General features: G+C 47.3%; 1 long non-coding RNA gene and 1 pseudogene across 1 annotated transcript; one reads left to right on the forward strand and one right to left on the reverse strand.

Moving 5' to 3' along the window:
* The first annotated feature begins 869 nt into the window (after positions 1-869).
* LOC144331355 (uncharacterized) lies at positions 870-36117 on the forward strand. The gene is made up of 2 exons (XR_013398426.1): positions 870-1308; positions 32982-36117. It is a non-coding gene; the product is annotated as an uncharacterized LOC144331355 (long non-coding RNA).
* Positions 28415-29317, reverse strand: LOC144331410 (uncharacterized; annotated as a pseudogene).
* Positions 36118-72089: the final 35972 nt, after the last annotated feature.

Genomic DNA, 72089 nt, shown 5'->3' on the forward strand with positions numbered 1-72089 from the left:
CAACTATACGATTCCTTGGTAACATCCATCCTTCCAAAGAGAGACTTCCAGGCTCTATTGACTTGGAGCTGCTTCAAGTAGCAAGGGTGAAGTTGACCTTTCTTACATATTGGCAGCAAAATTACAAAAAGCAAAGTCAATCTACAAGAATGATCCTCCTCCAGAACAACGAATATACTTCACTGGTGTGATACATTTCATTTCAATGGACAGTACTTTCAGAAAACACATTAAAATGTCATTAGATTTCATCTAAACTTGCTGGTAATTTCGGTAACCTGACTATCTCCCCCTCCTCCCACCCTCTGCTCAACAGAAACAAGCTCATACCAAATTAACATTCATTTTGTTAAAACTAAACCTCAGACCACCTTCTGGACTTGCCCAGCTTTCTCCTGCCCCTGGGCCACTTGTCTGGTTCTTTTCTTCCCTGGAATGTCTCTCTCCCACTCACCACCTGGCAAACTCATCATCTGACAATACAAAGTTCAAAGGTCAATTCCTCCCCAAAACTTGGCCTTGGACCCCTGAGGCAACGCTGCATAGAGGGGAGGTTGAAGTCAGGCTGACCTGACAGTGGATCGAGCTCTGTACCCAATTAGCTGGGTGACCTCTGCCAAGGAAGCCAGTTTCTCTGAGCCAAGTGTCAGCTTTCTCACCTGTAAAATATGAATCATGATTACTCCTGCCTCGGGCTTGTGCTGATGATGAGATGAGCTCATGTAAGAATCCCTGGCACGGAGTTAAGGACTCAATGTGTTTTGGCTGTTGCTACAGGATACCTTCCCACAGAATCATAAAGCTTTATAGCCATAAGGGACTTCAGAGTAGCTCTTCTCGACCTTCCGCGTACAAGCTGATCACCTGGGGACACAGATTCTGAAGTTCTGGTGCAATGCCTGAATTTTTTGTTCCGTTTTGTTTTGGTTTGGGTTTTTGTTGTTGTTGTTGCTGCTGTTGTTTTTTGTTTGTTTGTTTGTTTTGCATTTCTTGCAAGTTTCAGAGGGCTGCAGATTTCCCTTGTCCCAGGAGCACACTTTGAAATGGCAAGACTTTAGGAGACATTGACTTCCTGCTCATTTTACAGAAAATAAGCATGGAGCCCAAGAGGAACTGTTCCTAGCCCAAGAGGATCCAGAAAGCAGCCGAGAAAGGCAACACAGAACACAACCGGCACAATCTGGTGGAGTTTGAGGAGAGGGTCACTTTCAAAGCAGCTGCTGGTCAGAAACAACCTTGTGAGGTTTATCTGTAAATTGTGAATACATTTCCTCCACCCAAGAGCCTGTACTCCACTTGCTGAACAAGGTAAGCTTTATTCCTGACTGTGAGATGGGAGAAAATTGGTTGAGATGGGCAGTTTCAAGAACAGAGACATTAAGTGAAAATGAGTAGTATGCTATCTGGGGAGGAGTGGAAACGCATTACCCAAGGGCCTGCGGCATACAACATAGCTTAGAAGGAGCAGCTGTGGGGTTTTCTTGTTTGTTTGTTTGTTTTGCTTTGTTTGTTTGTTTTAGACAGAGTTTTGTTCTTGTCGCCCAGGCTGAAGTGCAATGGCGTGATCTCGGCTCACTACAATCTCCGCCTCCCCAATTCAAGCGATTCTGCTGCCTCAGCCTCCCGAGTAGCTGGGATTACAGGCATGTGCCACCACGCCTGGTTAATTTTTGTATTTTCAGTAGAGACAGGGTTTCACCATGTTGGCCAGGTCGGCCTTGAACTTCTGACCTCAGGTGATCCACCTGTCTCTGTCTCCCAAAGTGCTAGGATTACGGGCATGAGCCACCACACCTGGCCGCAGCTGTGGGTTTTTACTCTTCTCAGAATATCCTTAAAAAATCAAAGTTTTCAGGACATGGGAGGAGAGTGCAGGAACAGTCGTTGCTTTTCCAACGTAAGATAATTTCCAGATTGGCAACATTCGGGAAATGAGCACAACTCACTCCTCTTTGAGGCAGCTCCCAGCTGATGCAGCTCCATTGTGTGGCAAACTGAGAGGGTCCTGCAGTTTTCCTAAGTGTATCCCCGAGTTATACCTTCATGAAGAGGACCTAAGCCATTCCATTCCACGGTCTGTGGTGCTGCCCAAAAGCCCATCACATGTACGGCTACTGTGGGTGCTTCCTTCTTCCCACTTCGGACCCTTTCTCCCATTTGGCTTATTCCAAAAGCTCAGCCCATGCTCCCAGGCATGGATAGGAAAGAACCCACTAAAAAAATGCACTATTCATCGAAAGTACTAGAACCCACCAGTCTCTGATTGCAGGCCTTTTGAGAAGGCATGACTCAGTCCTGAGTAACATCTGATACTTAACAAATGTCCCTGAGCCATAACACCTACTGGTGTCTGAGTGGTTTTCCCATCAACCTCTAAAATAAAAGCAAATCAGTTAGCCAGGTGTTGCATATGCTCAGAAGGCTATAGAAGCTCAGAGGTACAAGCACCTGGAGAAAATATATCAGCCCTTCTGCATTATAACAACAATTACTGCAGAAATTCTTGTCATTGTCTATCAAAGTGAAATCAACGAACCCCCACAAGTTTCTGCACTGTTTGCTAGAAGTAAAGAGACAAATGAGACAAACAGCTCTTGCCCTCAGAGAGTTGACAATCTAGTAGAAGAAAGAAGAAGCCATCCAAATAACTAGGAAACAAGGTAAAGAGCAGCTCCTGTCCTAAGAAGGCAGTAGGATTGCTGAAGGGAATGTGAACCCTGGTCTTGTCCTTCAGGCAATTTTTCATAGTTATTGATCCTGCATTCTCAAATTACATAGGGATGTCTCAAATATGAGACAAGCCTTCTAATTTAACAAGTGAACAGAGAAACTGTACACTGGCAGTCCTCTGCTTTTATAAATATGAAAATATGTATCAAATTAACTGTATAGAAGTGCAATAACTTATGCATTATAAGTGGTTGTTCCATCCCAGGCAGCACTGTACCGTTGGTAAGGTTGTACACTATACAAGGGCATCTGACCAAGGGTTAGACTGAAATCCACATGTGTATCCTGATGTAGAGTTGTACTTATCCAGAAGAGAAAGGAATTCCTTTTCCCAATTTGCACAAGACACCATTTAGCTCGTAGTGGCCCTGATTCCGAGAGGTCCAAAATAGTTTTAAATTCCAATTACATGTGTATAGCATTTTATTTTATGTTTTTCTTTTCCTTTGCCATTAAGTCTATAGTAGACCCACTTAAGTCCAGTAAGCATTCAACTGAACCCAAAGATTGGTCACTGATCTCCATTTTGGAAGCAAGTGTATTAAGCATAGAAAACTTATATTGCTTATCTTTGAGATTACTCTTTTTTTTTCTACTTTCCACTTGTTTTTGTAAAACAACATGGACAAAGTACAGTAAAATTTTCAAATAGTTGTGCATATTCTGTTGAACAAAGAGAGCGACTGCCCACAGTGAACAGTTGGCTGGCAGGCAGCACCACCTGGGGGCAGCTCAAATTATTTTTCTCAGTAGCTAGTGTATGACAGTCTACATCTGTTATCTCCTGTAACAGAGCGATGAGGGGTATCAGTGGTTTAAAACGCTTATCTGGGCCAGGTGCAGTGGCTCACACCCGTAATCCCAGCACTTGGGAGGCTGAGGCAGGCAGATCACAAGGTCAGGAGTTTGAGACCAGCCTGGCCAACATGGTGAAACATGATTTCTACTAAAATACAAAAATTAGCTGGGCATGGTGGTGTGCGCCTGTAATTCTAGCTACTCGGGAGGCTGAGGCAGGAGAATTGCTTGAACCTGGAAGGCGGAGGTTGCAGTGAGCCGAGATCATGCCATTGTACTCTATCCTGGACGACAAAACAAGACTCTGTCTCGGGAAAAAAAGAAAAATGCTTATCTGATTATCCCATTGAGGACAGCCTCTAACGCCGTAACAAACATTAAGTGGGTAGCCTCCTGCTTGATGCTAAGAATTCCTGGCAAATTCTCCCCAATGCCTTTTTCCCTAATGCTTTATTCTCGGGCTGGTCAGAGAGGCATTGAACTCCCATAAACTCCTGTGTCATTCTTGTACACTTACCACATCTCTCTGCCTCTTTGGCATAGTTTGGGAGCAGCCAGAAATCACCTCTCAGCTCCACCTCCATAGCAACTACCCTCTCACAGGATCCACCTCCTCAGAGGGACCAGGAGCTCCTAGGTCAGGAAGCGGCAGTGGCTGGTGTAGCCTGATCTCCCGGAGAAGTGGACACTCCTCTTTGGTGCTGCCTGGTGAAGCGGAGGACTTATTTACTTTCACTGAAGATCCCCTCTAATTTTTTCTTTCCTCCTTCCCTTTTCCTAATTTGGTTTTTCATTCACAGATGCATGCCTTTTTTTTTTCCTTTTGAGACAGAGTCTTGCTCTGTCGCCAGGCTGGTGTGCAGTGGCACGATCTCGGCTCACTGCAACCTCCGCCTCCCGGGTGCAAGAGATTCTCCTGTCGCAGCCTCTCAAGCACCTGGGACTACAGGCATGCGCCACCACGCCCAGCTAATTTTTGTACTTTTAGTACCTACAGGGTTTCACCATGTTGGCCAGGCTGGTCTCGATCTCTTGACCTCGTGATCTGCCCACCTCGGCCTCCCAAAGTGCTGGGATTACAGGCATGAGCCACTGCCCCCAGCCAGATGCATGCCTTTATTCCACATCTACCAAGTGACTCTTGCATGAGGCCCTGTGCACTGGACAATGCGCTGACAGGCAGAGGGTGGTGCTGACACCCTATGGCGGGGAAGGTAGACAGCAAACAAAACAAACAAACAGATGTTAATGAGGACGGAATGATGCTCTGAAGGACTTGGCAGAGTGTCCTTTGGAAGAGTGGGGAGGAGGATAGAGGGAGGAAAGGCCTGTCTGAGACCCGAAGATAAGAAGGAGCTGGCCATGTGGAGGGCAGAAAAGAGGGGTCCAGCAAGAGACAGAGCATGGGTGACGGTCATGAGCCCTTAGCAAGGCCTGGAAGAAAGTCCAGACGTGTCTGGAGCATGATTGGGGAAGGGAAAAGGGCATGGTGGGGTGGCTGACAGGGGCCGCTCACACAGGTACAGCCTGTGTCCTAGGGCCCCTCATTCTTATGGAGCCTGCAGGAGCCTCTGATCCTGGACCTGCTTGCCTTACATCACTTGGTCTGGTCTTGCCGCTCTCAGATACACATAGCCCTTCCACCAAAATTGTATACGTTGATTCAAATGAACATCTATTCCTCTTTGCTTTTTTAAAAATTTTATTAGTTTGTATAGAGATGGGGATCTCACTATATTGCTCAGACTGGTCTCGAACTCCTGGGCTCAAGCAATCCTCCCACCTCGGCCTCCCAAAGTGCTAGAATTACAGGCCTGAGCCACCATGCTGGGCCTTCTTCATCTTTTCTACACAGAGATTCAGAGGGTACAAAAATCTGAATAAATTCCACCAGATCAACTTGATTGGTTCACCTTAAAAGAACACTTGAACTCAGGCTACTTTTGAATTGATTTACTGTTAAGCGTCTTGTGTGCCAAACAATAGGCTTACCTGATGCCTCAGCTTTCACTTGGGAGCGTGGCAGCCTGAAGACCCGACCAGAGACGGAACCTGAGGCAGGACAGGGGAAAGGAGAGGGAGCCGAGGAGGACAGCTCCCCAAAGCACAAAGGGCACACCCTGCACAAAGGGCAAAGGTGTCTCAGGTACTGGTGCCTGCTGGGAAACCAGCCATGCCCTTCTACCCAGCTGGTGGGAAAGTAGCAGGTGTAGTCTTTCTAGCAATTCTGCTGACTTTTTTTTTTTTTTTTTTTGAGACGGAGTCTTGCTGTCTCCCAGGCTGGAGTGCAGTGGCACGATCTTGACTCACTGCAACCTCTGCCTCCCAGGTTGAAGCGATTCTCCTGCCTCAGCCTCCTGAGTAGCTGGAACTACAGGCACCCGCCACTATGCCTTGCTAAGTTTTGCATTTTTAGTAGAGTCAGAGTTTTATCATCTTGGCCAGGCTGGTCTCAAACTCCTGACCTCAAGTGATCCTCCCGCCTTGGCCTCCCAAAGTGCTGGGATTACAGGTGAGCCACTGCGCCGGGCCTCGGCTGACATTTCTAATGCAGGTTTCCTTTAATTCTGCACTTCTACCACTAGGTGCCCCCTATGGATACATGCACAAAAAAAATCGAGGTGTGCACACGTGATGGTCACTCCAAAAGTTGGAGGCCACCCAAATGACTCTCAGTTGGTCAAAGCAGGCCAAATCAATTTCAGCCCATCCATACAGCAGAATAGTCTGCAGTGATTAAACATAAGGAGGCAAAGTTCTAGACTCAGTAAAAGACACTGAAGATACATCATTAAATAAATGGGGGAAAGGCCAGATATGGAATAATGTGTGTATATCCTGCTCCCCTATGTAACTGTTTAAAATGATATATATTTCTGTGCAGATAAACGCATACTTTTTTCTGGTGGGATACATAGGAAACTTTGGGGGTGAGGATTGGGGTCACAGAAAAGGAGGGAGATTTTAATCATTTTTCTAGATCTTTCTGTACTGTTCAAATTTGTATATCCCGCACAGTTATTGCTTTTATTTAAAGAGTAATAGGAAGAAAGGAAGAAAAGACAAGACACCAGCCTCTAAATTGGTAGAAACCAATTTAGTCCTCCCTTAAACCCTGCCTGCCAGGGACCGATGCCACCATGGAGAAGGTCACTCGGGAGCCTTCCTCACTCTCAACTCACTGCTCACTTGCTGGGGGAGTCGTGGGACTAGGAAGTTTCTCCGTGGGAGAAAGTGTCTTTGTGCCAGAACTAGGCACAAAGGGCATTAGGACACTCGGCTGTCTGTGGCTATGTGACTCAGGACACATAAGTCACAAACTCTTTTCACTGGAAATTTTCAGCTCAATCTGGCAACCCATCTATTGAACACCTACTAAGTGTCAGCACTCTGCCAGGCCTACAGAATGAGCAGGCACAAAGGCAATTTAGCGCCTGCCCCCAGGAACAAGATAAACAAATGAGGCTGAAAACCGCAGATGAGGGAGAAATGCTGCAAGAGATGGGGGCAAAGTGGAGGAAGGGAGAGATTGCCTATGGCCAGAGGGACCAGGAAGGCTTCCTGGAGGAGGTGGGAGTTGATCTGGAGCGTTCCCAGGCCAAGAGAACAGCTTGAGCAAAGATTGGGAAGCAAAAGAGAAACTTGTACAGGGAAGGAGGAGAGGCTGGAACCCAGAATGCTGGGCTGGGGAGGGAGAGGTGGGCAGGGGAGACGAAAGGTTAGATCACTGAAAGCAAGAACACGAAGGAAGACAGGAGCTGGGCCAGAGAGTGCTGAGTGCCCCGCAAAAGGTTTGCACTTAATTCTGTGAACACTGAAAGGTTTTGATTTGGGAGTAAAAGGGTCAGAGCTGTTTCCGAGGCTCATGTTGATGACTGTCTGGTTTGTGAAAGTCAGTGTCGCCTCCTGAAAACATGGAAGTGCCTATGGAGTAGATGCTGGGACGAAGGGCAGGGAGGAGCACCGTGAGCAAAGTCTTTGAGGCTGCCCTTGCAGACAGCGGGGACAGCAGGCTGGGTTCTGGGAAATGGGTCTGCTGGGGTCTGCTGGGGTCGGCCGGGGCTTTAATGTTAAGCATCAGCTCCTGACTTGCCTGGAGGCAGGATGAGGGTTTCCGCCTCCCTGGCCTTGAACCTCGGCACTTGCCACTCTACTTGCGGTTCTAGATAACTAGGCTCAGCTGCCCCCAGTATCCCAGCCCAGGATCACCCTTCTGCTCTCTGTGTTTTCAGCCCTGAGAGTACTGTGAAGATTGATTAGAGAGAAGCTGTCTGCTAGGAGGCAACCGGGGTACCAGTCTCTGGAGAGCAGAGCCCTGTCTAACTTGGCCTCTCATTCCCTAAGCGCCTGCTGAGTGCACCAGGCCGTCTTTCAGGTGATGGAGCACAGTGGCTGCGGGCTCCGCTCTGGAGAAAGACTGCCTGGGCTTCTCTCTCTGCTCACACCACTGGGTGTGGTGTTTCACCCCTATAATCCCAGCACTTTGGGAGGCCGAGGCGGGTGGATCACCTGAGTTCAGGAGTTCGAGACCAGCCTGGCCAACATGGTGAACCCCTGTCTCTACTAAAAATACAAAAATTAGCTGGGCATGGTGGTGCACGCCTGCAGTCCCAGCTACTTGGGAGTCTGAGGCATGAGAATCGCTTGAATCCAGGAGGTGGAGGTTGCAGTGAGCTGAGATCATGCCACTGCACTCCAGCCTGGGTGACAGAGCAAGACTCTGTCTCATAAACAAAAACAAAAGCAAAACAACAAGTTATGTGAACTTGGCCAAGCTAATGACCCTCTCTGAGCCTTAGGCCTGATGATATTACCTACTTCTTAAAGTTTCTGAGAGCAAGAAATGAGAACATATGTCCACACAAAAACTTGTGCACAAATGTTCATAACAACCAAAAAGTAGAAACACTCCAAACGTCCATCCACTGGTGAATGGATAAATAAAAAGCAGGCTATCTACAGAATTGGTTATTATTTGTCAATAAAAAGGAATGCAGTAATGACACATGCCACCACAAGGATGAACTTTGAAAACATTATGCTAAGTGACAGAAGCCAGCCATAAAGGTCCACATATTGTACAATTCCATTTACAGGAAATGTCCAGAACAGGGAAATCTAGAGAGACAGAAAGTGGATTAGTGATTGCATGGGGCTGGAGGAGGGGAAGTGGAACTGCCAGTGGATACAGGGTTTTGTTTAGGGGTAATGAAATGTTCTAAGATGTATTGTAGTAATGGTGGCATAACTCTGTAAACATACTTAAAGCCATTGAATTGTACACTTTACTTTTTTTAGACAGAGTCTTGCTCTGTTACCCAGGCTAGAGTGCAGTGGCACAATCATGGCTCACTGCAGCCTTGAACTCCTGGGCTCAAGTGATCCTCCTGCCTCAGCCTCCCGAGTAGCTGGGACTACAGGTGTGCACCTCTACACTCCATTCACGTTTTTGTTTGTTTGTTTGTTTGGAGACAGAGTCTGGCTGTATCGCCCAGGCTGTGTTGCCCAGCAGTGCAGTGGCTCACTGCAAACTCCGCCTCCCGGGTTCACGCCATTCTCCTGCCTCAGCCTCCTGAACAGCTGGGACTACAGGCGCCCGCCACCACACCCGGCTAATTTTTTTTTTTGTATTTTTAGTAGGCACAGGGTTTCACCGTGTTAGCCAGGATGGTCTCGATCTCCTGACCTCATGATCCACCCGTCTCGGCCTCCCAAAGTGCTGGGATTACAGGCGTGAGCCACTGCGCCCGGCCCACTCCACTCACTTTTACATATACATATTTTTTTTGTAGAGATGGGGTTGCCCAGGCTGGTCTCAAACTCCTGGGCTCAAGCAATTCACCTGCCACAGCCTCCCAAAGTGCTGGGATTACAGGCATGAGCCACTGCACCCAGCCAGACTGTGCATTTTAAATCAGTGAGTCATAGCGTATGAATTAGATCTCAATAAAACTGTTGAAAAAATTTTTAGAACAATGCCTGGCATATGTTAAGCACTAAATGAGTATTAGCTACTATTATTTGTTGCTAGGGAAATAAGTGAAAAAGATGGGCAGATGCAATGGCCTGAATGTTTGTACCTTAGCCCCAAATTCCTAGGCTGAAATACCTCACCCACAAGGTGATAGTATTAGGAGGTGGGACCTTCGGGAGGTGATGTGGGCCATGAGGGTGGAGTCCTCATGAGTAAGATGTGCTTCCTTATATAAAAGGCCCAGGAGGGACCCCTTGCCCCTCATGTAAGGACACAGTGAGATGCCATCCATGAGCTGGAAGTGGCCCTCACCAGACATGGAATCTGCCGATGCCTTGATCTTAGACTTTCCAGCCTCCAAAACTGTGAGAAATGAACTTGTGTTGTTAATGCAGTTCCCAGTGTCTGGCATTCTGTGGCAGCAGCCCACACGGACAAACACAGCAGGTTTCCAGCTTCAAGGAGCATGCATTCACCAACTTCTCCTCTGCATCCCGTGCTGGGCCTGGCACCGAGTGGGTACACAGTGGACCCCACCAGCCTCTGCTAGACCATGTGTGTTCTCTAAAGTCCCGCCCCGCCGTGTCACTCCATGTGAAGATGAGACTTGTCACCTCTGCTCAAGGCTGCCTGCCTGGCCCTTCCTGGCCCTCAGCAAGGCTCCCGCTCTCTGGTCCACACAGCCAGATCACCGTCTCACTGAGCCTCGTTGCAGGCTACCGAGTCCTTGTTTGCACCAGTTCTGTTTCTCGATTTTCCCAGCTCCTGACCTTCTGACTTGGTCTCATGTTCTGCGAGGTCCTTGGCCCCGTCACCTCCCACCCCACCCTTGGACTTGACAATGCATCTACTTCTCCGGGTTGGTCCTTCAGTTCTACTGGACAGGCTCTGTTCCCCACCCCACCCAGGTGATAGGACAGTGACAGTGAAACCGACATTCTCATTCTCCAGGCACTGCCAACATGCCAAGTGCACCAGTTCTAGGAACATGGAATTCACAGGGGACTCTGAGTGGGGAAACAAATGAAGAACAGACCTTGTCCCCCAGGAGCCACTCCTTGTTTCACCCCAAGTCACCTGGTGACCACAGAGCCACTTTCCTGGAGAGGCTTCAAGGGAGCAGGGGAGGCAGGACACCAAGGCACCACCTCTAGCCCACCTCCCAGTGACCCCCCTCAGTCCTGGGCCACTCTATTTCACAACCTGGCGGGAGGGGAGCTCTCCTACCAGAGGGTCCTATGGGAGGGGATGTCCCTGCCCCTCCACCCTGCCCCTCTGCTGCTCCTCCTTCTCCGATGCTGGTAACAGATAGGGCAGAAACAGTAATGACAGCAACAGGCCAAAGGCAGAAGGCCAGGGCCAGGCAGCCAGCGCTTGGGGTTATTATAAGACTGGGCAGCCTCGCCTTGCATCCACAGCGGGCAGAGGATGAGGGATCAGAGGAGCTGCCCATGGCGCCACTCCACCGCCAGCCAGGTGGTCCTGATGCAGGAGAGCTGGCTGCCTTCCAGGAATGAGGCAGAGAGGAAAGATGAGGAGGCTGAGGGGCAACTGCATTCCGGGAGACGACCTGAACCAGGGCATCTGTCCTCCCCCAGAGGCAGAACCAGCTCCCGGCCTGTCCGCAACTGCTGCGTTTGCCCTTGTCGTTCTCGGTTTGTGCCTTCGTGTCACACACCTGCCTGGGTGACAGCAATCATCTATCTTCCTGTGCAGGTGGCCAATGGTCATTAGGTGGAATGAAGCTGGCGGGATGGAGCGAGGCGGCCACAGCTGCAGGCAGAGCCGTGGGATCGGGAATAACGAACGCCGCGCACAGAGCCAGGCAGCAGAGAGCCCCAGCCAGCGCAAATGACTGGTCTCCCTCTCTCGCCAGTGGCTTTTCAGGGGCCAGCCCCTCTGTCCAGGAGAAATGGGTCACAGTGTGTGAATTCACAGCAGGCTCGAGCTGATAGGGACAGGCACCCGCGGAGGCCATCAGGACTCCAAGTGCCTGCCGGAGAGCAGGGCGGCGGCCTCTGGCTTGTTTTGTGCTGTGGGGTGGGGCCTTGCCTCTTCCTCAGAAGGAGGGGGTCAGGCAGGAGGAAGAGGAGCCTTCCTGGCTCCTGCAGGGCCACACATACTCTGTCACTTACTCCTCTGTCTCTCCTACCCTACATGGACCAGGGAGGGAGGCTGGGCACGTTGTGTATAGCTGGTTGGCACCATGGGCCCAAGATGATGAGGCCCCTCTCCCTGGTGCTCTAGGCATGGGGTTGGGAGCAAATGCCAGAGGTCATGCCCAGGCTGGGTGCCAAAGCCAAGATGGGCAGTCAGTTCCCACTGTGGTCAGGTGAGAGAGAGGGAAGAATGAGAATGTGCAGTCAAAACAGGGGGGAGGCGGGAGAGCCAAGGACCTAGGAGGACTGAGAGGGAGCAGAGAAGGGGGCCGCCAGGGATGGAGGGTGGGTTTCAGAGGCGGAGCGCCAGGTTCATTTGGGGCCAGAACTGGTCACACGTGAGATCATTCCTGACACCATCCTGCAGCTGGACGCTTTTTGACACGTGACCATTGCCAGCCCCACGGGGACCTGCAGCTGGATGCTTTCTGACACATGACCATTGCCAGCCCCACATGGACACCAACGGGGTGCAGAGCACAGCCCTGGAGGTCTCATCAGATGTTAGGGCTGGAGTCAGGCTCCACTGCCTACTTGCTGTGTGACTGGGCAAACTAGTTCATTTCTCTAAGATTCTTCACTTGTAAAAACAGGACATGACCCCCACAAGCTGTTATATTCGCTGATGGAGCACACACAAAGTGCTGGCATGTTCTAGGTGTTCAGAAGCAGTTTGTGAATCATACCATTGAAAAGCCCCTGGTGGAAACTGCAACCCTGACCTCTGGTTTTGGGTGTGAAGGAGGAGCAAGAAGCTTCCAGTTAGGCTCCTGGCATGTATGGCACCCCCTGGCTGAGTCACCACCACCACCCCTGACATCACACCAAGGAGGGGCTGCTCTGAGGTCCTCAGACCCTTTTTTAAAAAAAACAAGTAGTCATTGACACTTTAGTATAACGTGCTGCAATTAGGCTCTCGGGTCCTTCTCTCCTAAACCCTAGGAAACACCAACTCTGAGATATCCTTGGAGAGCAGGACTTGGGGGACCTCTCTGCAGCCAGGAACCTGGTGTGGGAAAGATGGGGTGCTGAGAGGCACCGTCTTCACCTCTTCTCACCTGAATTTCCTTCCCTGCTCCCCAAGCTAGAATACCCATGCCCACCTGCAGACCCAGCCCTACCTAGGTCTGAGACCATCCTAATGGGCAGCAAGTATCTGACAACCTCAGTAATGCCAGCCCTTGGGGCCAGAATGACTCCTTGCTGCCCACAGGCCTAAGCCTATATTTCCAGGTCACCCTTAGTGTCACATGCCTGCAAGTTGACCCCTAGGTTGGCTCACAAAAAAGGACAAGATTCCTGCCTCAGTTTCCCTGCCCAGCACTCCATTGAGCCCTGCTCTGACCCCACTGTCTGCTTATTGGGGGCCTCAGCATCCTGTTGGAGTTTCCCAGTCTCTTCCCTCGAGGCTGGAGCTTGCATCCCAGACTGCCCAGAGCTTCCCACATCCGTTGGAGCCTGGACGGCAGGTCATTTGGTTGGCCTTGCCAGGGCCACACCTGCCCCATTCCCCTGGTCCTGAGGCCTTCGCCCTTCCCATGAGCCTGTCAGCTGGGATTACTGTGGTCCCAGTAGGTCTCACACCCAAACTTGTCTCCTTTCTTCCCTCCTCTTTTCATATTTATTCAGTGGACTGGACAGTGCGGTTCAGTGGCTGGATGATGCAGTCATTGCCTTACTGAAAGCAGAGAAGAGCTAAAAGGGAGCAGAGGCAGGAAGAGGCCAAGTGTCCGTCGGGGGAGCCAGACGTGATTGCTCCAAGGAGTCAGAGCAGGAAAGGTTGGGGGTGTGAAGGGGCACTGGGAGGAGGCCCAGTGCAAATACAGACACCAGCATCATGCAAACATGTATTGCATGTTCAATGTCCAAGCTCCACAGTCCGACCACCCGGTTCAAATAACTTTGGGTGATTTTGGGTAAATAAATTTATCTGAGTCTCATCTGAATGTCCTTATCTGAAAAATAGAAATAATGAACCCTTAAAGGGTTGCAATAAGAATTATATGAGACACCCCGTCTCTACTAAAAACATAAAAAAAATTAGCCGGGCGTGGTGGTGCACACCCGTAATCCCAGCTACTCGGGAGGCTGAGGCAGGAGAATTGCTTGAATCCAGGAGGTGGAGGTTGCAGTGAGCCGAGATCACGCCACTGCACTCCAGCCTGGGCGACACAGGGAGACTCCGTCTCACAAAAAAAGAAACAAAAATTACATGAGACAGCATACAGACTGTGCCTGTCATAGGAGACAGGAGACACTCTAAACAATAAGAGCATTATTTTAATGGAAAATAGATATTAATACATCCTACTTTGGGTATAGGAACACCACCTCCAGGAAGCCTTCTAGGCTTTCTTTCAAGCTTCAAGAAAGCTTTTCAAGAAAGAGAGAGCAAAGAACTAGGGTGCGTGCACATAAAGATAGAAACAGAAACAAGCATGTATTTTGCACCTACCTGGGGCCAGGCCCTGTGTTAGACCCTTGGTTTACTATACCTCATTCTACCTACCCAGCATCCAAAAAAATTGACATTCTGGTTGGCCCCACAAAACAGTAACTGAACTTCCATCACTGGCCTGTGAGTTGCTCCTACGTGTTTGATGTGGTGACCTGCAAGGCCCGCAGGGACACCCCTAGGCAAATGGCTCAGGACTGGCATTTGGTGATCTGCGTGGAGAGGAACTGCTCTTTCCAAGGCCAAGGGGTTGTAAGAAGCAGAACGCTGCACTTTTTTCCTGCAGAGCAGTGGGGTGAGGGAGAAGCAGCAGCGTGGGCCCTGCCAATCAAAGGCAAGGCCAGACATCGTGCTCAGATTGGGGATGGAGGCTCAGCTTCTTCACGGTGCTGGGTCATAGGGTAACTGGTGGGGCGGGAGTTCTGGAATGATCTGTTTGGCTCTCTGTGAATGGCTGTTTGCCATGGCAACGAGCACTGCAGAGACTCTGAGCTTGCTCAGTTGAGAACCTGCTCTCCAGGGACATTTCAAAGCTCTTCCCCTCATTGTATGGGAGCCCTGCTCACCAAATGCATCCCTGCAGCCTGGGAGAAGCCTGGCGCTCCCCACAGTTCCCTCAGTGGCAGCCAGTGCTCTCGGCTTTCCTTTCTTCAGGAGTCTCAGATCAGCTGACAATGGATGTGCAGAGGGGAGAAAACTCAGTATAGACTCCAGTCGGGACCAACCTCTCTGGGAATTCACCTGCCACAAAGGCTCTCTCCTGATCCCACTCCCACCAGCAGAAGTCAGCAAGCCTAGAAAACACTGTCCCCTCGCCCTCACTGAGCCAAGTGTTACTTTCTACCCCAAGATTTTCTCCCATTCCTTCACCCCATACCCGTTCCACAAGCAGTTAACTGAGAAGGCAAAAATAAGGCAAGGCCACAGGTACAGGGTCAGCACTGGGGCTCGTTCCACAGATGAGGGGCATAGCTTGACAGCGCCAGGCGTGATGGCTCACGCCTGTAATCCCAGCACTTTGGGAGGCAGGCAGATCACATGAGGCCAGGCGTTTGAGACCAGCCTAGCCAACATGACGAAACCCCATCTCTACTAAAAATACAAAAATTAGCCAAGTGTGGTGGCGTGTGCCTGTAATCCCAGCTACTTGGGAGGCTGAGGCATGAGAATCTCTTGAAGCTGGGAAGCGGAGGTTGCACAGCTGAGAGCTGCACCACTGCACTCCAGTCTGAGCGACAGAGTGAGACTCCGTCTCAAAAAAATAAATAAATAAATAAAAATAAGTAAGTAGGCTTGACATGGTGGCTTACATCTATAATCCTAGCACTTTGGGAGGCCGAAGCGGGTGGATCACGAGGTCAGGAGTTCGAGACCAGTCTGACCAACATAGTGAAACCCCATCTCTACTAAAAACACAAAACATTAGCCAGGTGTGGTGGTGGTGTGCGCCTGTAATCCCACCTACTCAGGAGGCTGAGGCAGGAGAATCTCGTGCACCTGGGAGGCGGAGGTTGCAGTGAATATGGGCAACAGCGCAAGACTCCATCTCAAAATAAATAAATAAATAAATACAGTTCCCCCCAAAAAACAGGGGAGTGGAGGGGCCCAGGCTGTGCCAGCTCGGCTAAGTATGGGTCCACATCACCCCAACAGGGAAAGATGGGGTCCTGGGAAGTTAAGGGGTGGAATTTTCTGAAGATGCCACCTCCACCCCTAAACTCACTTCTCCTATGGTTCTCCCCATCCCATAATTGCCAAGTCCAGTCTTCCAATTATTCAGGCCCAACCTGGACCAACACACCCCTCTCTTTCTCTTGTGCCCATATCCAACCTGTCAGTAAAACCTCTGAACTTTAACCTTCAAAAAATACTCCACGTGCACCTCCTTTCCCCACCTCTACTGCCATCATAGGCTGTCCCATCTCCCCCTTCACTGCCCCTCCCAACGGAGCAGCTGGAGTGAGCCTGAAGTCAAACTGTGTCCCTCGCTCACTGGTGACTTCCCACTCCACTTGGGGACCAGCCACAGGTTCTAAGGCCCTGAGGGACCTGGTCCCTGCTATCCCCAGATCTCCTTCTCCATCCCTCCCCAGTCTACCTTAGTTGTGCTGACCTTATTGTTTCCCCTCCAGGACACTTCTCCAATGTCACCTTCTCAGGTCTCACCCCACCCCTGTGCTGGAGGCTGGGATGCTCCACCCAGACCCCCTTCAGATATAAAAGGTGATGGCCGGGCACAGTGGCTCATGCCTGTAATCCCAGCACTTTGGAAGGCTGAGGTGAGTGGATCACCTGAGGTCAGGAGTTCAAGACCAGCCTGGCCAACATGGTGAAACCCGTTTCTACTAAAAATACAAAAATTAGCTGCACGCCTGTAATCCCAGCTACTCAGGAAGCTGAGGCAGGACAATCACTTGAACCCAGGAGGCAGAGTTTGCAGGGGCCCAGATGGTGCCACTGCTCTTCAGCCTGGAGACAAAGCAAGACTCCGTCAAAGAAAAAAAAGAGAGAAAGAGGAAGGAAGGAAGGAAGGAAGGAAGGAAGGAAGGAAGGAAGGAAGGAAGGAAGGAAGGAAGGAAGGAAGGAAGGAAGGAGAAGGGGAAGGGGAAGGGGAGGGGGAAGGGGAAGGGGAATGGGAAGGGAAGGGAAAGAAAAGGCGACTCCCCCTCAGAATGCAGGACAGCCTTCAGCTATCACCCTCTCTGGGCATGGCCTCAGCTGAGAGAGCCCCCTCACCCAAAATCACACCTCCTTCTTAGAGAGCTTGTGCAGGGGGCATGAAGTGCTCATCCGTTCACCCCAAATTGGTACAACCCTGTCTTAGTCTGTTTGGGCTGCTGTTACAGAATACCATAACCTGGGTAGTTTATAAACAACAGAAGTCTGTTGCCAAGAATTCTGGAGGCTGGGAAGTCCAAGATCAAGCCACTAGCAGAATCTGTGTCTTAGCCCATTCCTTATGAACGTGGCTTCTCACTATGTCCTCACATGGCAGAAGGGGTGAGGGGTCTCTCTTGGGCCTCTTGTGCAAGGTCACTAATCCCATTCATGAGGGTTTCACCTCCATGACCTAATCACCTTCCAAAGGCCTGACATCCTAATACCATCACCTTGGGGGTGAGAATTTCAACACAGGAATGTAGCAGGTGCACAAACACTCAGATCATAGCAAGCCCTCAAGGACCATCCCACCTCAGAACTCCCCTGCAATGTCATCTGAAGCTTCCCTCGAAACTTCATCAAAGCTCAACTTCTCCCTCTTCCCCACCCTGCTTTCTTCCCCTCCTTGCCTCCTGCAGGTATGAATCAAATCACCCTTATAGGACGAACAGCAGCATCAGGCTTCATGGAGCTGACTGTTTAAGACCCTCCATAGGGGATTCTTCTCTACCAGACTGACTAGGTTTGAATCCCAGTTGCATTCTTTGCAGGCCACGACACTGGGCAAGTTCTTTAACTGCTCGGTGCCTCAGTTTCCCCATCTGCACAATAGAGGTTACACACTAGATCTATTGTGATGATTAAATGGGTTAATATTCAGAGCAGTGCCTGATACATGGGAAACGCTAACAATAAAAATATGCTATTTCTTAGCTCCCCATCCTTCTGAAAAGCTCCATTCTCCAGAGCAGAGTTTTTTCCCCTTGCCACTGTTGCTGGGGGAGCTGCCCCTCATGCGTGGATATGAATCCCAGCTTTACTGGCATCAAAGGGCCTACAGGGGCCAGCCTCACGTCGCCAAGCAAAAAGGGTTCAGGCAAGGCCACAGGTGCAGGGTCAGCACTGGGGGTCGTTCCACAGATGAAGGGCATAGCTTGATCCAGGCTGGTCGGTCAGCTCAGGACAGAGCTAGGCAAGAATTCCAGAACGAGGAGGCACCACCATGGGAGAAAGCTTAGGTTCTGGGCCAGCCCTGGATTTTAGTCCTGAGCCTCCCACTCACAGCTGTATGTCTGTGACCAAGTTACTTAGTCCCTATGACTCCCTGCATCCCAGTCTCAAAGCTAGGCTGGTGGAGGTGCCTACCTTTCTGGTGTAAGAATTGAATGAGTTCATGGCTGGGCACGGTGGCTCATGCATGTAATCCCAGCACTTTGGGAGGCTGAGGCAGGCAGATCATGAGGCCAGGAGTTCAAGACCAGCCTGGCCAACATGGTGAAACCCCATCTCTACTAAAAAAATACAAAAAAATTAGCCAGGTGTAGTGGCAGGTGCCTGTAATCCTAGCTACTGGGGAAGCTGAGGCAGGAGAATCTCTTGAACCTGGGAGGCGGAGGTTGCGGTGAGCTGAGATTGTGCCTCTGCACACCAGCCCCTGCGACAGTGTGAGACTCTGTCTCAAGAAGAAAAGAAAAAAAAAGACTTGAATGAGTTCATGCCTGAAAAATATCTGGAAAATGGCTAATAGGTAGTAATGTCCTCCTCCCACCCCTGTATCAATAAGTTATGGCTGCATAACAAACACTCCAACACTTTGTGGCTTAAAACAGCAGCACATTTCTTTTGCAAGTGAAGCTGTAGTCTTTTCTTTTGCATGTGAGTGGCAGGACTTAGTGGGGGCAACCTATCTCTGCTTCACTCAGCAACAGCTGGGGCAACTTGAATGCGGGGAGCTGGAATCATCTGAGGTCTCGCTCCCTCCTGTGTCTGACGTCTGGGCTGGGACCCTATAGCAGCTAGCCGCTTGGGCTCCTTGGGTCTTTTATCTCTGTCTCATTCTCTCTCTATCACCTCGGAAGTCACTTTGTCACACGACTGGTCAAGCCAGTTACAAATGTCTGCTCAGTTTCAAGGGGAGGGAACATAGATCCCCTCCTCTCATAAAGGAGCGTTGATGTCACACTGTAAGAAGGGCGTAGGGTGGGGTGCCTGTTGGTGCAGCTGTCTTTGGAAAATACAGTCTGCCCCACAACACATTTGGCACGGCTCTGTGCCACGCCTGCCTCCCCAGAGGCTTAGGTGGGATCCAGGGCTCCCCAACAGGGTCTGGCTCCCTCTCTCGCTGAACTTAAAAGGGCACATCTGTGTTTTAGGTTCTACCTCCTTAAGCTCTTTAGGCCCTGGCCAAGCATTACCTTTGTTAGTGCCGGCAACTAAGAACGCTAGGACCCGCCTCTTGCCTGCCAGCCAACAGGCCCTTCCACCTGAGCAGGGTTAGGCTGGCAGCACTTCCAGGCCCCCTCAGGGAAGGCCTCCTTCAAAACCATCTGCACCTGAGCCCACATGAGTCAAATTTACATCCCTAACCCAAAACAATTCTACAGCAATTCTTTAGGTTTCTAATTCCTATCATTTACGCCCAACCAGTAGAGATGAAATAAGACTAAAGGAAATATTCAAATGCCCCAGCTCCTTGCCAATGTTCAGAAGGGACGGCTTGTGCCCATTTAAAGCCCCTGCCTCACCTGGTCTGCAGACTCATCTCTTCGCTTTAAAAGCCAGTGAGGTGTGGACAATGGGCTTGACCAGAAACCTGGCAGGAAAACAGGCCGGATCCACCCACCATGGGCTCAGGTGGCTCAGATTACTTATCTAGAGTACCTATAACCCAGGTGTCACCTGGGGTCTCCCTGCCCCTTCAGATCTAGACGTCTTTGCCTCAAACCCCCTCCCATTGCCCAGCCCTGGGCACTAAAAGAGAGCTAGACTAGGCAAGGGTACATCCAGCTCCCCATACTGGCTAAAATATCACTGTAAAAGATCCAAGGTGACTCCAGGGAGGACGGACCAACTTCGTATCAGCTCAAGGGGGTCAATGTGCACATCCCCAGGCTGCAGTCAGTGGTGTGCTGTTGTGAGAACGTGCCATTGTGGACATGCAAAGGGGCTCTGGGCTCTTTGACCCACCCCATCTCTACTAAAAATACAAAATTTAGCTGGGCATGGTGGTGCACACCTGTAATACCAGCTACTTGGGAGGCTGAGTATTTGGGGAGCCAAAGCACTACATTCCCCTGAATTTCCGCTTGCAGCTCCCTGTTCTAGGCTTGCTTCCTTATACTCATGTGGCCCCTGCCCAACCACAGGACACAGACCCCACTGCCCACTCCAGGCCTGAGCAGGAAACTGCAATGGCGATTTGGGAACACAAAGGGCAGAAGGATCCACAAAACAGGTTTGAAATTAAATCTTGGATGTGCCTGCCCTCATGGAGAACCTTGGCCATTGCTCCAGCCTGGGTGCCAGCTCCTACCAGGCTACTCAGCCTTCTCTTTCATTGTAGATCCCCCTGCAACTTCCAAAAATTCCCCCACTTTATCATGCAGAGTATCTCAGCTTTCTCCGGCTCCAAACGCCAAAGAGCCCAGGGCCCCTTGGCATGTCCACAATGGCACATTCTCAGAACAGCACACCATTGACTGCAGCCTGGGATGTGCACGTTGACTCCCTTGAGCTGATACGAAGTCGGCCCGTCCTCCCTGGAGTCACCTTGGATCTTTTATAGTGATATTTTAGCCAGTATGGGGGGCTGGATGGACCCTTGCCCAGTCCAGCTGTCTCACCTGGCCTCACCCACCTGCTTCTCCGCTCAGGTGGGGCTGGGGTGGGTCTGGAGGAGGAGGAAGAGGAGACGGCTAGCTGAGATGGGGACTGGACTTGTATGTGAGCCTGGCCTCTCTAGCACTACACTTAAGGCCACCAGGGGCTAGGAAGCGGTCAGTCACAGCTCCGAGAAGTTAGTCAAACTGTTTGACCTGAGCAGCCAAGCCTGTGGCTCAGAGGGTACAGGATGGGACGAGGAGTTCGTGGACCTGTGACATCATCTGCGGTCCTTCACGCCAGAGAATGGGAAAAGGCTGATCCAGCCTAAAGTCCACCTCTGCTGGGACATCTGCAGGCAGGATGACCATGAAGCAGCCACCACCACTCCCCACCCGGAACACCCTGACACAGGCCTGTGGACTGGGCACACCTACCCACATCTCACCTTTGCCAGTCCTCAGCAATATAGAAGCAGCCAGCTGACAGGTCCCTGGGGATAGTGACAGGCGTGGAAAGGAAAGGCAGCTGGCAAGGTGTCAAGAATAAAAGCTGGTTGGCCCAAGCAGAGGCAGGCAACACCTGGAGCCCTCCCTGCAGCCACGGTCGAGCGCCTTCTGCTTGGCCTCTCCTCACTGCTCCGTGCCCAGGCCTTCCCGGGAGTTTTTCACCCTCCGTTAGCCACCATCTGGCGGTGTCATTGGGAGCCTGGAGGGTGGCCAGGCGCTGGCGCAGGTTGGTCGTGGAGATTGCTGGCCTGTGTGCTGGGCCTGGCTCGAGGGACGTCAACTCTCTCCTGATTCGATGACTGGGGAGGGTTCCAGCTGTACAGAGAGTGGCCTCCCAGGGCCGACAGATGGGCAGCCCCAGGAGGAAGCCACATGGCAGGACCGTGTTGTTGTTAAACGCAGCTCATTAGGTTTTATCAGCAAGATGCTGCTCGGTTGGCAAGAACACAGCTGCCCCCCCGCAGCAGTGGCCCACAGAAGCACCACGGCCCTGGGTAGACTTTGCTGGGGAGGCCGGAGCAGTGGGCCTGTTCTCAGGGCTTGGCAACCCCTCTTAGGCCCCCTCTATGCATGGAGGACCTCAGGGAAAAGCTAAAGGGTACGGAGGCACAGTGCACAGAGGCCAGGGAACCCACATCCCACCATCCCCAGGGACGGTCACCAGAGGGCAGCCAAGATGTGAGGGCAGGGCCAACTCTCCCCACTGGCAGCTGCTGCCCCAAGGCTGGACTCTACCAGCAGGCCACCCTGAGGACCGGCAAACTTTGTAAAGGCTCAGATAGTAATTATTTCAGGCCTTGCAGGCCAAGAGCTCACAATGGAGGATATTGTGTAGGTACTTGTAAAAATATTTAAAATTTAACCATTTAGAAAGAGAAACCATTCTTAGTTCACAGGTGGTGGGCCAGATTTGGCTCTTGGGCCACAGTTTGCCGACCCCGGGGCTTCAATCCCCTGGATAAAGAAGCCAGCAGAGGCCAGTCACAGCGACTCTCGCCTGTAATCCTAGCACTTTGGGAGGCTGAGGTGGGCAGACCACCTGAGGTCAGGAGTTTGAGAGCAGCCTGGCCAACATGGCGAAACCCCATCTCTACTAAAAATACAAAAATTAGCTGGGCGTGGTGGTACACACCTGTAATACTAGCTACTTGGGAGGCTGAGGCAGGAGAATTGCTTGAACCCAGGAGGTGGAGGTTGCAGTGAGCCTAGGTCATGCCACTGCACTCCGGCCTAGGTGACAGAGGGAAACTCAATCTCAAAAAAAAAAAAAAAAAAAAAAGAAGGTGGGGCATGGTGCCTCATGACTGTAATCCCAGCACTTTGGGAGGCTGAGGCAAGTGGATCACCTGAGGTCGAGAGTTCGAGACCAGTCTGACCAACATGGAGAAACCCTGTCTCTACTAAAAATACAAAATTAGCCGGCGTGTTGGCACATGCCTATAATCCCAGCTACTCGGGAAGGCTGAGGTAGAAGAATCGCTTGAACCTGGAAGGTGGATGTTGCGGTGAGCTGAGATCGTGCCATTGCACTCCGGCTGGGGCAACAAAAGCGAAATTCCATCTCAAAAGAAAAAAAAAAAAAGAAAAAAAGAAGAAGCCAGCAGAAGAGGTTGCCTGTGGCTCTCCTCCAAGGAAGAGCCCTCAAATCTCAAATGTGGGTGCCATGAAGGAGCTGGGGGCTAGAGGAGTTGGCACAGTTCCTGTGCACACCCACCTCTCTCATGACATCTCACCTGGGGCACTGGACCTGCCTATGTGTCAGTCTCTCCCCAGCCACTGGCCTGGCAAGAGTAGTCAGGGCGGCTCCGTCTTCCCCAGAATCCCAGTACCACCCCACGCTATGCTGAGGACTCTTCCCCAACTCAGGACTCCCATTTGGTCCTGCGGGTTCTATGTTGCACTATGGCCATGCTGGCTTCTCATGGTATTACTCGCCCCTCCCCAGCCCCCGCCCCACAGATTGCAGAGATGAGTCCAGAGGGTGCTGCACCTGGAGACTCCAAGCTGTGCTGCAGCCCTGCTAACCCTCCCGCTGTACCATGGCCAGTGCTGGGCTGAACTTGTCTTCCTGACTGCCTCTACTTTAGGGGGCTTTTCTCCCAGCAAATTCCTAAGTCCGTCAGGCAAATACACTTCCGGGTGGGCCCCAGTGCCCCAGCCCAGCCACATCTGAATCCACTTTGACTCATGCTGGGACCCTTGTCACTACCTTATATTAACCCACCCACCCACATCTTACAGGAAAAACTAGCAGAAAGGGGCCTGAGCATGAGGCCAGGCATCTGGGCTAGAACTTGGGCCATGGGACCTCGGAGCCAGCTGCTCAGCCTCATACAGTTCCTCCTTCCCCATCTGCTAAGTGTGGTAACTACTATCTGCAGCCCAGGTGCTGTCCATCATCCTCTGTATGGGGTGCATACGGCGTAGGATGCATATACAGCCTGGCATGCATTTAGTCCTCAGTGGCTGCTGATGGGATGTGCATTTGAAATGGAAGTCCAGGAAAATGAGATGTGGAGATGAGGATGCAGAAACAGCCATGGGGAAGGCAGAGAGAGGCAATGATGCGGAGCTGGGGAGGAGGGAGCGCGGAAGAAAGCTAGGATCTGAGCACCTGCACCTTGTTTCCCAGAACAGCGCCCATTGATCTGTGGCACAAAGGTTGGGGAGGGGTGGACAGGAAGCGGGGAAGTATGGGAGAACCATCTGACCACCTGTCATGGGTGAGACATTGAGACAGAACCAAATCCAAGCATCCTTACAATCTCCTCCATCCCTGACTGGGAACAGACGCCTTCCCTTCGCTGCACTTGGCCAAGGGCCTCATCACCAACCTAGTGGGAGGAATCAGTGGCTCATTCCAGGCTATTCTGGAGACATACCTGTTGGCAATCAAGGCTATTGCGGCACAATTGAGTTAACGCTTTGTAAACTAGACTGCACGTATTTGATTCCAAAATACAGACTCACTCATTTTTAACCAAGTCTGGTGCTGTCTTTGTAAAGCCTCAAGTTAAAATAAGCATTTCAGAAGGCACTCTACCAAATGACTTGCACAAGAATATTCATAAGGCAGGCATGGTGGCATACACATGTAGTTCTGGCTACTTGGGAGGCTGAGGTGGGAAGATCACTTGAGCCCGGGAGTTCAAGGCTGCAGTGAGCTACAGTCACACCACTGCACTCCATTCTGAGCAATACAGCAAGACTCTGTCTCTAAATTTTTTTAAAAGAATGTTCATAGCAGCCTTATTTGTATAGATCAAACTGGAAATAACCCAAAAATCCATCAACAGTTGGGCCAGGTGCGGTGGCTGACACCTATAATCCCAGCACTTTGGGAGGCCGAGGTGGGCGGATCACTTGAGGCCAGGAGTTTGAGACCAGACTGGGCAACATGGTGAAGACCCGTCTCTACTAAAAATACAAAAATTAGCTGGGCGTGGTGACATGCACCTGTGGTCCCAGCTACTGGGGAGGCTGAGGCAGGAGAATCACTTGAACTGGGGAGGTGGAGGTCTTGCAGCGATCCAAGATCACGCCACTGCACTCCAGCCTGGGTGACAGAGTGAGACTCTAAAACAAAAACAAAAACAAACAAACAAAAAGTCCGTCAACAGTTGGATAAATAAATTTGTGGAATATTCCCACAATTTAATACTACTCACTAAAAATGAATCATTGACGCATACAACAGTATGAATGAATCTCACCGATTCAAAGAGGCAAAACTCATCGATGGTGACGGAGGATGGACTACTGTTCAGCCTCTGTTGGGTACTGGCTGATAAGAGCACAAGGGAGGCTGGGTGCGGTGGCTCACGTCTGTAATCCCAGCACAGCCCTTTGGGAGGCCAAGGCGGGCAGATCACAAAGTCAAGAGATCAACCTGGCCAACATGGTGAAACCCTGTCTGTACTAAAAATACAAAAATTAAATGGGCATGGTGGTGCGTGCCTGTAGTCCCAGGTACTTGGGAGGCTGAGGCAGGAGAATCTCTTGAACCGGGGAGATGGAGTTGCAGTGAGCCGAGATTATGCCACTGCACTCTAGCCTGGTGACACAGCAAGACTCCATCTCAAAAAAATAAAATAAAATAAAAGCAGAAGGGAAATTTCTAAAGTGCTAGGAGTATTTTAGATCTTGATAAGGGGGTGGCCACATGGGTGTATAGACATATATAAAGATTCATCTCACTGTACACTTAAGATTTGGGTTCTCAAAGTTCACTTTTAAGTTAAACCTCAATTTAAAAATATTATTCTTCCAAAAAAATCCTGTAAGAGTTGTTCAAGAGTTCGCACCAGGACAATCCAAGGAACATCCTTATCATAGCACTGGTTTCCCAGGCGACTGACCAGGTGAGTACAAGACCACCAAACCAGCCCGTGGTCCCCCGTGTCTGCCTACCAGGTCTTGATTGCCATAGTTCCTGTAGTACAGGTGGTAGCTTTTGGTCCTTGTTCCTTCTCTTTGTTGGGATGGCTTCAGCTGGGACGGCTTCGGCTGCAAATAACACCCAAACAAACATAGTTTGAACAGTAGAGGTTTTCGTCTCACATAACAATAAGTCTGGAGGTGGAGGTTTGAGAGGAGGTTGACAGCTCTGCAACGTCGGGCTGCACATCACATTCTCTGAGAATCTACTGTGTTAACCTTACCCTCCTGATTCCAATATAGTTGCTGTAGGCATCACTTTCCCAGGCAACTGCATCACAAGATCTGAAGTTGGGGGAGGGGTTCTATTCTAAATCAAGACCCCAGGAGATTTCCCTCAAGTCTCATTGGCTAGAGCTGGTCACATGCCCAGCCCTAACGTTCTTGTTGGCCGAGGGATGAGGGTTGGGCCAGAGATTCACCCCCACTGAGCATGTTGTGCCCCATATCTGACCACATTTGAGGTTCTGTTGGAAGAAAATGGAAGGAGTGGATGTTGAGTTGGAAACCAGCTGAGCTGCCAGGCCTTGTTGGTTTTTTGTTTTTGAGCTTCTGCATTATTTTTAACTAGAGATATTACACTGTCAAAACAAGTGAGTCATCATGCCCTTCTGACTGAAGCCTGGAGAAGTTTTAATACTTCCATCCAAATTCCCAGGGAGACACAGATGCATGCATGGGATAAGGCAAGGAAATGTTAGGCTGCCCTTGGAAGGGTTGATGTCATCACAGCAGGAGCTGGAATGCTGTGTTTATGGAGAGGGGCTGGGCAAGGGACCCGTGCGTAGGGACTTGGTAACTGATGACTTGTATTCATTCACTAAGTGACAGGCACTCCACTAGGACAGAAGGGAAACAGTCCACAAAACATTAAGGGGAAAAAAACAAATTGAATTGTCCAAATACTTCTTACATGACCCCAACAGGGAGGGGAGCCTTCTCTTGACCCCTACAGGTCAGTGAAATGGCTCGAGAAGCCGTGGGAACACCAGGCCGGGAAGCAGGATACCAGCATTCTGACTGTAGCTGAGTCACTCACTCTGGGCCTCACTTTCCTCACTTGTAGAATCAGCATTTGGTGTCAAGGTCAAGATCCTTGCAGCTCTGATCTTCTGTGACGGTAACCTTGCACTGCAATGGCAAGCAGGATCTAAAGGTCTGAAACCAGCAGCCCTCTGGATCCTGGTCATTTGATTTAGGCTGATGAAAATAATGTAGTGGTGTTGATGATACCCTGCATGCTGAACCCTTGCTCAAAGCCCTTGCCATGCTTTGGTCTACATGTATTACCTCATTTAATTCCCTCAAAAACTATGGAATAGTTATGTTTATTGTCCCCATGTAACAGATGAGGCAGCTGAGGCTTAGGGAAGCTCTTGGCTAGGGTCACTTTTGTTGTGCCAAACCCCTATCAGCTCCCATGGGCATGGCACCAGTTTCAGTGGGCTGAAGAAGAGACCCAGAGCCAACAAATGAGACATGGGATTTTATCAGGGGCTACATACAGGGCAGAGAGCCCAGGAGCAGGAGCTGGACAGGAGAACCACAGCCGCTTGCAAAAGGCATGCACTTTACACAGCATTTTCACTTAGCACCCGCCCCCTAATGACCTCCACCTGCCAACCTTCATCTAGCCCAACTCAAAGGGCCTCAATCCCCTGTATGGCCCACGCTCCACAGGACAGGCTGGGTGCTCAGATGTTCCTCATAGATAAGGAATGGATCTCCACGTAGGCCCCTCCCAGATGCTTCGCTGGGAACTCTGAACTGCACTCAGGGCCGTCTGTCATACAGGGTCATTCTCAGGGTATGCTTAAGGTTTTCTTTAATTTTTATATTTATTTCAGTAGTTTTTGGGGAACAGGTGGTGTTTGGTTACATGGATAAGTTCTTTAGTGATTTCTGAGATTTTTGTGCACTCATCACCCAAGCAGTGTACACTGTACCCCATGTGTTTGCACAGGGTACACTATTCATTTCTATTTTTTAATTTTTTTGAGATGGAGTTTTGCTCTTGTTGCCCAGACTGGAGTGCAATGACATGATCTTGGCTCACTGTAACCTCTGCCTCCCAGGTTCAAGAGATTCTCCTGCTTCAGTCTCCCAAGTAGCTGTGATTACAGGCATGTGCCACCACATCTGGCTAATTTTTTTGTATTTTTAGTAGAGATGGGGTTTCACCATGTTGGTCAGGCTGATCTCAAACTCCTGACCTCCGGTGATCCACCCATCTCGGGCTCCCAAAGTGCTGGGATTACAGGCCCGAACTCATGACCTCAGGTGATCCACCATGCCCGGCCTGTACAGTGTACACTGTTCAAACCATGTGTAGTGTTTTATCCTCACCCTGGCTCCCACCCTACCCTCCCAAGTCCCTAAAGTTCATTATTTCTTATGCCTTTGTATCTTCATACCTTAGCTCCCACTTTTAAGTGACAATATACATATTTGGTTTTCTATTCCTGAGTTACTTCACTTAGAATAATGGCCTCCAGCTCCATCCTAGTAGATGCAGAGGACATTGTTTTGTTCCTTATGTGTGGGTAATATTCCACGGTGTATATTGTATATACCACATTTTCTTTATCCACTCATTGGTTGATGGGCCTTGGGTTGGCTCCATATCTTTGCAATTGCAAATTGTGCTGCTATAAATGTGTGTGCAGGTATCTTTTTCATTTGACTTTTCCTTTGGGTGGGTATGTTTAAGTTATTGTTATCAAGTGCATTTACCACACTACTTAGACTGAATTGTGTTCCCCTTATCCCCACCCCCACTCCTATGTTGGGGCCCTGACCTCCAATGTGACTATATTTAGGGACAGGACCTTTAGGAGGTATTAAGGTTGAATGAAGTTACAAGGGTGGGACCTCGATGCAGTATGACTGATATCCTTATATAAGAAGAGAAAGAGACAAGAGGGGTGCACTCATAAAGAAGAAAAGCCATGTGAGGACACAGCGAGAAGGCACTGTCTGTAAGCTGAAGGGGTGGCCTGTCCCTCCACACTTGTGGGCATATCTTGTCAGGTGGGATGAGAGACTGAGATAAGAAATAAAGTACACAGTATACGCAGAGACAAAGTATAGAGAAACAACAGTGGGCCCAGGAGACCGGCACTCAGCCTACCAAGGACCTGCACTGGCACTGGTCTCTGAGTTCCCTCGGTTTCTATTGATTATTATTTTAACTATCTCAGTAAGAGGAATGCGGTAGGAGAGCAGGGTGATAATAGGGAGAAGGTCAGCAAGAAAACATGTGAGCAAAAGAATCTGTGTCATAATTACGTTCAAGGGGAGGTACTATGCCTGGATGTGCACGCAGGCCAGATTTATGTTTTTCTTCGCCCAAACATCTCAGTGGAGTAAAGAATAACAAAGCAGCATTGCTGCCAACATGTCTCACCTCCCGCCACAGGGCGGTGTTTTTCCTATCTCAGAACTGAACAAATGTACAATCGGGTTTTATACCGAGACATTCAGTTCCCAGGGGCAGGCAGGAGACAGTGGCCTTCCTCTATCTCAATTGCAAGAGGCTTTCCTCTTTACTAACCCACCTCAGCACAGACCCTTTACGGGTGTCAGGCTGGGGGATGGTCAGGTGTTTCTCATCCCACGAGGCCATATTTCAGACTATCACATGGGGAGAAACCTTGGACAATACCCGGCTTTCCAAGGCAGAGGTCCCTGCAGCTTTTCGCGGTGCATTGTGCCCCTGGTTTATTGAGACTAGAGAATGGAGATGACTTTTACCAAGCATACTGCCAGTAAACATGTTGTTAATAAGGCACATCCCACACAGCCCTAAATCCCTTAAACATTGATTCCATATAACACATGTTTTTGTGAGCTCAAAGTTGGGGCAGTGACTGGGGCAAAGTTACAGGTTAACAGAATCTCAGTAAAGCAATTGTTCAAGGTACAGGTCAAGATGGAATTTCTTTATGTCTTCCCTTTCTACATAGACACAGTAACAGTCTGATCTCTCTTTCTTTTCCCTAAAGTAAGTCAAGGAGAGGCCTCAGGAGAAACCAACCCTGCCCATACTTGATCTTGTCTCCAGAACTGTGAGAAAATAAATGTCTGTTGTTTAAGCCTCCCAGTCTGTGTTATTTGTTATGGCAGCCTAAGTTGACCAAGACATCACCCAATGGCAAAACCAGCATTTGAACCAGACAATCTGACTCCATGTTAAGGCCTTCATCATCTACAATTGAATCCTTTGATAGGAGAGATGGGTAGGAGGCATCCTAATGGCTGGGCCTGCGTGTACAAAGTATACAGACTGTCAGATCTTACCCGCTTCCCTCCTTACTCTACATAACAAAAGACAATCCACCTGGGACTAGCCAAGACCCATGCTTTGGATGGAAATGGTTCCAGGGAAATATGGGCCAGTGTTCAGTGGGTGGATAGAACCATCTGGGTAATTTGCAGAGCTGGGTCCTGCCTAAAATGGCTGTAGGCACCAAAGAGATTTGGGTAAGAGATTTAAAATGGTATCACCATCTGCTTCCCAGGGAACAGTCTTGGATGCTGCTCAAACTAAACAGACCTGGATTTCAGTCCTGCCTTCCCTCAGGTGTGGGACCTTGGACAAATCACTTCACCCTCTCCACCTCAGTCTCCCCATCTGTCACATGGAAATAATCATTCTGACTCTAGAGCAGGGTTTTAAGGGTGAAAGCAGATACACTGTGGGAAACTCCTTCACAGATGGTCTTAATTCAGTAACACCTTACCCAAGGGACCACCTGAAATTCCCCCTTAGCTTCATCAAAGCAATGCCCACAGTTACAAATCCCCTGGCAGGCAGCCGCCAGTCCTTTCTGGAAGGAGCTGGGTATAAATTATAGATCACAGCCTCTCGAATCAGCTGCCATTCTGGCTCTCACCCCCGCCTGCAGGATCTGGCCTGGCTCTCCTCAGAGCGCTGCTCACAGCCCCGGGGAGTCTCTGCCTACCCTGCAGTGCTTACCTCTTGCCCCTAGCTTTCCTTCCGCCAGACAGCAAATGCTCCTTGGGCTGGCATTGAGGGGATGCTCTGGAAGGACTCCCAGAAAGTGGCCCTCCCATTGACCTCGAAAGCCTAAAGGTGACCACACCCAAGTCCCAAGCTCCAAGCCCCAGCCCCACTGAGCACATCCACACCATGTTGGAGGCTGCAAGAAGCCAGCGTGAAGCAGCCCTATCTTCATAGCAAGGTCCTGCGCTGCTTGGGGAACTCAGTCAGTTTCCTTGGCTCCCCTCCTGGGGCCCCACCCTCCCTGCTACCACTCACCCACAATCTGGCCACATTCCCAAGGCCACATGTGGCACTGGGCTTTCTCTCCCTTCCCCAACCCCTCTCAGAGGAACCCTAGCCAGGGCCAGCCTAAGCTAACAGCCGTGGGTAGATGACATCCAATTGCAAGCATTTCTTTGCCTGGGATACCTGGGGCTCAGCTGGAAGAGCAGAGTGGAGCCAGCCAGCCAGCATGTCAATCAAGTCACCATTTCTAGCCCATGGCTTTCGCAAGTCACTCCTTCTCTGCAAGCTCTGTTTTCCTCATCAGTAAAAATGGAGATACCAATCACACCCACCTCACGAGGGCTGTTTGAGGATTAAATGAGACAATGCAGGAAAATGCTTAGCACGGGGCAGGGAGTAGGTGCGAAACAGATGTTGGTCAGTTCTGATACAGTTCTGAGCCTGGGCTCAGAAGAACAGCAAACTTCCCAGGGCATAAAATATAAGTCTGAGAGTGAGGGCTTCCTTCAATTTTGTGCCCTAAATGCCTTGCTTGTCTAGTCCCAGTCCTGCTCTGTTAATGTGTGCAGGTGACACAGAGATGCAAAAAACCTTGAATCACTGGACATTGGTGTCAACCTCCAGGAGGAAGAGAAAGAAACAGGCTCGCCTGCAGGGGGCGCAGTTCCCAGCTCCTGCACCACTTTCCTCACCTCACTTCCTGGGGCTGTGTTCTCATCTGAAGGGCTAATTGGGTTGGTTCCTCTCCGCCATCCCCATCCCAGAGTTGTGTGGAGACCATATAAGATAAGGGAGTGAAGGGGCTTTGTGTTCTATGGTGGGCTGGACCACTCAAAACATGACGTTCATGACTGGGATCCTTTCCATTCTGCTTCTTCTCCCCAGCCCAGCCCCATTCCTAACAAGTTGGAAGTCCAGGTATTTAAGGTTTCCATTAAACACATTCAGCTACCACTTGATTCTCTTGCTTCATATCTTTGTAGCTGAGAAAAAGAAAGCAAAATTATCCAAAACCTAAGTTGGTAATTAAGTGCTCCACAGCAAGACTCATTGGTCTCACTTCCAATTTAATTTTTTATACCACTACCACAAATCACCAATCACCACTTTCATTGAGTTAAATTGTAGGGAAAATCAAGGAACAGCTCAGATTTTAATCAATGTTTGCTTCGACCATGAAAAAAAGAGGTTCCTCTTTTGCCTGTCTCTAATCAGGAGTGTTAATTATCTGGTTACATGCGAGCAAATTAATTATGAACTAATGAAGTTAAAGGAAGTCATTTGTTAAGGAAAACTGATTACATATTGTTAGCTCTGGGGGATTAAATGGAAAACCACTGTCATGAAAGCAGCTTTAAAAACTAGACCCCATATTTGATCTGAGAGGTTGCCCAGCTGAAAGGATGAATAATGAAGGTGTCTATGGCCCGAAGGCCACCATCACTGTACCCTCCAGACCAGAGGGATCATTTATCTGCTTCATCTGTTCCAGGTTAAAAAGCAGTAACTCTAGAAGAGGTTTTCTTTCCTTAGAGAGAGTTGAGGGGACATGTGGGTGAGTGTGTGAGACACAGCAAGTCAGCTGGGGGATGCAGTGATGTGTATATGGCAGGATCCAACCTGTGGCCCTAAGCCAGCAGTGGCTTCCTGGTGGGTGACTTCAGGGAGGCTGAATGGAAACTACTCCTACTTGCTGGGGAATAGAATAAGACCCATCGGCCACTCTGCCCTTCATGTGGGTTTCCAGAGGCCACCTCGGAAGAAGCAGAAAGTCTGAGGCTGAAGGCAAAATGCTTGGGTGTGGTCAGAAGTTGGTAATCAAAGTCAGGGCTGAATGACCTTCTCTGTCCCATCCTCTTATCTCTGTGAACCAGGCCTGTAATACAGGAGAGGAGGAACAGAATGGACTCACTGGGGTCAACGTTCATTTGAGGCTTTGATTGCCATGCTAAGAAACTGCTACTTGCAGAACTGCTGTTTGCCTATCTGTATCCATTCTCTCATTCTCAGAAGCAGAATCCTTATTTAATTCACTCAGCAAGAAAACTGTATTTCACAGCCTCCCTGAACCTGAGTGACTAAATTCTGGTCAATGAAACGTAAGCAGAGGTTGCTAGGTATGATTTCTGAGGAAAATAGAAAGCTGATTTTTGTTCTTCTCTGTTTCTTTTTTCTACCTGGAATGTAGACGTGATGGCTGGAGCTCAATAATCATCTTGGATCAGAGGCAACTACTTTGAGGATGAAAGCCACTCACCAACAATGGTGGAGCAGAAAGGCAGAAGGAATCTGTATTTCTGATCACTGTGGGACCCCATACTAGTTCTGGTCCCTGGACTTCTACATGAGAGGAAAACCAAAACACTTGATTTCATGTGCTTGTGCCATGGTTTTAATTTGGGGATGTGGATGTGGGGAGGCTCTCTCTTTGTTCAGAGTCGAATACTATTTCTAAGTCACGCAACAAGGAACACGGCCATCCTCATTATCAGCAGTGAGTAGCCCCAAAGGCTTGGTCCTCTCAAAGCTTACCAGACTGGAAACAGAAACCACCTAGAAAGGGGAACCCCCCTGTGAAAGCGGAGAGCAGAAGTCTGACCATGGTGACCCCCCAACACACTCTAGACACACTGGCCCTGCTCTTCTTCCTGTTGTATCAGAACATTCTAGTCCCTCTGAGCCCACCTATGTGCTCAGGTAGACAGGACCCACACAGCATTGGGATTTGGCTGGGAGCTGGGCTGCAGGGCCTTGGCTTCCTGTATCCCATCCTCATCCAGCTCTGCTTGGCAGCCCTTCCTCTAAGGCCACTGCCCATTGAGGTGACCTCTTTCTAAGTCCCATAAGCCTGTCTGCCTGCCTCTCTGAGAGTTCAGCCAAGAGCAGCTGCTATCAGGAGCACCCTCTATGACCGTGGTCTTGGAGAACCAGGAAAACAGCCAGTCTCCCTCTCTCCAAGAAGAGACCTTGGAGATGACCTCCTTCATCCATGTCATGTAAAAGGGGAAAACTGAGGACAAGAAGGGCAGGGATGTGCCCAGTCTCCAGCCCAACAGACAGAGAGACCATCTTTGGCCCCTCCAGCTCCTCCTAATCCACCCCTCATTCCAGGATAGGAAAATGCAAAGCTTGAGTCATTACAGCCCCCTTAACTAAGGGTTGGAAAGAATTAGACCCAGACTGAGCTAAACCACACCTCTATATGGCCCACAAAAAGTATTCACTCAGCCATATTCTAGAACAGCACTGCCCACTAGAAATAAACGCCTGTCACATGTCAAATATGTCAGTCTTTTATAGCATCTGGGTTTTGTGACTTGTTGGAGAAGGCTTACACTTCCCCAAGATTACAAAAATACTCTCCTATATTTTCTGCAAATATTATCCTATTCTAGTTTGTTGTTGTTGTTGTTGTTTGTTTAGCTCTTTGCTCCATCTGGAATTTATTTTTGCCCAGTGCTATTCTTAGCTTATAAAAAATTAGCCCCTTAATTAGCCAGGCATGGTAGTGCATGCCTGTAATCCCAGCTACTTGGGAGGCTGAGGCACGAGAATTACTTGAACCTGGGAGGCAGAAGTTGCAGTGAGCCAAGATGGCACTGTTGCACTTAGTCCCTGGTGCTCGCTTGGGGAGGAAGGAGCTCCCTGGAAGGGCCTATTGGGTGCAAAATGCAGAAACATAGCTGGAAGAGAGCCCCACATGGCAGAGGACAGAAGCTTCAGTGAGGATGGAACCCCCAGCTGGTAATCTCAGGCAGATTTCTAATCCCTGAGAACCTCAATTTACCCTCTGTAATACAGGGCTATCAATGCCTCACACCATAGTTGTGGGGATTAAATAGCCTCTCTGTGCCTCTGTTTCCTCCTCTCTAAAGGGGATAAGAATGACTTCCTCCCTGGGTTGCTGCGATGATCAGCACACTCAGCAGCTTGCAACAACCACTATTAATAACAACATCTCTAATGGTTCTGAGAGTTGACTAGGCTCAGTTGGGCGGTTCTCACTTGGAGTTGCTCATGTCCTTGTGGTTAGATACGAGCTACAGCTGCAGTTATCTGAAGGCTTGACTGAGTAGACATCCAAAATGGCTTGCTCAAGTGGCTAGCTATAGGATAAATGTGCCTGACAGCAATAATTGAAACATCCTCAGAATAACCACGCATGGCAGATGCACCTGAATGTGTGCTCCTAGTTAGGGAATCCAGGAATGGCCAACCTGGAGAGTCATTACTTATCTATGGGAAACTCTATGATAAACAATTGAAATATCTGAGCCCCACTCCCATCCCCCAACCCACCCGCTCTGTGTCACATGAAACAGGGGATGGAGGTCCTGAGTTTTGGGTTAAATGAAGGTTACCAGATTGAGGTTGTTAGAGGGAGGGTGTTAAATGAAAATGCTACAAAACTGCATGATGTTTGCAGGTGATTGCAGTTTCCCTGCCCAGCCCACTGCTTCTGGACCATAGGAAAGGGGATATCTTGTCCAGGCCACTGGATTTCTGTATGTGAGGTGGTCCTCCTGTCCAGCCTGCTGCCACTGGACTCTCCCCTGTATGTAAGCCCCGAACAAAACCCCATGTCTCATTTGCTGCCTCTGGGTCTCTTCTTTGCCACTGGGTTCCAGTGCCTTCCCTATTGAGATTCATAGGGGTTTGGCACAGCACCGACAGTGAATGGGACTGCTGGCAGGGGTGGGGGCTGCTTTAGACAGGTGGTCAGGAGGAGAGGTGAGGAGGTGAGGAGGTGAGGAGCTGAGGCCTGAATGGTGAGGAGGCAGATGTGCAAATGCCTGGAGGAAGCCTCTTTCTAGCTGAACAGCAATGTTGAAGGTGGCTCTGCTGGAAGACCTAAGTCCCATGGGCAGGTGAACCAAACCAGCCAGTGAATGAGGCAGTTAATGTGGTCTGCCTTGGAAGTGAGTTCTACAGAAGAAAACAGAACTGCAATGAAGCAGGGTAGGGCGGGGATGGGGGGATGCTGGCTGCAGGAAGCCTGCCTGGCACACGGCTTGGGAAAGTGAGACTGGGGCCAGGATCCTCCCTCATCTGGGAAACCGCCTCACTTATGTAATCAGGGCCTTCTAAATGAATTAGGATATTTCTCCATTCTTCAAGTTTTATTATTGCCATCAGTGACAAGTCAGTGACAGCTTACCCCAGCAGAAATAGCACAACCGGAGACAGGATGAAGATAACAAGCCTTCTTTTATGAAGTGACCCCAGCAGGCATCCGAAACACCCCTCGCTCTATTCCCTTCTCTTTGACATGAACAGCTGCACTAATGTGAGTTTACCCATCAGATTAAAAATAATTTGCTAAATATCACGGTGGAGTTATTTCTAAGTGGCTTCAGTTACCGTAAGATACATTCGTACTCCCTGCTTAACAGTGAGGTGCAGCTAGACAACAAAAGGAGGGATTTGAAGCAAAACTCCAGATAAATTAGACACATATTCACATTTCAGTTAGGTAGTTTAGTAGCCTGGATTACTTAGCTATTTGTCCTTTTTTTTTTTTGTCTAGATATATGACTAGAGACTGGGAAGGATCACCATTTGGTTGAATTTTATTTCCTTTTTTTTTGAGACGGTCTCCCTCCGTCACCCACGCTGGAGTGTAGTGGCATGATCTTGGCTCAGTGCAACCTTCCACCTCCTCGGTTCGAGCGATTCTCCTGCCTCAGCATCCTGGGTAGCTGGGACTACAGGCACCTGCCAGGAGGCCCAGTTAATTTTTGTATTTTCAGTAGAGACGGGGTTTCACCATGTTGGCCAGGTTGGTCTCAAACTCCTGACCTCAAGCGATCTCCCCACCTTAGCCTCCCAAAGTGCTGGGATTACAGACATGAGCCACTGCAGCTGGCTGAATTTTATTGCTTTTGAACAAAAACTGATGAGGCTATCTTGAGTCAGCACCAAACAAGGCTCTTTGGGGAAATCATAAAGTTGAATTAAGACCCAATCCCCACCCTCAAGTAGCTCACAGCCTGGTGGGAAGGGGTACACAGATACATAAACAAACAAATCTTAAGAAAAAATAGAATGAAATAAGAACTGATAGGCGGTCTCAGTATAGGGTGTATGCACAGAGGAAGAATTAATTCTGCTGGGAGGAGAGGCAATGTGGCTACGCTTACGGAGGTCATAGTCATTGAATTGGGCCTTCGGCTGAATGTTTTTGTTTTTGTAATAATGTTTTTGGTTTTGTTTTGTAATAAAAAGCCAAAGGAAGTCATTTACAAAGACACAGTGTCCTAAAGCCCCAAACATCAGAGCCAGGGTCATGCATCTACCCAAGAAGAGATTTTGACTCAAGCATTCAAATTGGTTCTCCACGCTAGATGCACATTAGAATCACCCAGTGAGTTTTGAAACACTCCCTGAGCCACATTCTGCAAAGATCCTGACCTAATTGGCCTGGGGTGAAACCTGGGCAGCCTTAGAGTTTCAAGAACCCACAGGTGACTCAAATATGCAACCAGATTGTGTTCTTTTCCTGGGGAGAAACAACAAAGTCAGGCTAAGCCGGTGGTTCTCAAAGTGAAGTCGCCAGGCCAGCTTCACCTGGGAAATTGTCAGAAATGCAAATTATGAGGCACACCTTAGACCCACTGAATCAGAAACTTGGGGTAGGGGTAGACCCAGGAAGATGTGTTTCAACAAGCTATATTAGTCCATTCTTACATTGTTGTAAAGATACTACCCGAGACTAGGTAATTCATTTAGTTTTTGAATATAGGTAATTTATTTAAAAAGTATTTTAAGCTATAAACATTAAACATAGTGTTTTAAAATACTTAATTTTGTATTTTATTTTAATGTATTTTCTTTTACTTTTTTTAAAGTTTAATTTTTAAGTTCCAGGGTACATGTGCAAGATATGCAGGTTTGTTAATTAGGTAAACATGTGCCACCGTGGTTTGCTGCACCTATCAACCTGTCACCTAGGTATTAAGCCCAGTATGCATCAGCTCTTTTCCCTAGTGCTCTCCCCTGACCCTGGCTTGCCCTCCCCTGACAGGCCCCAGTAAGCGTTGTTCCCCTCCTGGTGTCTGTGTGTTCTCATTGTTCAACTCCCACTTATAAGTAAGAACATGTGGTATTTGGTTGGCTGTTCCTGCATTAGTTTGCTGAGGATAATGGCTTCCAGCTTCATCCATGTCCCTGTAAAGGACATAACGTCGTTCCTTTTTATAGCTGCACAGTATTCCATGCTATATATGTGCCAAATTTTCTTTATCCAAAAGACTAGGTAATATATAAACAAAGAAGGCTTAATTGACTCACAGTTCCACATGGCTGAGGAGGCCTCGGGAAACTTACAATCATGGTGGAGGGAGAGGCAGTCGTGTCTTACATGGCGGCAGGAGAGAGAGAACATGAGCATGCAAAGCAGGAAGAGCCTCTTATAAAACCCTCAGATCTCATGAGAACTCACTCATTATTAGGAGAACAGCATGGGGAAAACCTGCCCATGATCCCATCACCTCCAACTCGGTCCCTCCTTTGACACATGGGTATTACAATTCCAGATGAGACTGTGGTGGGGACACAGAGCCAAACCATATCACAAGCCCTCCAGGTGACTCTGTTAAGAGTCATTAAACTAATGATAACAGCAGCAGGACAGTGGCAAAGATGCCTTTGTCTGTTATCCTTACATCTTTCTGTAATTCTGCAATAATGAACGCTGCCATTTATGGGGGCACTTGCTGTATGCCTGGTCCATACACTAACTCACTTTATTGAAACTCTTTCAGGTGGGTCTTATTATCACCCCATTGTACAGGTGAAGAATTTGAGGCTTAAAGCTCCTAAGCTTCCTGAAAGTCATACAGCTAATACCCCATGCAGTTCCAGGTCCAAAGCCAGGTTTCCATGCCTTCACATCTGTGCCTGTTCCATTTTGCCCTAGAATGTGTTCTACAATATGTTTTGTAAATATCGTGTAGGTGTGGGTACTGGTTAGGGGAGCCTAAGAACCCCCTGCCTAGACAGGGATTGAGAGTCGCCTGGTAAAGAGAACAATTCTATTTGCACCTAGAGTTCTGTCTTTATCGAAACAGCATGATTGCTTGGGAAGAGGATGCTGGTCTAGAACTCTGTTAAGCCTCTCTCAGTTCTCTGGACCTTAGGATAACCCTCTTCCGGGGGGGGGCAATTTGTTTGAATTGTGAGGTAAGGACCTCAGAGGAAATAAGATATAAACAGCCCCTTTAGTAGCCCTGCTTTCTCCTTCTCTTGTGGTTTTGGTCTGCTAGGACCATCAGCTTGGCAGTCCCATCCTACTGACAAGGAATTCAGAGGATTTTCAGAGAGATTCTCCCAGAAATGCAGAGAGGAAGCCTAAGAAGGTAAGTATGGAGGTGACCTGTACTGCCTCTAGCTGTGGTTGGGCTGAAGGGCTGAGAAGAGCAGCTGGCAATGCTGCAGTGGCCAGGCTCAGCCAGCCTGGCCAGCCCTGCAGAGATGGCACCTGCCCACTGCCATCCATCTCCTCTCCCTCCCCACCTCTTCCCCAAAGGCCTTCCTGGTTGGTTCTCCCAAGTTCAGTCCTCTGGCCTCCAGCCAGGACAGCACCTGGGATATGGATGAAGCAGGATGAGTCACAGCTTTCTGGAAAATGATAGGCTAGGCAAACTCCCAAAGGGCAGAGCCTGGGTCCAGGGTGCTCCTCCAAAAGCCAGAATGGGCTATGCCTGGCACGTGAGCTGCCATTAGAGGAGATATGGGCACCTAAAGTGACCCTGCATGTGGTCCTGGCTTCTGAGTGTGTCTTTTCTGGCAGGGAGCCAGGATTGGGCTCAAGTGATCAAGGCCCAGGAACTGTTTTCTAAATTTAATGTGTCTCAAACAGTAATGCTCACAAAAGTCACCTGGGATCTTCTAACATGTAGCCTCTAATTCAGCACAGCTGGACCTCTGCATTCTAACAAGCTCCTACGATGCCAATGATCCTGGCCCGCGGACCTCACTCTGAGTAGTGAGGAGGATCTAACTTAACCTACTACATTCCCAAGTGTGCTTTGGTCTGAAAAGGAGACATTCCAGCAGGGGCTGGCAGACGTGTAAGGAGGACAACCTCAAGTGGTGAAATAGGTGAGCTTGGGAGTCTAATAAGCAGTCACGTCACCTGTCTGAGCCTTATTTTTCTCAGCTATTTTAATGAAAATACTTCATTGGGGTTTCTGAGAAATTGAATGTGCTAAAATTTGTAAGATCTGAGTTACTACTTTTGTCCAATCAGAATATTAAAGATCAAAACATTTGCCTACAGACATGTGTTTGATCCAGAAGGAGTAGTCAGGGCTGCAGTATGTGCCTGGGAAGAAACTACCCAAGGCCAGAGAGAGAATTTCTCAAAGCAGAGCCAGAAATAGTGCCTATTTCCACCAGCCCGACTGGAAAACATCATAATTCACGGGCATTGACTATTCAGAAAAGTCTGGCCTCAGTAGTGGGGAATAATTAACGCCAGCCTGAGCACTGCCTACCAAATCGTAAAAGCAAGACCCAAAGGGGTCAAATTGTAAAGGTCAAGAATTCAAAGATATCCAAAACCCAATAAGGTAAAGTTCACACTCTCTGACATCCAATCAAAAATTACAAGGCATGCAAACAAGAGGAAAAACAGAACCGTAATGAGAAAAATCAAGCAATCAAAACTAACCCAGAAATGACACAGATGTCAGAAATAGCACACAAGGACATTAAAACAATTATAATTGCATTCCATATGTTCAAAAAGTTATATAGAAATATGGAAGATATTTTTAAAGGACCAAAATTAAACTTCTAGAAATTAAAACTATAACATCTCAGAATAAAAGCAATACTGGATAGGATTAGTAGATTAGACATTGCAGAAGATTAGTGAACTTGAAAACACAGCAATAGAAATAATCCAAAATGAAATAGTTTTTTTAAAAAGGGATTTTAAAAAACTTTAAGAGCATCAGTGATCTCTGGAACAACTTCAAGCAACCTATAGCAATAATACACATATAATTGGAATCCCAGAAGAAAGTAAAGGCTATGAACAGAAAAATGTTTGTTTCAGAAGATATAGGACAGGGCCCAGAACTTATGTTAAGTTTCCAGGTGATACTGAAAAAGTGCTCCAAGGTAGGATTTGACAAACTACAGCTTATGGGCCAAATCCAACTCACCACCTGTTTTCGTAAAGTTTTATTGGAACACAGTCACTGTGTTAGTCCATTCTTGCATTGCTATAATACCTGAGACTGGGTAATTTATAAACAAAAGAAGTTTAATGTGCTCATGGTTCTGCAGGTGGTATAGGAAGTATTGCTGGGAGGCCTCAGGAAACTTACAATCATGGCAGAAGCTGAAGGGGAAGCCAGCACAACCTACATGACTGGAGGAGGAGGAAGAAAGAGAGAAGGGGGAGGTGCTACACACTTTTAAACAATGAAATCTCATCATAACTCACTATCATGAGAACAGTACCAAAGGGGAAATCCACACCCGTGATCCAATCATCTCCCACCAGGCCCCACTTCCAACACTGGAAATTATAATTTGACACGAGATTTGGGCAGGGACACAGATCCAAACCATATCAGTTACATTGATTTATGTGTTTTGTTTTGTTTTGTTTTGTTTCGAGATGGAGTCTCGCTCTATCGCCCAGGCTGGAGTATAGTGGTATGATCTTGGCTCACTGCAACCTCTGCCTCCTAGGTTCATTCTTCCACAGTGAAAAGAGGGTGAGCTAGCTCTCTGGTTTTTTCTCATAAAGCCACTAATACTAATCCCACCCATAAGGGATCTATCTACCCGCATCACCTGATTACCACCCAAAGGCCCCTTCTCCAAATACCATCGCATTGGGGATTGAGTCTCAATGTGTGAATCTGAGGGGGACACACATTCAGTGCATAACAGCCCCCGAAGCTGGAAGGAGATCAGCAGAGTGAGCAAGGGGCGGAGGTGGACAGCACGAAGGCTGGGAGCAGGAAGGGATGGGGCCGGGCCCTTCCACCAGGTGAGGAGGTATGTCTGTATCCTAAGAGGACTGGGTTAGCCACTAAAAACCTTAAGCATAGACTACATAATTACACTGGCATTTTGAGGCAATCGGTTTGATTGCGTAGACAGTGTGGAGGGTAGATTGGACAAGGACAGAGTGGAAATGGGTGGACGAGTTCGGAAGTTCCTCCAGGTGAGAAGTGATGGTGGCTCAGACTTGGGAGGCAGGGGGAGAGAGAAAACTAGACCATTTCCAAATGCAGGCTTAGATTAGGTTCCATGTGGATTCAGGGGGACCTGGGAGAAGAGGGGCTCTGGGGGTGGGGCAGAGGTTGTGGCCAGGAGGAAAAGAGCCTTCACAGGTCACTTCCCTAATTTGCCATGCCTCCTGCCTGTCCATCACAACCAGCTGACCCACCCTGTGCCAGTGAGAAGAGGCTCAGTCCCTGGGTCAGGCCCAGCTGGGGTGACAAACCATCTCGTCTGCCCAGGATTGAGGGGTGTTCTGAGAGCCTCCAGCTAAATTGGGGTTCCAGTGCCAGTGCAGCTGACAACCCTGCCCTAATGAGAAATGAAGAGGAGGTGAACGTGTTGTTTACAGAGCACCTTTCACACAATCCTACTTATCAGATGGCCTAATGTCTGGTTGTCCAACCTTCAAACGGAGGGTGCCCTGCATGGGAAATGTGTTTGTGCTGGCAGACGATCTTGTGTCTTATCTGACCTGTGTCCAGTTTGTGTCTACTGACCATCACTCTGGCCCTGGAAGCCCAACCTTGTGTTTCTCCTCCCCACTCCCATGTCCCGGTGAAAACCCGGCAGGGTAGCCCCTAGTTCTTCAGATGGAAGGTGCAAATTCAATACACCACCATGACAGGAAGTCAGTTCAAAGATTTTTACTTACAGATCCGGGGCAGGCAGGGCACCATGGGTAAGGATGGCAGTCCACTGTCCATAGGTCACGGAAGGCAGGAACAAAGAATCAGGCAGAGGGAGAGAGAGAGATACAGAGACAGAAAGAGACAGAGAGGCAAACAGTAGTATATAAGGGAACAGGGTGTGGGTCACCTTAAGTTCATGGGCAGCTGCCTGAATGGCCCGTTTAAAGGAAGCAGCAGGAAGGCAGAGGCAGGGGAGCCCATCTCCTGGGTGGGAGAGAGGCCTCTAAGTTCTCACCTGGAGCCACCACTTGAGTCATTTGGGTGTGGAGCTGGAAACTGTCTCAACAGTGACTGAGCCCTGCTTCCGGTAGGAGAAAGTTAAATGTGTATCCAAGATGGATGCTGAGGCAACATAAAATTATAAGAATTCACTGCAAAGGACTTCCCAGAACACAGGACTTTCAGTGTTGGTTAACCGAGGCCCATGTGCATGTCTCTTTATTGAGAGGAAGGTCAACAGTGTTGGTGGGTGGCTTGGGAAGGGTAAGGCCACCTGGCCAGAGTGTGGGCTGAGTGCACGTTGCCCTGGTTCTGGGCCAGTTTGAACACATTTCTTGAGTATTGAAGAGCCCCAGCTCCACCTGCACAGTGTTCTCCAGTGACAGAGTGCTTTTGTGACTGTCGTCTCTCTTGGCCCCACAACAGCCGCATGGGATGAAGAGAACCAGTCAGGTATTAGGAGCCATATATTATGGATGAGGAAATGTTGGCTGGTGTGTGTTGGGTGGGAGACTGTTAAGTGGTTCACCTGAGTGACCCCAGTTGAGGAGGAGCCAGGTGAGAGTCAAAGCTGTGCCCCTGACCCTATCAGCTGTCCTGACCCCTGCGGCTCAGCTGCCCACTCTGAGCTGCCTGTGGAACCAAGTGTGGGCTCACCCCAGGGCTTTGGTGGGGAGACTGAAGTGCACCCCCACACCCAGCCATAGAAAACTCCCAGCCTCAAGGGCCAAAGAATGGTGTTCACAAACTGCCATGCCACAGGACAAACTGAGCTCACTGAGGGGACAAGAGAAGAAACATGGGGCCATGAGGTCTCAGGAAGAAAGGGTGCTGGTGGAGGAACCATTGAGGACAGAGTCCAGAGGAGTAATCCACCCCTGTGTCTCCTCATCCATGCCTTGAGGCACATGGGCCAAATCATGGCTTCCCACCAGCCTGAATGTGCGAATCACTGGGCAACATGTGGACAGAACAGATGCCCAGCCCCACCCCAGACCTGGAAAGAGCGATATCTCCAAGGAATTGCAGCCCAGGGCTTCCTGTTCTTCAAAGCTCAGCAAGTGGGTCTGACGATGACTCAGGTCTGAAACCATTCTCCAGCCAATATCTGTGGCTCCTCCCAGCTGTGCGAGTGCCTTGAAATCCATACCGTTTATGAACCTTCTGTCAGCAGGTTTTAGGAGGCAGCCGCCTTATGAGATGAGTGATATTAATCCATCCATTTCACAGATTAGGAAATTGGCCCTAGCTGAGACCTGCTAGTTCATGGCTCATTTCACTCAGCCTTAATTCTATCCAGAGCCCCAGTTGTCTCAAAGCCATGCTTCTAAATGATCCTAATTCACAGGTTGGCAAACTTTTGCTGTAAAGGGCCAGAGAGCAAATATGTTAGCCTCTGCCATGCACACAGACCTCAGTTGCAGCCTCTTAACTCTGCCATCGCAGCACAAAAGCAATCTTAGACATTATATAAATGAATGGTTGTGTTCTGATAAAACTTTATAGACACTGAAGTAGACGTTCATATGTTTTACATGGCACAAAATATTGTTTTATTTTTTTTCTCCAACCATTTAAAAATAGACTTTTTAAAATTCTTAGCTCACAGGCTATACCAAAACAGGTCTAGATTTGGCCCACAGGCCACAATGGGTCAATGCCTGCATTAATCCACTCATGTATCAGTGATGGCAGCGGCAGGCCATCTGGAGCAGCCACTGCCATCACCCTGGCCACAGCAAGGAGGCACAGCCAAGGCTGCATGCTTCATGGAGCCAGCAGGAGCCAACGACAAGCGAGAGCCCTGCCCCTTCCAAGTTGGGGCGGGAGCTCCCTGGGTGCCGCTGCAGCAACCCAAAACCATGGCTGCTGACCCATGCTCCTGGGGCGCAGGAGCTGGTGGGAACCCCACCCTCCAGGGGGCACAGTTGCAGCCACCCAAACCTCGGCTGTAAACCTGGGCCTCCCACTCTGCGGAGCAGGCAGGAGCCCCGGCCTCCCAGGCACAGCAGCAGCCACCCAAACTGCAGCTGCAGACCTGGACCTCATAGTCCATGGATCAGGCAGGAGCCCGGCGCCCCCGGGTGCAACTGCAGCCGCCCAAACCATGGCTGTGGAACCAGGAAGGCCCAGGCACCCCACCCCCTCCCCCGCCACCACCCTCACAGGCTTGGAAGTGCCTGCTCCTGCTGCCTGGCTTCTCCCTGCTGTCAGTGCCTGCTCCGACCTCAGAGCAAAGTCAGGGCCAAGACTGGGTGCGGTTGTGGCCCAGCTGGGTGTGCACACACTCGGGGCAGTGCTGACATGCCAGGCCCCTGCCTCTTCAGCCCCCTCTGGACTTTGGGTGCCACGAGCATAGGAGGGAAGCTGAGTGGGGGCAGAGGGCAACTCGGCACTGGCCTGCAGGCATCCCTTGGCATCTATAGCCTGGGCACCAAGAAGAGCAGCAGGAAGCAGACAGGTCCTTCAGCGGATGGGGGTGGTCCCAGTGAGGCCCCAATTTCAGGCCAGGGAGGGCTGGGCTGCCAGTCCCACGGACCGGAGTGGGAACTTGTGGTGGCTTTTCCAGACCCACCCACGGCTGCCCATGGACCAATCAGCATGCACTTCCTCCCCTCTGAGGCCCATAAAAGCCCCAGGCTTAGCCAGAGCTGAGCAGACATTGGGATGACCAGCTATAGGGAGGAGCTACCCACTCTAGGGCCTCCTCTCTGCTGACAGCTGCACAGAAAACGGGAAGACCAGCTGCAGAGAGGAGCTACCCTCTGTGCCGATAGCTGAACACCTGTCAGGACAACTTGCGTAGCAGAGAGGAGCTATCCTCTCCGCTAGGAGCTGAACACCAGTTGGGACACTCTGGCTGCAGAAAGGAGCTGCCCCCTGCAGGTTTCCTCTGAGCTGTTCTATGGCTCAGTGAAGCTCCTCTTCAATGTAGTCACCCTCCACTTGTCTGCATACCTCATTCTTCCTGGTCACAGGGCAAGAACTTGAGACCCGCTGAATGGTGAAACTGAAAGAGCTGTAACACAAACAGGGCTGAGACATGCCCCTTGCTCACCACATTGTGGGCAATGAGAAGGAAAGAAAAGCTACAGGATGGGCACAGAGAAGGAAAGAAGAGCTGTGGCCCTTTAGGGGGCCCAGACTTGGGAGCTCCTGAGCCAGGGCTGTGACTCCCTCTTTGGGGCCCTGTGATTCCTGGTATCTCCAACCTTCAGGGCATCACCGTGTTCCCTTGTGCCAGCCATGGAAGCTGCCTGTGGTGTGCCTGGTCCAGCCATAACCTCGCAGTGAGTCGACACCCTTGCCAGTACCTGGAGCTAACTGCTTTGCCACAGCAGCATGTCTGACTGTGCGCAGTGGCCGGACCCCATGCTGACTCATACACCCCTTGCCATTCCACACCTGACTCGCCCTTGGCAGGCGTGGGTCCTAGGCCAGTAGCATGAGCTGAGTGCAGCCCGCCAGGCCAACTGGGTGAAACGAACCCAGTGGGCCCGAGCGAAACTTGGGCAAAGGCACCACTGGCTACAGAGGTTTCCAGCCAGAAAAATAACACCCCAAAGATCCTGTAACATGAGGCAAGGAACTCTTAATAGCAATGACCTGGGGGGCGGGGTCTGCACCCTGTCAGTAGTGGTGGTCTTGTGCCTATCACTTCATTCCACCCTTGTTCCTCTTGGCTTGTCCTCAGGCCTGGCCAGCCCTTAGCTCTCTGACTCCCAGACTGCACTCGTTTCTAAAGATAGCACTATGCACTCTACCACCCTGCTTTAAGGAGCCTAGCCTCAAGGCCTTTCCTAGAGATCAGACACTTCAGACTGCTTGGAAATTCAAGGTAGGGGCAAGTATTTATTTCCAAAGAAAATCCTATCCTCACAGCCAGTTTGCAACCACAGCCTAAAGTGGGGAAGGCGCACCCAGGCCTGGGTAAGCCTGTTGTCAGAATTGAATGCTTTAGAAGTCACATTGGTTTGGTGCTTTTCACAAGCAGCTCCTTCTGTATTTTATCCTGAAGTCCTCATGACACTGAAGTCTTTCAGTGGATTATTTTAGCTACCAGCCAGTTCTGTAATCTCTATCCCTGGGGTCAAGTTCAAAGAGAATTCCAGTGTGATTAAGTAAACATATGCAAGTAGTAGATTTATGTGCTACTGTGCTATTCTTTGTAATGTTGGTATCGGAGGAAGGGAATTCTAACAGCTCCTGTGTGCTCAGTTTATTTTCTAAGAAATTAACTCATCAGTCCCCATTGTGGATAAAAGCACTTCTTGGGACATTTAAAATTCAAAGTCATGGCTGTCTTTGAAGAGGAGGAGGTGGGGAAAGGATCTGGAGGAGATGATTAACAAGAAAGGCCCGGTGGTGAACCTCGGCTGTTTGTGAATTGCATGTGGCTTGTGGAGAGGCGCGGAAGTGAGTTTCAGGTATTTTAGTCCATCACGACTGTGAAATTGAACTGTAAATGCTACCTGGAGCAGTGGGCTGGAACTAGCCCCATGCAGGGAGTTAATGGAAACGTGGAGAGCTTTTTTCTTTTAACAAAGTACTTGAGTAATTATTTTAGCCCACCCACTGCTCAGGGGGCCAAGCAGGCTGCTGGGTTACCCAGGCAGTTAGAGGCAAAATAAATTTTCTAACAGCCTTTCCCAGCCAGATACTGTGGTCCTGATTTGCCACTGGCAACAAATGATGCTTGGTGTCCAAACCCCTCCCAGCCACCACTTCAGTCCCGGGGTGCAGAGGCTCCGAGGAAAACAACTGGTCAAGGGATTCAAGGTACAACCTTTTCCCTGTATGAGGAGCTGTTATTGTCCCACCTTTCCATACGAGAATCCCACTTTACAGTTGAGAAAACTGAGACTTGGGGAAGTTACCAAGGCAGAGCTAAGGCTGAAAATCAAGTCAGCTCATCTGAATCCTGTGTTCTTTTCATTATGCCACCATGATATGACCCTCGGTATCCTGAAATATCTCATGCCTCAGCCCTCAAATCAAAAAGCAAGGGTCAAGTCCAGACTTGCTGGGGATGCCCTAACCTTGAATAAGAAAAGAGGGAAAATGGCAGGGAGACAATGTAAAAGCAGCTGGAGTCCCACTGAGATCTGTGAGGGCAGACCTGCATGGGCGTGTCAGGGGGAGCCACTGCAGGTTCCACTAGATCTGTGTTTGCAGGAAGACTGAGCTGCATATCTTGAGATCCATTCCATGGGGAAAAGGGAGGCTAGGTGGAAGTTATTGCCCCAGAAACAGATTTCTTAGAGGGGAGAGAGCTCAATGTGGAGCTCTGTGGATTCCTGATGAAATTTTACAGACAGCAGAAGCTGGGAAGAGAAAGGTAGCTTAGTGCATACTCATTAACACGTTCTAAGACCAAGCAGCCTAAGCCTAGTCCTGCTGCTCACCTCTTAATACCCATGAGACCTCGTATAAGTTATTTGACTAACCTGTGTGTACAGGTTGAGTATTCCTTATCTGAAATGCCTGAGATCAGAATTGTTTCCGATTTTTTATTTTTTCAGATTTTTGAATATTTGCATTAGACTAACTGGTCGAGCATCCCAAATCAGAAAACCTGAAATGCAAAATGCTCCAGTGAGCATTTCCTTTGAGAGTCATGTCAGATGTCAGTGCTCAAAGAGTTTCAGATTGTGGAGCATTTTGAATTTTGGATTTTCTCATCTGGGATGCTCAAGCAGTATCATAGGATGTTAAAAAGTGAATGATTTTATGATTTTCTAATTCTGTCATTCTCAGATCCTTGGCATGGGAGAAAACAGACAAATACGTAAGAGAGAAGAAATCTAGTAAAGGATCTGTGGTCAAATTTGAGGTATCAGTAAGTTATTTCCCCACCCCCGCCTCTAGTTGCCCAGGCTGGAGTGCAGTGGCGTGATCTCGGCTCACTGCAACCTCCGCCTCCCAGTTCAAGCGATTCTCCTGCCTCAGCCTCCTGAGTAGCTGGGATTACAGGCGCATGCCACCACGCCCAGCTAATTTTGTATTTTTAGTAGGGATAGGGTTTCACCATGTTGGTCAGGCTGGCTTCAAACTCCCAACCTCAGGTGATCCACCCACCTTGGCCTCCCAAAGTGCTGGGATTACAGGCGTGAGCTACCACGCCCAGCCCAGTAAGTATTTATGATATATTTTATCTTTAAAAAAGAAAAGAACTATTTACAAGATTTATTCACTGAAAAGGCCTAGAAACAATCACCAATCCAGGAAATATAAGCATCCCTCACACCTAGATGGGGCATTTGAAATATCATTTCCCTTCTAAAGGAACCAGGAAATGACTGGTTCCAGAACTGGTTCAGGAAATACACAAGATGAGACTCATGAGGACACAAAGTTGAATGTTGATACGACAATACAACAAACCAAAGAACATGTTAAAGGACACCAAGCAGATGCAACAGCAAAACTCAGATCAGAGGAAGCCCTACGAGGAAAACAACCTGGTTTCTTTCACGATTACACTGCAAGAGGAAAAAAGGGGATGGAGGGGGGAAACAATAGAATAAACTAAAACTTAGAGTCAAGACAACAGGACTCAGAGGCTAACTTCTTGAAGAAGCTGCCACTGGCCAGAGTTGGGAAAGTCTTGAACATCAATAAGGGTAATAAACTGCTGTGGATAGAAACACAGCAAATACATTGAAACCCATGAGGTCCATAATGGTACTAAAACAACTAACTGATTGCCATTGTAGGATGCTGGGGAATCCATTTATTAGTTGATTAAAACTGATTAAAGGCAGGACAAGGTGGCTTATACCTGTAATCCCAGCACTTTGGGAGGCCGAGGCACTTTGGATTGCTTAAGTCCAGGAGTTTGAGAACAGCCTGGGAAATATGGCAAAACCCTGTCTCTACCAAAAAAAAAAAAAAAAAAAAGTTAGCTGGGTGTGGTGGCGTGTGCCTGTTGTCCCAGCAACTTGGGAGGCTGAGATGGGAGAATCACCTGAGCCCCAGATGTTGAGGCTGCAGTGAGCCAAGATTGTGCCACTGCACTCCAGCCTGGGCAACCAGAGACCCTGTCTAAAAAAACAAACAAACAAACAAACAAACAACAACAAAAACACTGATTAAAGTGAAAGAGTCAAATATTTAACCTGTCTTTCCAATAAGGATTGTGCCACCAGGGAACTCAAGAGTCGATGGGGGGAAGTTTCTCTTTCTAGAAATATCCCAGCTAGTAAATAAGAAAAAATGATAGAATTAGAATGTCACCATTTTGCAATCCCTAGTGAATTCAGATTGATTCATTAACTGATGAAGCATTGATCCTCAATGGCTGCTAACACAGCAGAGACAGAGAGAGAGAACCAGACACTATGTGCCTCTTGGTAGAAGATCACACCAACACCTATGAAGTAGTGATTTTTTTTAAAAAAATGAACCTGAATCAGCTCGAGCTTCTAGATTCAACTACCAGTTTATAGAAAATACAACAAACCAAGGAATGTGTTAAAGGACACCAAGCTGGTGCAATAGCGAAACCCAGACTGGAGGAAGCCCTATGGAGCAAACAACCTGGTTTCTTCCACGATTAAATTGCAAGAGGGAAGAAGGGGAGGGAGGGAGCAAACAACAGAATAAACAAAAACTTAAGAAACAAAACCAATCACAATGTATTGACTTTTTATGGATCCTGATTCAAATAAACAAACTGTTTAGAAAGCATGATATCTATGAAATAACTAGAAATCTGAATATTGACTTGATACTCGATGATACTGAAAAATTGTTATTAATCACTTTTAGAGGTGATAATGCTTTTATGGATTTTTTTTTAACAAATAGAGTCCTTATGTGATGCATCCTTGTCTCAGATACATGCTAAAATGTTTACAAATAAAACCGGATGTTAGGGATTGACTTCAAAATAATATGGGAGGAATTGGGCAATCAGAAATTGGGCAAAGGACCTAAACGGACACTTCTCAAAAGAAGACATCCAAATGGTCAACAGGGATATGAAAAAAAAATGCTAATTATCACTGATCATCAGGGAAATAAAATTTAAAACCACAATGAGATATCACCTCACACCTCGTAGAATGGCTATCATTAAAAAGATGAAAGACAAGTTTAGGAAGGATGTGGAGAAAAGGGAACACTGCTACACTGTTGGTGGGAATGTAAATTAATACGGCCATTATGGAAAACAGTATGGAGGTTCCTCGGAAAACTAAAAATGGAGCTACCATATGATCCAGTACTCCCACTTCTGGGTATATATCCAAAGGAATTGGAAGCAGTATGCTGAAGATGTACCTGTACTCCTATGTTCATTGCAGCATTATTCACAATAGCTAAGATATAGAAGTAACCTAGGTATCCATCATCAGATTAATCACAGATAAAGAAAACATGCTATATATACACAATAGAATATTATTCAGCCATAATGAGGGAAATCCTGTCATTTTCCATAACATGGGTAAACCTGGAGGATAAGTGAAATAAGCCAGGTACAGAAAGACAAATATACTGCATGCTCTAATTTATATGTGGAATCTAAAAAAGTTGAACTCACAGAAGTAGAAAGTTGAATGGTGGTTATCAGAGGCTGGAAGAAAGGGTGGATGGGGAAAGGGGAGATGTTGATCAAAGGGAACAAAACTTCATTTAGGAAGAATAAGCTTTAGTGATCTATTGCAGAGTGATGCATACAATACATAATAATGCATTGTATATTTCAAAATTGCTAAAAGAGTAGATTTAAAATGTTTTCACCACAAAAAGATAAGTATTGAACTGATGAATTTGTTAATTAGCCTGATTTAATCATTTCACATTGTTCCCCATAATATATACATTATCTGTGAATTTAAAAAAAATTAAAAATGCATTGATATAAGTGTTATTTTTTAAAACAAATAATATGGGCGGAAACGAGATTGGCTATGAATTGATCATTGTTAAAGCTTGATGATGGAAACATGGAATTTGTTATATTATTCTATCTGTTATATTATTCTATGTTCAATTTTCCATTATTAAAAAAAGTGGAGAAGCGAGAACAAGAATAAGAGATCATATATGACTAGACACATAAAGTACTTAAAACAATGACTGGCAGGCAGCCCCCCAAACCACTAGCTATTGGAAGAAAGAGCACGTGGCCCGTTTTGTAAGAACTCCATAAAACCTTCTGCATGATGCTTTGGAACTCCTCTGACCCCGATTCTACAACTGAACCCTGAATATACTGACCCCTGGAAGACACAGGGCCTGGGCCTCAATGAGGGGTGATGGTAGAACCCAGGGGAGGCCTGGCCAAAAAGATGGCAGATGCCTAGCAGAACCTTGGGTAGCCCGTGGCGCCACCTGGTGGGAGAGGACTTGATCCTCAGTTTGTTGAAGTTGCTTTATGAGAATTCCCTAAATTGTTTGGGTGGTTTTATAACAGGGCTAAAGATCCTATGTGTAAGGCTGGGGTAGAACTGGGTTAATTGGAATTATTACTTAGTATAAACAGTATATATACAAGCCATATACTATATACACAGCCTATTAAGGCCTACAGAAATTCAAGTGGTTTCTTTCTTACAAAAAGGTAAACATTCTTGCACAAACTTGAAATAATTTTTTGGCAGATATTCAACTTGGTAGTTTCCTATGGGAAGAGAAAAGCCAGTGGCTTCTTCTGTTCAAGGTCATTTGAACCCTGGTGCATTTGGATGCTTGACCTCTGAGTAAAGTCCAGGGGTTCACAGAACAGAGCCTCTTCCTTTTTCTCAGCAAATAGTTATCAAACCAGTAGTGCTCCAGCTTCGCAGGGCATCAGAATCACTTGGTAAAAATACAGGTTCTGGGCCAGCCATCCGTGGGCAGGCCTAGGAGAACCAGGGCCCTACACAAACCCTCAGGACTCCAGGATAGGCTGTTTCCGGCTCAATGAAAGAAAGAAGTGTCTTTCTTTCCTCCACTTCCCATTGGTTCTAACTCAGAACATGTAAGGCCACTATGCCTGTGTCCTGTAAGGCTACCGTGCCTGTGACCTATTAGGCCTCCATCCCTCTGTCCTGTGAAGACTCCACATCTGTGCTCTGTAAGGCCTCTCTGCCTCTATCCAGAAAGGCCTCCATGCCTCTATGCCATAAGGCCTCCGTGCCTCTGTCCTGTAAGGCCTCTCTGCCTCTGCTCTATAAGGCCATTGTGCCTGTGTGCTGTAAGGCTTGCACGCCTGTGTCCTGTAAACCTCCATCCCTCTGTCCTGTAAGGCCTCCACACCTGTGTCCTATAAGGCCTCCATCCCTCTGTCCTATAAGGCAAATGCTCCCTGTGTCTTGATGGTGCTGGAACCTCACCGGGTGGGCCTAGGATGACAGGCCCATGCCAAGGCCAACTGATGGTTATTTCCGTGAAGCCAGTGCCTTTACACTTTCCCTGCTGTCCTGAGCAGCTGGCTCAGAGATTCCCAAATGACCCAGGTGCTCTGTGTTCCTGTGGATCCAAGAAGAGGGAGGGACCTCCTGGCAGGAATGTGACTTGCGGAGGAGATGGGTGATCTGCCAGCGCCTGTGCACAGACCTTGGACGGGAAATACCAACCCTAGAGAAGACCCAGCTCCTGCCCCTTAGGGACTCGGCCTAACCAGCCCTCTCTAGGCTCATGTGGCCCTGTTCTGGACCAGGCCTCCCCATGTCCCTTGAGCCAACCTAATAATCTCCACTCTGTTCTTCCCAGCTCTCATCTTCCCTAACTCTTTCTCTTTTTTTAATTTAATTGAGACAGAGTCTCGCTCTGTCCCCCAGGCTGTAGAGCAGTGGTGCCATCTCAGCTCACTGCAACTTCTGCTTCCCAGGTTCCAGCGATTCTCATGCTTCAGCTTCCTGAGTAGCTGGGACTACAGGCATGCACCAGCACACCTGGCTAGCTTTTGTATTTTTAGTAGAGATGGGGTTTCACCACGTTGGCCAGGCTGATCTCAAACTCCTGACCTCAGGCGGTCTGCCCGCCGCAGTCTCCCAAAGTGCTGGGATTACAGGTGGGAGCCACTGTGCCCAGCCTTACTAACTTCTTTTCCTTCTGTCTCACGTTCTTTCTAAAAAGAGCTGGGGAAGCTTCTTTTGGAAAATGGCAAGTCTCATTCATCTCTATTCTTCCCACAATGCCTGGCTCAGTGTGTGTTACATGGTGGGCGCTTAATCTGTGTTTCTTGTGCTCACAGAAATTGTCTTCTCTGGTGTTGGGAAAGGGAGAGCTTCTTCTGTAGGAGTTCTTCGGGCAGCACCTGCACCAACCACCACGAATGCACAAAGCGAATGATCCTGGCGATGCGATGGAATCCTCGTGCTTAGGGCATGGAACGGTCATGGCCCAGCAAGGCAATGCTTCTCTGGGAAGGGGATAGTGTTCACTTCAGGCACTGTGGATAGTGTCTTAGTTCAGGCTGCTATAACACATTACCACAGACTGGTTGGCTAATGAGCAACAGACATTTACTTCTTACAGTTCTGGAGGCTGGAGGTCCAAAATCAGGGTGCCAGCTGGCTGGTCCTGACAAGGGCCCTCTTCTGGGCTGCAGCCTGCAGACTTCTCTCTGTGTCCTCCCATGGCAGAGGGGACGGGAGCGCTCTCCAGGGTCCCTTTTTTTTTTTTTTTTTTTTTTTTGAGACAAAGTCTTACTCTGTCACCCAGGCTGGAGTTCAATGGCATGATCTTGGCTCACTGCAACCTCTGCCTCCTGGGTTCAAGCAATTCTCGTGCCTCAGCCTCCCCAGTAGCTGGAATTACAGGTTCCCACCACCAGGCCCAGCTAATTTTTTGCATTTTTAGTAGATACAGGGTTTCACCATGTTGGCCAGGCTGGTCTCAAACTCCTGACCTCAGGTGATCCACCCCTCCTCGGCTTCCCAAAGTGCTGGGATTACAGGCAGGGTCCCTTCTATAAGGGCATTAATCCCATTCATGAGGGCTCTACTCCCAGGACCTAATCACCACCCAAAGGTCCCACCTACTAACACCATCATGACCTTGGGGGTTAGAATTTCAGCAGATGGCTTTGCAGACGCACCAACATTCATTCCACACAGATGGGGCACATCCTAGCCCACAGAACTCTTCCAGGCAGTGCCCAGCCAAAAAGAGCCTCTTCCCTCCTTGGGTCTGAAAGGGCTGAGAACCCCCTCCGTGGCCCCAGGTGCACGGTGTTTTCAGAGCACTCTCCAAGGAGCTGCAGCAGCTGCAGAGCCAGCATCAGGTGGATCCGTGCACAGGCGCAGCAGAAGTACAGCCTCCATGCCCATCAGTCAAGGTGGGGGCCAGATTCTGAGCACCGCAAACAGCAGGAGGAGGAGGTCTCTGTCCCTGAAAATACCCACTCTGAATCCTGGAGACCAGGCCAGCCTGTCCCACACTAAACAGCCCTGTGAGCAGCCAGGAAAGAGTTCCTGGCCTCTGCCCTTCTTGATCTGCATTTTACACTAATTCTAGTGTGATTCCAGGTGTCGCTGACCTCATTCTCCACCCTCTCCAGCCAGAAGCACTTTACGCGATTGCTCAAAAAAGATCCGCTTATACAATGCTTCACTAGAGAAAGATTTTACTAACACCTTGGTGGGAAGATCGGAAAGACATTTTATATCACACACTATAAGGGGAAGCTGCATAAAAATCACCTTTAAAAATTCCCTGTTCTCTGAAAATATCCTCCCTGGGCACTAGCCAGCTTGTTTCCTTTTGTCCCTTCTGAAATTCTATTGTCCTCAGCTCTGGCCTTTACTTGAAACACTATTGAGCTAAAAGGGCACAACCATCTATTGTAACTGAAGCTTGTTCCTTGGTAGGTGGGGATGGGGTCCTTACCTTCCATCCATACCCCAGACCTCTTCTCAAAATACTCTTAAGTCCCTCGGAAAAAAGGTTTATTGGCAGAGGACAGATTATGCTCTCAAGAAAATCAGCTGGTCTTCACAGTGGTACAATAATAACAAATGATTTAGGTTTCTTCCATGAATCAGGCACTGGGTTGAGCATCAATGGGCACCACCTCATCTTATGCACCCCAGCAACCTTGTGAGATGAGTGTCTGCTGTTAAGATGAGAAGATTCAGTCCCAGAGAGACTGAGCACCTAGTACAAGGTTAAACCGCTAGTAAGCAATAACAGATAACCAAATTTTTTTTTAACAAGAAAATATTTAAGTAGAAATTTCTCCAAAAAAAGATATCAAATGGCCAATAAGCATATGAAAAGTTCCTCAAATGATTCATAATTAGGAAAATCAAAACCACAAAGAGAAACCACTTCGCACCCTCTAGGAAGGCTATAATCAGAAAGATAATGTTTTGCCAAGGATGTGGAAAAATGGAAACCCTTGTACATTGCTGGTGGCACTATAAAATGATGTGGCCACTTTAGAAAACAGTCTGGAAGTTCCTCAAAAAGTTTAACATAAAACTGCCATGGCACAGCAATTCTATGCCTAGGTATATATACAAGAAAATTGAAAACATGTGTTCACACAAAAACTTACATGCAAATGTTCATACAGCATTATTCATGGTAGCCAAAAAGTGGAAGTAGCACAAATGTCTATCTGTTACATCTCAAGAAACAAAATCCAACCAATAAAAAGTCAGCCAAGAGTCTAACCCAAGCAAACCTCCAGTGCTCTGCACCATTCATGAGGGTAATCCCAACCTAACACAACTGAGTCCCTCCTGAGAGGAATCTTGCTACCCACATCAGCTGCTGAGGGAGGAGGCCCCACCATTACAGCTAACTGGATCAAAGGTGGAGGAACCCCCATAGACCAGTCAGAAACCTAGGACTTCAGTAGCTTGGCTCAAGACGGCAGACCAGGTTGGTCAGATCTTTCTCTCCCTCTGCCTCTGGAATTTGGAACTGGGGGACAAGGATGAAAGAGTTCAACCATGGGAGCTAGGCAGAAGGGCATGAGGTAGACCTGGATTCAGAGCAGTCACTGGAGATGGTGAGCAGGCAGAGGTCGGGAGGGAGACAGCAGCAATGACCTGAAAGCAAAGGAAGGTGTCCAAGGAGAGGACAGAGTGGGCAGCAAGGGAAACAGAGACACTGTGGAGAACTGCCGTCTTTCTTTCTTCCCCATGGCTCCGCGGGCACTATGAGAACAGCAGTGCCAGAATTTTGGTTGTGGAATTCCCATGTGTCCCAGTGGTGTCTTGGCAGTGACCATCTGCCCTTCATTGGGCCAGCTTGAGTAGGGTCTGCCTGTGATGCACAGCAGGCATTTGAAGCCTCCAACTGTGTGCCCAGGTTGGAGAGGCTGCTCCCTGGGTTCAAAGCCTTAGGGATGGGTTATTTCCCTTGCAAAGAAAATAGCAGATCTCAAAAGGCATTATCAGGAGCACAGCCAAGAGAGCATGAGGCCATCTGCCTGAGATCCTGTTTGTAGAACCCCAGGAGCCATTTAGACACTGGCCTCGGAAGCCCTCAGGCCTGCCCAGCAAACAGAATGTGATCAATGTGACGGTGGGTGAGGTGTGTGTTTCCACAACACTGACCAGTTACCATTGTGATGTCTTTCTTTGCTCTTTTTGTCTTCTGATTTATTTGATGATTTAGCCTCTGCAATCACCTCAACTTAGCCCAATATTAATAGGATAAAAATTGGTGTAAAATAATCAAGGTAGTCAGACTAGATATCTTATCTAGAGTGACCTAGAACCCTTCTAAGTAAGGAGAAGACATTTCACTGTCACTTTTAATGAGAAAAAACAAAAAAAAAACAAAAAAACCTGTTCCTGGAAATATTTACCTTTATCTCCTGTGCTGAGAGATGGGGGCAATTTGTCAGCTTTGATCTCCACTTGTTTAGTTACCAGGAAATGAAGTGCAATCGAGCCAGTGGGATCATGAAGTCTCACTCTTGCTGCAAAAGTTGGCAGCAGGGGACAGAGCAGCTTTGTCTTTCATTTTCTCAGATCAAAGCTGAGCCAGCACAAAGACAGAAGGGGTATTCAGATGAGATGCACCTGCAGAAGAACTGATGGTGGGATCCTCACCCAAAAGGTCACTGGACCAGCATCTCCCAGGAGGTCTCCTCTGCTTCTCCTCCCTCCCCATGGAAGGACAGGGTGTAATCCAGGGCCCTGTATGGCCTGCTGAGCCAAGCACCTGCCCATGCACCACACATCAGACTCCATCTCCAGGCAAGCCCAGCACATCTGTGCACTGGTGCATTTGTTCTAACACTGTCCTTCATGCCTGTCTTGGACTTTCTAGCTACAACCTCAGGCTGGTCCCTTCCTGAGTCTCACCTGTGCAGCCCAGGCAGATGGACACCATCCCCAAAAAAAGACTAGGAGGTGGAAAATGAGGCAGAAGCTGCCTTCTTTGAGGACAGACTGTCTGTTATGAGGAGGCTGGGATTTGACCTCTTGGGAACCCAGAGGCTAACTGGTAACCATGTGCTACAGTTTGAATGTTTGTCCTCTCCAATGCGCTTGTTGAAATTTAATTCCCAATGTTGGCGGTGGGACCTAATGGGAGGTGTTTGTGTCACAGGGTGGATCCTTTCTGAATAGATTAAGGCCATCCCTGAGGTGAGGGCAAATGAGTTCTTGCTCTATTAGTTCTGAGGAGGGCTGGTTGTTAAACAGAACCTGGCACTCGCTCTCTAGCTTCTTCTCTACCACGTGGTCTCTGTACACTCAGCTGCCCTTCACCTTCCACCGTGAGTGGAAGCAGCCTGAGGCCTCACCAGAAGCCAAGCAGATGGTGGCGCTATGCTTCTTGTATGGCCTACAGAACTGTGAGCCAAATAAACCTCTTTTCTTATAAATTGCTCAGCCTCAGGTATTCCTTTATAGCAACACAAACAGACTAAGACACTATGGAAATGTGAGGGTGGGCAATATCTGAGAAAGGGTACTGCCAGTTGAGATCCATAGCACCCAACCCTCCTGAACATATGAGTGACTATGACTCCCTTATGCTCATCTCTTAAATTAGGATGTTGGATTAAACATTCTTTAAGCTCCCTTGCCACTTTAACATCATCTGTTCTTATGATTCCATTTACTGAGCCTCTTCTGTAGCCAGAAGTGAGCTACCTACTGAAGAAGACACATGGGATGACAACAATGATGATGATATTATGCTGGTCTTCTAGGCTCCTGCTGATCTTCCTGTTTTGAATGTTCTCCCTCCTTCTAGTCTATCACGATCCTACACACTATATATTCAAATCCTGCACATTTCTAAGTCACACCTCTGTTACTCCCTCCTAAGGGAGTCAGAGTCACTCATATATTCATTGTCATAATTGATGATGATGATCATGATGATGAGAGCAGCTAACATCGATTCAGCACTCACTCTGTGCCATCTGCTGTGCAAAGATGAACTCATTCAATCTACAGAAATACTTGTGGGGTCAGCACATTATCCCCTTTTAAAAGATAAAGAAACTGAAGCCAGAGAGGTTGAGTAACTTACCCACGTTCACATAGCTGTGAAGTGACAGAGCATAATGTCAAGATATTAAGCTTCCTTTATATTCCAACCATGGAGATAAAACTGATCCACATGAAACAACATTTAAAAAAGTATGGCATAGGGTTAAATTGGGAAGTACAAATGTTAAAGTCTTGAGAATGAGTCAGAAAACTATAGTATGTGGACCAAAATTGGCCCATTGGCTGTTTTTGTAAATAAAGTTTTATTGGAGCACAGCCACACCCATTTGTATTCTCTATGGCTGCTTTCACTCTGTATTGGCAGGATTCACTAGTTGGAACAGAGACCATACGGCCCACAAAGCCTTAAATACTTACCACCTGACCCTTTAAAGTTTGCCAATCCTTTCTCTTATGATGGCCAACTGGCTGGGTTTGCCTGGGACTGAAGGAGTACCCGAGATCCAGGACTTTACATTTTAAAACCAGAAATTTCTGGACAAACTGGGAGAAACTGGTCACCTTACTTGCTTTAGAAAGGCCCCGAAAAAGGCAGGATTCATGGGAGTTGCAGGGATAACAGAGGTGTGCCTTAGAAATGTGCAGGATTTGAATATATAGTGTGTAGGATCATGGCAGACTAGAAGGAGGGAGAACATTCGAAACAGGAAGATCAGCAGGAGCCTAGAAGACCAGCATAATATGCTCATGGAAAAGCAAGGAAAGAGATGGGTGCCCTTGAGCAGAGTGTGTCAGTTGGGAAGCAGAAGTAGGATCCATTAACTGAAAAAGCAAACGTGCTGTTGGAGAAGCTGCAGTAAGTTACCCAGAAGATCTAGCTGAGATCCCTGAGGAAGTTGGCTACACTCAACAACATAGTTTCAATGTAGATGAAACAGCCTTCTTTTGGAAGAAGATGCCATCTAGATCTTTCATAGCTAGAGAAGAGAAGTCAATGGTGGCTTCAAAGCTTCAAATGACAAGCTAACTCTCTTGTTAAGAGATAACGCAGCTTGTAACATTAAGTTGAAACCAAGGCTCATTTGCCATTCTGAAAATCCTAGGGCCCTTAGAAATTACGTTAAATCTACTCTTCCTGTGTTCTATAAATAGAACAACAAAACCTGGATGACAGCACATCTGTTTACAGCATGATTTATTGGATATTTTAAGCTCTCTGTTGAGGCCTACTGCCCAGAAAAAAAGATTCCCTTCAGAATATGACTGCTCGTGGACAACGTACCTGGTCACCCGAGTGCTCTGACAGAAATGTATAAAGAGATTAATGTTGTTTTCATGCCTGTTAATACAACATCCATTATGCAGCCCATGGATCGAGGAGTCATTTGAATATTCAAGTCTTATTATTCAATAATCCATTTCAAAATAACTGCCATAGATAGTGATCCCTCTGATGGATCTGAGCAAAGTACATCAAAAGACCTTCTGGAAAGGAGTCACCATTGTAGATGCCATTAAGAACATTCACGATTCATCGGAGGAGGTCAAAATATCAACATTAACAGAAGTTTGGAAGATGTTGATTTCAACCCTCATAGATGACTTTGAGGGGTTTGAGACATTAGTGGAGAAGTCACTGCAGATGTGGTAGAAATAGCAAGAGAACTAGAATTAGAAGTGGAGCCTGAAGATGTGATTGAACTGCTGCAATCTCATGAGAAATCTTGAACAAATGAGAATTTGCATCTTATGGATGAGCAAATAAAGAGTTTCTTGAGACAAAATATACTCCTGGTAAAGATGTTGGGAACATCACTGGAATGACAACAAAGGATTTAAAAGATTACATAAACTTAGTTGATAAAGCAGCTACAGAGTTTGGGAGAATTGACTCCAATTTTGAAAGAAGTTCTATTGTGAGTAAAATGCTGTCAAATAGCATCACATGCTACAGAAAAATCTTTTGTGAAAGGAAGGATCAATTGGCATGGCCAAATTCATGGTTGTCTCTTTTTTGGTCAGGCTTTTTCTTTTTTTCTTTCTTTTTTTTTTTTTTTTTTTTTAAATATACTTTAAGTTCTAGGGTACATGTGTACAACGTGCAGGTTTGTAACATAGGTATACATGTGGCATGTTGGTTTGCTGTACCCATCAACTCATCATTCGCATTAGGTATTTCTCCTAATGCTATCCTGCCCCCAGCCCCCACCCCCGACCAACCCCAGTGTGTAATGTTTCCCACCCTGTGTCCATGTGTTCTCATTGTTCAACTCCCACCTATGAGTGAGAACATGTGGCATTTGGTTTTCTGTCCTTGGGATAGTTTGCTTAGAATGATGGTTTCCAGCTTTATCCACGTCCCTGCAAAAGACATGAACTCATCCTTTTTTATGGCTGCATAGTACTCCATGATGTATATGTGCCACATTTTCTTAATCCAGTCTATCATTGATGGACATTTGGGTTGGTTCCAAGTCTTTGCTATTGTGAATAGTGCCACAATAAACATAAGTATGCATCTGTCTTTATCGTAGAATGATTTATAATCCCTTGGGTATATGCCCAGTAATGGGATTGCTGGGTCAAATGGTATTTCTAGTTCAAGATCCTTGAGGAATCGCCACTCTGTCTTCCACAATGGTTGAACTAACTTACACTCCCACCAACAGTGTAGAAGTGTTCGTATTTCTCCACATCCTCTCCAGCATCTGTTGTTTCCTGACTTTCTAATGATCGCCATTCTAACTGGCATGAAATGGTATTTCATTGCGGTTTTGATTTGCATTTCTCTGATGACCAGTGATGATGAGCATTTTTTCATATGTCTGTTGGCTGCATAAATGTCTTCTTTTGAGAAATGTCTGTTCATATCCTTTGCCCACTTTTTGATGGGGTTGTTTTTTTCTTGTATGTTTGTTTAAGTTCTTTGTAGATTCTGGATATTAGCCCTTTGTCAGATAGGTAGATTGCAAAAATTTCCTCCCATTCTGTAGGTTGCCTGTTCACTCTGATGATAGTTTTTTTTTTTGCTGTGCAGAAGCTTTTTAGTCTAATTAGATCCCATTTGTCTATTTTGGCTTTTGTTGCCATTGCTTTTGGTGTTTTAATCATGAAGTCTTTGCCAACGCCTATGTCCTGAATGGTATTGCCTATATTTTCTTCTAGGGATTTTATGGTGTTAGGTCTTACATTTAAGTCTTTAATCCATCTTGAGTTAATTTTTGTATACGGTATAAGGAAGGGATCCAGTTTCAGCTTTTTATATATGGCTAGCCAGTTTTCCCAGCACCATTTATTAAATAGGGAATCCTTTCCCCATTGCTTGTTTTTGTCAGGTTTGTCAAAGATCAGATGGTTGTAGATGTGTGGTGGTAATTCTGAGGCCTGTGTTCTCTTCCATTGGTCTATATCTCTGTTTTGGTTCCAGTACCATGCTGTTTTGGTTACTGTAGCCTTGTAGTATAGTTTGAAGTCAGGTAGCATGATGCCTCCACCTTTGTTCTTTTTGCTTAGGATTATCTTGGCTATGTGGGCTCTTTTTTGGTTCCATATGAACTTTAAAGTAGTTTTTTTCCAATTCTGTGAAGAAAGTCAGTGGTAGCTTGATGAGGATAGCATTAAATCTATAAATTACTTTAGGCAGTATGGCCATTTTCATGATATTGATTCTTCCTATACATGAGCATGGAATGTTATTCCATTTGTTTGTGTCCTCTTTTATTTCGCTGAGCAGTGGTTTGTAGTTTTCCTTAAAGAGGTCCAGAAATGGATAAATTCCTGGACACATACAACCCTCCCAAGACTAAACCAGGAAGAAGTTGAATCTCCGAATACACCAGTAACTGGTTCTGAAATTGAGGCAATAATTAATAGCCTACCAACCAAAAAACGTCCAGGACCAGACAGATTCACAGCCGAATTCTACCAGAGGTACAAAGAGGAGCTGCTACTATTCCTTCTGAAACAATCCCAACCAATAGAAAAAGAGGGAATCCTCCCTAACTCATTCTATGAGACTAGCATCATCTTGATACCAAAGCCTAGCAGAGATATAACAAAAAAAGAGAATTTTAGACCAATATCCCTGATGAACATTGATGCGAAAATCCTCAATAAAATAGTGGCAAATTGAATCCAGCAGCACATCAAAAAGCTTAATCACCATGATCAAGTCAGCTTCATCCCTGGGATGCCAGGCTGGTTCAACATACGCAAATCGATAAACGTAATCCATCACATAAACAGAACCAATGCCAAAACCACATGATTATCTCAATAGATGTAGAAAAGGCCTTCCACAAAATTCAACAGCCTTTCATGCTAAAAACTCTCAATAAACTAGGTATTGATGGAACATATCTCAAAATAATAAGAGCTATTTATGACAAACCCACAGCCAATATCATACCAAATGGGCAAAAACTGGAAGCATTCCCTTTGAAAACTGGCACAAGACAAGGATGCCCTCTCTCACCACTCCTATTCGACATAGTGTTAGAAGTTCTGGCCAGGGCAATCAGGCAAGAGAAAGAAATAAAGGGTATTCAGTTAGGAAAAGAGGAAGTCAAATTGTCTCTGTTTGCAGATGACATGATTGTATCTTTAGAAAACCCCATTGTCTCAGCCCAAAATCTCCTTAGGCTGATAAGCAACTTCAGCAAAGTCTCAGGATACAAAATCAATGTGCAAAAATCATAAGCATTCCTATACACCAATATTAGACAGAGAGCCAAATCATGAGTGAACTCCCATTCGCAATTACTACAAAGAGAATAAAATACCTAGGAATCCAACTTACAAGGGTTGTCTCATCTTAAGAAATTTCCACAGCCACTCCAACCTTCAGCAACCACCACCCTGACCATCAACACTGGTTATCAGCCAGTGTTGCCCATGGCAGCCATCAGCCATCAGTCATGCAGTCATCAACATTGAGGTAAGACCCTCCACCAGCAAAAAGATTACAATGCACTGAAGGCTCAGGTGATCATTAGCATGTTTTAGCAATAAAGTTACTATTTATTATATTAACGTATTAAGTTACACCATTATAATAATAACATTACTTAAGATACGTGAATTTTTGTAGACATAATGCTATGGAACACTTCATAGACTACGGTATAATGTAAGCATAACTTTGATATGCACCAGGAATCCAAAAAATGTGTGTGACTAGCTTTATTTCAATATTCATTTTATTATAGTGGTCTGGAACTGAACCTGCAATATCTCTGAGGTATGTCTATACTTACTGTTTTAAGCTACTGAGTTGAGGGTTGTTTGTTATACAACATTATTGTGCAAACAGATAACTGACACTGCCTAAACTCTTTCTAGGAACTTATCCCATGGAGCTCATTAGACAGACATGCAAAGGTGTGAATAAAGATTTCTCTTACAGTGTTGTTTACAATCGTTTTTTAAAAAACTTTTTTTGGAACAATCTAAATTCTCAATAGTAGATTGGTTTAAAAAAAAAAAAAAGTAAGTCCATACAATGGAATGTCAGCCATTAAAAAAGGTAATGCTTATCCATATTTATTGACACGGAAAGATACCCACTTTATGTTAAATGGAAAATACAGACTGCAAAATAGCTTTTAAGGTTTGATCTATTTTTATCAAATTTGAGACAGAGACATGCACCAAAATATTAAGACTAACTAGCTTAAAGAAGTTAGGTTTTTTTACTTCTTTATCCTATTCTGTATTGTGTGAATTTTTTAAATGACTATATAATATCTTTACAGACAGGAAAAAAGTGGAAATGTCACCTAGCAAACATATCTCTCTCTTATATAAAAACATGGCCTTTCAGTCCTTAGGAACCCTGCCCCCTCCACCACCCCCTGCCGATCCTCCTGCTACCAACTCCTGTAATGGAATCTGACTGACCTTGGCGTTGCTCTTCCCACTGGCCCAGGAGAATCAAATCCATGCTGTATGTGTGTGGCGGGGATGGGGAGCACCAAGCCCCAGGGAGGCCTTTGTGCAGATGCCAAGGAATAAGTTTCCCTTCCCAGCTGTCTGCAAACAGAGCAAAGAAATTACCCATGAAACCAACTCCAGTCATGTTAGAAAAAAATCCTTCCATCCAAGTCATAATATTTTTAGAGTGAGATTTACTTTACAATATTTTAATAACTGTAGCATGGTGACTGGAAGTCCTTTGTAGCTGGTCTCCGGGGCCTTCCTGGGACGTTGCACTTAATGAGGTTTATAATTCAATATAACTACATCTGCATCTTTAATTATGCCTAACATTTAATCTTCATTGCTGCACTTGAATTGGAAGAGCTAAAATTAGGCCTGCTTTAGTTTAATCTGATAATAAACATCCATGACATTTAGAGCAAAATGTACTCATTTCATTAGAGTGGCCGAAACATTTGCCATTTGCCTGAACTGAACAAATACTCTCAACAGCCCTTCCAACTGTAACAAAGAACATTGTTTTAAACCATCCCCTTGTAGACTCCTGGAACTCTAGAGATGACAATTACCTTGGAGGTTAAGGAGTCCAATATCACCACTTTGCCAGCGAGGGCACTGCGGCCAACAGAGGTTAAGTCATCTGTCCAAAGTCACACAGCAAGTTAGCAGGTATTACAGGAAACAGAAGCCAAGTTTTTTTGTTTTTTTTTTTTAGAGTAAAGTGATAGCAAGTTTATTAAGAAAGTACAGGAATAAAAGAATGGCTACTCCATAGGCAGAGCGCCAGGATTCTTAAGTCCCTGGCCAACAGTCTTTGTCATTCTTCTACTGCCTACCTGGGACATCATTTTTTGATGGCCATGCCTCCCTCTGAGCAACCACCACCTCCCTTTTTTTATGGAATCCAGACAGGTTGTCATTCAAGTACCTATATTGAGCCTCACACCCTGACTCTAAGTGCAAACTAATAAGAAAATATAAAAGGCGAAAAGTTAAAAGACACACCGTCATTAAAACCAAGATAAACATCCCTGTGAACCAAAACCTAAGGAAATAAAGCATAAAATGGGCGCTGAAGCTTGAGCCTATTTGGCTGCAGGTTCAAAAGGAGACAGAGAACCTGTTTGAGCTTTGATTTAACCTGGGCAGTGGCTGAGAAAAGAAATCTGCTACTGACTACTACCATGGGGGATCATTTGTTTGAACCTGATTACATAGAAAGAATAGAGAAGTCAGAAGGAGCAGTTTCTCCAACAACATCTGGGCCAAGCTGCCCACTGAATTAGTGACAGGGACTGTGCATCCCTGGGACGGGGAAGGGGAAGGGGAAGGAGAAGGGGGAAAGAAGAGAGAGAGGGAGGGAGGGAAGGAGAGAGAAAGGAAGGAGAGAAAAAGCAAGGAATTAAATAGACACCACTGAAAATTAAATTACTGACATGTAAGAAAGCTTTGAGATAATCATACTACCGCAGAGGAAATACATGCAGAGATTAGAGCAATTAGAACATAACAGCTATTTTTAAAAAGTGATCTAACATAGAATAGCTGGTACCTTTGAAGTAGAGAACTGTCATGGTTAATGTTATGTGTCTACTTGTCTAGACTATGGTGGCCAAATGTTTGATCAACACCCATCTAGATGTTGCTATGAAGGTATTCTTTAGATGTGGTTAACTTTTAAATCAGTAGACTTTTAGTAAACAGAATATTCTCATCTGTAATCCAATGTGGGTGGGCCTCAACAAATCAGTTGAAGGCCTTAAGAGAAAAAGACTGAAGTCCCTCAAGGAAGAAGGAATTCTGCCTTCCGACTGCCTTTAGATTTGAGGCTGCAACATTAACTCTTCCTCGGTCCCCCGCCTGCCTAGATTTTGGACTTGCCAACTCCCACCATTGCATGAGCCAATTCCTTAAAATCTCTTTCTCCATATATTTATTTATTTATATTTATTTTTTGTATTTGTATTTATATTTAGTTCTGTTTCTCCAGAGGACCCTGACTAACACAAAAACTCAAGAAAATATTGAAACAATGTATTCACATTCACATGGTTGAAAAATTACATATGTGATAAGTCAAAAGGAAAAGGGAAAATTTTTAATTTTTTAACAGAAAATTACAAAATAAAATAAAAAGTACATTCAGAAGGATAATTCAAGGAGGATCCCCCCAAAATGAAGGAATCACTAAATCTGACCATTGAGAGGGCATACCATGTAACAAATAAAAATGATATTGGATGCTCAATATTAAGGCATATCCTGCTAGAGCCATTGAACTTGAAAATAAAGTACTTTCTTCAGAATGCCAATTAATACACGTTGAGGGAATGACACAATTAGACGACAATTTGCAAACCATCATAATGATAATTGACTCAGGCAAGAATCATTAGCAGAAGCTAAAACTTGTGGGTGAAAACTTCAGGATGAACAAGATATTGTCGTAGTCTCAAAATACCTCCCCACAAAATACCGATTTCTTACAAAGGTGAAAATAGCAACCATGAAAGTGGAGAAGCCCAGCAGACACCACCGTAACCAAGTAACCAAAGTTACTGTCAGAAGCCATGGCGCAAGGAACACAGCACCGCTATGTGACTCATTCCACTTCTCTAGGCTTGCTATTTTGCCATTAGCCCATTCTCACCTGTGAAGCCATCTACTATCTGCTTCACACTATCTCGGACTGTCAGCTTTTAGGAGGCAGGAATCGGTCTGCTTAACTTACCCTGAAGGAGCTGGGCAAGAGGCAGATGTTTCTGACCTCATACAGGTGCACCTCAGAAGGACCTTTACACCCAGTCCTTTATTTGACTCTCACAACTTGAAAGCTAAGTCAAACAGGTTTTTCTCTCATTTCTACAAATGCAAAAACAAAGGCTCAGAGAGGTGAAGCCACTTGCCCAAAGTCACACAACTAGCAAGTGATCGAGCCCAGATATCCTGGCTCCAACAAGATGCTACAGTAGACACTGTGGTTGGTGCCCCAACATCCATCGCAGCCCTCTCCCTCTGTGTAGCCACAGTTATTTCAGGGACTCACCCTGCCTCCAGATGGGCCTCACTTAGTCCATATGAATTATGGAATCCCCTCCCTCTTCATCAGGGATTGGATCAAAAGCCCAGCCTGAACCAATCTGCATGTGCCACCTACCTTGTCCCAGGAATTGGTTTTTGCCAATAAGACATAAGAAGTCTGCTGGCCTGTTGTGGTGGCTCATGCCTGTAATCCCAGCACTTTGGGAAGCCGAGGCGGGTGGATCACGAGGTCAGGAGATCGAGACCATCCTAGCTAACACAATGAAACCCGTCTCTACTAAAAATACAAAAAATGAGCCAGGCGTGGTGGTGGGTGCCTCTAGTCCCAGCTACTTGGGAGGCTGAGGCAAGAGAATGGCGTGAACCCAGGAGGCGGAGCTTGCAGTGAGCCGAGATCACGCCACTGCACTCCAACCTGGGCAACAGTACGAGACTCCGTTTCAAAAAAAAAAAAAAGACGTAAGAAGTCTGCTGAGGGCTTTTAGGGAATTTTTCCTTACTATTAAAGGACAAAATTAGACCAGGCGAGGTGGCTTACACCTGAAATCCCACCACTTTGGGAGGCCAATGCGGGCAGATTGCCTGAACTCAGGAGTTTGAGACCTGCCTAGGCAACATAGTGAAACCCCATCTCTACAAAAAATACAGAAATTGACTGAGCATGGTGGTGTGTGCCTGTAGTCCCAGCTACTGAGGGGGCTGAGGTGGGAGGATTGCTTGAGTCTGGGAGAGGGAGGTTGCAGTGAGCCAAGAATGTGGCCCTTCACTCCAGCCTGGGCAACAGAGCAAGACTCTATCTTAAATAAATAAATAAATATATATATATATATATATATATATATATATATATATTTTTTTTTTTTTTTTTTTTTTTGAGACGGAGTCTCGCTCTGTCGCCCAGGCTGGAGTGCAGTGGCGCGATCTCGGCTCACTGCAAGCTCCGCCTCCCGGGTTCACGCCATTCTCCTGCCTCAGCCTCCCGAGTAGCTGGGACTACAGGCGCCCACAACCGCGCCCGGCTAATTTTTTGTATTTTTAGTAGAGACGGGGTTTCACCGTGGTCTCGATCTCCTGACCTTGTGATCCGCCCGCCTCGGCCTCCCAAAGTGCTGGGATTACAGGCGTGAGCCACCACGCCCGGCCATAAATAATTTTTTTTAAAAGCCAGTTTTTGCAGTTCTTAATTCCCACCAAAATTAAAAAACAAGATTAGGAAGTTTCTCCATCTTCCTGGAATGAATGAGGAAGAAGATAGACCTGTTGGCTGCTAGCAGCAAATCTACAGAGAAGTGGTTCTAAAATGAAGTGGATGCTCTGGCTGGCAGAAGAGAGGGGCAGAAAGAACTAGGTATCCTTGATGACCTCATGAAGCTCAGTGTCACACAACCTTGAAGCCCTCCCTACCTTGAGCGTCCACTCAGGTAAGACCACAAAGTTCCTTAACCTTTCAGCTGGGTCACGTTGGCTTATTTGTTAATTGCAGCTAAAAGCATCCCACTGGATGCAGCACCCTCTCCCTCTCAGCAGCTTGGCATCAGGGAGCCCAGCATCCTGAAAATCCCACTGAGCTCCAAGGAAATAGTAATATCTGCCTCACCAGCCCCACGTTGCCCTATCTTCCCCAATGGCTGTTGGCCAATTTTATTGCATCAAATCTATTGAAGTTTTTGTTGTTGTTGTTTTAACTTCGCAGGGAAGACTGTTCTATGGTGCTGTGAGTCATCCTGGGAAGCAGCAGCCCTAGTGCTAAGGCAGGATGCAGATCAGTCTGTTCCAGTACCCACCTCCCCTCTCTCCTCCCCCGCAAAGGGCAGTTTTCCTCTGGAATCCATGCACATGCAATTGATTTCTAACTGCTCCAGCAGGTTCCAATCCTGTTGCTTGCTGCTTCTAGTTATTCACTTGGAATCAGAGCTGCTGGAAAGTCAAAATTAGCCTCATTCTACCAGCATGAAATAGAAACACAGAGGCCTTGGCTTTAGGGAGGCAAGAATCTAGAATTTTTCTTATCTCTCTGTGAATACCAGAGCTGAGGGTTACACGGGTCTATGATTACACAGTCATTTGGAAATTGTGCAAGTTGGAAGCAGCACTGTCATTGACTTCCTGTAAAGAAGAGGCAGCAGGAGAAGCCTTCCAGAGGAGGGACACAGGGCAGCCATCTGGTTGGAAGTCATTGCACTTACATAAGTTGTCTGTTGACTTAAGGAGGCAAGGGTCAGGCAGGCTGCAAGGCAAGGAGTGTGAATGACCCTAAGCCATGCTTGACACCATGCATTAATCATGTTTTTTATCTTCTGTAGTTTATGAAGCTTTGACATCCTGAGGCATTGCTAATCCTGGAAAGACTCCACCTTCCAGGGTTAATTTCTAGAGGTAGTAAACAACTTGCCTGCCAACATATCTTTCATATACAAACCAACCAATCCAAAACCTGTATCCCCAACCACCTCCTTTATCTAACTCTCACACACCAAGCCCGTATTTTCCTTGCCCTAAATCACCCCAGGGCCAAGTAACAGACAACTAGAGACCATTCCTATAGCCCAGAACCCACAGACATTATTCAAACTCTCTAATTCTAAGCTTGCTCAAACTTGCCTGTCCTGCCTCACCCATCCCTTCCCATGGAATCCCCAATAGGGTCTCTGGGTCCTGCCCTCTCTTCACTCTTTCTGCCTCATGACCAACTCTGGTGCTTTTGCATGTGACCCTGCATGGCATAGCATGCCCCCTTCTCTTGGGAACTATAATAAACTCCTTTCAAGGCATGTTTCTCTAGGTCTGTCATCTCACTATACCTAATTAAAACAAAATCCCAGATCCTCTGTTTGTTTTTGCTTATTTTTCGTTTGTTTGTTTTAGGGACAGGGTCTCACTCTGTCACCCAGGCTACAGTACAGTGGCATGATCATAGCTCACTGCAACCTCGACCTCCTGGACTCAAGTGATCCTCCTGCCTCAGCCTTCTGAGTAGCTGGGACTACAAGCGTGTGCCACCATACCCGGCTAATTTCTTTCTTTCTTTCTTTCTTTTTTTTTTTTTAGAGCTGGGGGCCTCACTATTTCACCCAGGCTACTGGTCTTGAACTCCTCATCCTCCCAAAGTGCTGGAATTACAGGTTTGAGCCACCATGCCTGGCCCCAGGTACATTTTAAAACCCACCAGTACCTATAACTTACTCTGAGCTAGATATGTTTAGATGCATTATCTTAGGTCATTTCGACAACACTGCAAAGTAGAAACTGTTAGCTCCACGTTACCCGTGAGAAAGTGAAGCTTGGTAGGCTCAGTAACTTGCTGATGTTGGTTACAAGGAAATACTGATCATGAGCTAAGGGTGATACAGCAGACTTCTTTTTACAGAGATATAAGAAATTTTAAAGAAATTGGTGTGTAGTGGGGGAGTTGGATACCAGTGACCAAAAGTAAAATAAGTTTTATTTTAGAAGAGAAATGTATGAGGCTTAGTTAGTGGACATGAAATATGCTGTGAGTATATTCAAAGGAGATATTGGGGAAAACTGACGTAATAACTAGAAAATAACTGATGGCACAAGTACATCAAATCTCTTGAGTTTTTGTTGACATTCCTTCAACCTTAAGAGGAGGTAAGCCAAGACGGAATGCAGCCACATGGAGCAGAACATCCAGCTGAGACTGAACTCTGCAGCCTGCCTCCTCTCTAGGGTATCCCAGATACAAGACATGCCGGCCGTCCCCAGCATGTTAATGACATAAGAGAAAAGCCACATGCAAGAAGTAAATAGTGCTTAGAGGAAGAGCAACATGTGGCCTTACTC

This window comes from Macaca mulatta, chromosome 9, assembly GCF_049350105.2.
Source record: "Macaca mulatta isolate MMU2019108-1 chromosome 9, T2T-MMU8v2.0, whole genome shotgun sequence".
NCBI lineage: Eukaryota > Metazoa > Chordata > Mammalia > Primates > Cercopithecidae > Macaca > Macaca mulatta.